This window comes from Megalops cyprinoides, chromosome 1, assembly GCF_013368585.1.
Source record: "Megalops cyprinoides isolate fMegCyp1 chromosome 1, fMegCyp1.pri, whole genome shotgun sequence".
Taxonomy (NCBI): Eukaryota; Metazoa; Chordata; class Actinopteri; order Elopiformes; family Megalopidae; genus Megalops; species Megalops cyprinoides.
The window spans coordinates 15,202,164-15,272,695 of NC_050583.1; the positions used below are offsets into that span (position 1 = coordinate 15,202,164).

General features: G+C 43.0%; 6 protein-coding genes and 1 non-coding gene across 7 annotated transcripts in view; 3 read left to right on the plus strand and 4 right to left on the minus strand.

The window, feature by feature from the left end:
- Positions 1–134, plus strand: part of s1pr5b (sphingosine-1-phosphate receptor 5b) — a 1,328-nt gene extending 1,194 nt beyond the window's left edge. Inside the window, exon 1 of the mRNA XM_036540154.1 lies at positions 1–134. This exon is cut by the window's left edge and continues 1,194 nt beyond it. Within this exon, the coding sequence (XP_036396047.1) occupies positions 1–134 (134 nt within the window).
- Positions 135–10,772: 10,638 nt separating this feature from the next.
- Positions 10,773–17,146, plus strand: keap1b (kelch-like ECH-associated protein 1b). Its single transcript, XM_036548633.1, has 6 exons — positions 10,773–11,123; positions 11,580–11,825; positions 13,409–14,094; positions 14,955–15,160; positions 15,474–15,650; positions 15,988–17,146. Exons 1-6 carry the CDS (start codon positions 10,815–10,817, stop codon positions 16,149–16,151), a joined length of 1,788 nt encoding a protein of 595 aa, XP_036404526.1. The 5' UTR covers positions 10,773–10,814; the 3' UTR covers positions 16,152–17,146.
- A 7,908-nt stretch (positions 17,147–25,054) lies between these two features.
- si:zfos-323e3.4 (volume-regulated anion channel subunit LRRC8E) lies at positions 25,055–27,336 on the plus strand. The gene has a single exon (XM_036543475.1). The coding sequence runs from the start codon at positions 25,195–25,197 to the stop codon at positions 27,334–27,336; it is 2,142 nt and encodes a 713-aa protein (XP_036399368.1). The 5' UTR covers positions 25,055–25,194.
- Positions 27,337–30,470: 3,134 nt separating this feature from the next.
- On the minus strand, positions 30,471–39,729 carry kri1 (KRI1 homolog). The gene is made up of 19 exons (XM_036539555.1): positions 39,569–39,729; positions 39,205–39,284; positions 38,872–38,977; positions 38,508–38,610; positions 38,310–38,367; positions 38,066–38,115; positions 37,794–37,890; positions 36,939–37,016; positions 36,740–36,846; positions 36,383–36,515; positions 36,194–36,289; positions 35,733–35,903; positions 34,591–34,666; positions 34,317–34,429; positions 33,769–33,946; positions 33,061–33,191; positions 32,094–32,158; positions 31,910–32,005; positions 30,471–31,001 (listed from the first exon to the last, which is right to left on the minus strand). Exons 1-19 carry the CDS (start codon positions 39,651–39,653, stop codon positions 30,524–30,526), a joined length of 2,301 nt encoding a protein of 766 aa, XP_036395448.1. The 5' UTR covers positions 39,654–39,729; the 3' UTR covers positions 30,471–30,523.
- LOC118794258 lies at positions 32,777–32,874 on the minus strand. The gene has a single exon (XR_005005760.1). It is a non-coding gene; the product is annotated as a Z30 small nucleolar RNA (small nucleolar RNA).
- Positions 39,730–42,296: 2,567 nt separating the features above from the next.
- Positions 42,297–49,669, minus strand: ap1m2 (adaptor related protein complex 1 subunit mu 2). The gene is made up of 12 exons (XM_036537903.1): positions 49,497–49,669; positions 48,303–48,459; positions 47,320–47,387; positions 46,662–46,792; positions 46,277–46,424; positions 45,734–45,860; positions 45,038–45,180; positions 44,867–44,938; positions 44,477–44,635; positions 43,119–43,244; positions 42,741–42,816; positions 42,297–42,513 (listed from the first exon to the last, which is right to left on the minus strand). Exons 1-12 carry the CDS (start codon positions 49,539–49,541, stop codon positions 42,488–42,490), a joined length of 1,278 nt encoding a protein of 425 aa, XP_036393796.1. The 5' UTR covers positions 49,542–49,669; the 3' UTR covers positions 42,297–42,487.
- A 10,906-nt stretch (positions 49,670–60,575) lies between these two features.
- Positions 60,576–70,532, minus strand: part of ldlrb (low density lipoprotein receptor b) — a 14,055-nt gene continuing 4,098 nt past the window's right edge. The window contains exons 2-17 of the mRNA XM_036530827.1: positions 68,666–68,788; positions 68,309–68,431; positions 67,615–67,992; positions 67,344–67,466; positions 67,113–67,235; positions 66,862–66,981; positions 66,382–66,510; positions 64,946–65,117; positions 64,349–64,576; positions 63,958–64,076; positions 63,317–63,456; positions 62,745–62,886; positions 62,334–62,486; positions 61,515–61,592; positions 61,200–61,363; positions 60,576–61,038 (exon numbers count right to left, since the gene is read on the minus strand). Of these exons, the coding sequence (XP_036386720.1) occupies positions 61,003–61,038; positions 61,200–61,363; positions 61,515–61,592; positions 62,334–62,486; positions 62,745–62,886; positions 63,317–63,456; positions 63,958–64,076; positions 64,349–64,576; positions 64,946–65,117; positions 66,382–66,510; positions 66,862–66,981; positions 67,113–67,235; positions 67,344–67,466; positions 67,615–67,992; positions 68,309–68,431; positions 68,666–68,788 (2,351 nt within the window). The 3' untranslated portion in view covers positions 60,576–61,002. The remainder of the gene's footprint in view (positions 61,039–61,199; positions 61,364–61,514; positions 61,593–62,333; positions 62,487–62,744; positions 62,887–63,316; positions 63,457–63,957; positions 64,077–64,348; positions 64,577–64,945; positions 65,118–66,381; positions 66,511–66,861; positions 66,982–67,112; positions 67,236–67,343; positions 67,467–67,614; positions 67,993–68,308; positions 68,432–68,665; positions 68,789–70,532) is intronic.

Sequence of the window (70,532 nt, forward strand, 5' to 3'; positions counted from 1 at the left end):
CCTTCCTGGAGTGCAGCACCAGCAAGACGGAGGTGGCGTCCCACAAGCTGGAAGGCCTGGAGACCACAGTCTCTTCAGGCAACATCACTCCCTCTCCTGTCAAAGCCCTGTATCCCAAGGTGTTAAACTCCTGAGCCAGGGACTCGTCACGGGAGACTCAGCCTGGCTGGGGAAAGTCTTGGGGCAGTGAGGGAGAGGAGCTCTACTTCAATAGACAGAGAGGAGTAGAAACAGTTGCTCCGCAAACCTCTCTCCAGCGGCACTTTTCTCAGCATCATAATAAAAAAAAACGAAAGCACTGTGAAGAAGTATAAGACAGCTGAAGCAGTAGCGGCAGAGAACACAAGAGAGACCTGCTGTGGCCTTATGATGCTCGTTCTATCTTTGGAATCTGTCAGGCCCTGAACTGAAGAGTTCTAAAACTCCACTTGTTCTGACAAGTTTACCATATAGTGAAATTCCAGCAATCTCTACACATTCAACACTTTACAGAAGTGCCTGTTAAATATAGGAGACCGCTACATAAGTAAGGAAGCCCTTTTTTGTTGAGGATATGTGTCTTCCAAGTTTTACCTTTCTAATTTGCACTGTATGTATGTTCAGGAATGATGTTTCCACTAGACTGAACTGTACACAGTTTATGAGTAACACGCCTTTACCAGACGTCCCCTGAGGCTTTGTACACAGAAGGACATTACTGGAAAAAATGACAAAACAATTGTTCGGACTGGTAGCGCTGAAGCTCTCAAGCTTAAGTCAAGTGAGTCATACTGGTTGTGCGTCAGTTCTCATGGTCTATTTTCAGACTGTTCTTGTGACTAGCGCCAGGAGAGTGCAATGAGCTCTTATATACCTGGATATTGCTGGTTTGAAGGTCTAGGTTGTAGCACTACCTTACAATGGTTTGGTAACCTAGACAAAATGCTGGATGACAGAGACAGGGTTGGGAAGGAGAAGCTGCACAGGATCATGCAAGAGAGCTCAGAGCTGCGAGAGGACAGGGCCTGATGAGAACATTGGGAAAATATAGTTTCATAGATCAGATGCAGATGAGTATTGTGGTACAATGTATGCAATACATGTCTTCCTTTTTTGGGTGGGGGTGTGTGTGTGGGGAGGGAGGCGGGGAAGTACAACTTTAAGGCACTTGCTATAGCTTGCATCATGCCCCAAACAGAAGGTGCCTTTTGATGGCTTGTTGTTTCAGTACAGACCCTCACTCCCACTGTCATTAAGTGACCTGTCACTGTTTACCCTCTCACTTCTTGGAGATTAAATAAAAAAAGCAACCTGCCATTATTAAGGCAACACCACCTGACTCTAGCCTTGTATTCTCTGACATATGACACAAATTCCCAGATCAGTCAAGGCCCTATACAGAGGGTTTTCAGCAGGAGGCTCAAACTGCGATTTTACCATAGTATTTTTTTTTACTCTCTGTTCATATGGACAGGCAACCAGCTGCTGGACCAGGACAGTGTAGACCTGCCCTCACAGTGGGCTTCTGTTCTGTACATGGGTGCCCTCATCTGACTCGACTGCATTTTTTATGCAGTGCCTGGAGCCCAGGGCTATAGAATTGACGTGGGAGCATATGTCCACTGTAAGCCTTCCATCTGAGCAGAAGATAGCAGCAGATGGCACATTTCTCAAGCTACAAGTAGAGCAAAGAGATGAGCCAAAAATAATTGCACGTCTTTTATTAGTCTGTAGATGAGAGTATGCGCGTCAAGAGTTAAAACCTGTGGAGACTGTGGAGCTATTTATCGAATGGACGTCCAGTTTCTGCTCCCGACAAGCTATTACTTATCATCCAAATGCTGTGCAACACAACAGAAAACACAACAATGCATGCTTAAGCCCTGTACGCTTCTGGTTTTGGTTTTGTTGTGTGTGTGGAACAAAGTAGCAGTTGTGAGAAAAATCATCATGCATTTCAAAGTATCTCAGACCTCAAACATTTTCATTCGCAGTAATGTATATAGATGTATTAAATTAACTGTACATTTTTCTATCATGTCTATATGCAATAGTCAAAATGTGTCTAAAAGCCTCTTATGCTTTTTAGAGAAATATATATTTTTTAAGTTATGGGCTCTTCTCGTCAATGTTTTGTATGCTCATTGAAATAAATAAAATGTATCACGTTTACAGATTGTGGTCTTGTCTTTGGATTGTTTAAATTATATCGCAATTAACACATTTTTAGAGCTGAGAAGAGAAATGTTACATTGGCTGAAAATGTATACTGTTAAAAAAAAAGCCATTTAAAATACTTGGAATTAAAAATTGTGATGCGTGTCCTTTTAAATCTTACAGTTCTCAACTGTAAACACTATGTGCAATATTACTCTGCCATTACTTTTCTTTAGTGGAACTGAGCTCTACTAAATGCAGTTCTGCATTTATAATTGTGTGTATCTCACCATGGGTCTGGTGAACAGGCTAACAGTTTTAGAACTGTAACAGGAAGCATACTTTCCATATGCATCTGTTAAGATCATTGCCCTACATAGCTACACAAGCTTGAAATGTCTGTGTTATGTGACAGAACAAAGGACCCGCTTTTCAAAGCCAATCTCAAACGCATCCCCCCCCCCCTCACCCTCACCCCCAAGAATCTAATGGGTTAATGAGTACTGCAGAAAAAGTGAGGCAAACTTCAAATGAGTCACAGAATGAAGGCAACTTAGGGTAACTTAAAGATTATTTTCTCGTGTGACCAGCAAATATGCTCCTGGGAGTCTACAAACAACCACGGTCTAAACATGTTATTTCACTGGGTTTGAGCTTTGTTCCCAGACAGCTGACACATAATGAATCACTACCAAAGCCACACCAAATCCTAACACATCTACAAGAGATAATTAAGGCTACTCACAATATGTTCTTCCCTATTTTTTTTTTTTTAAAAATGACTACATAATGATTGGAATAAATAGATGACAGCCCTCAATGACAATCTCAGGCTCCAACACACATTATACATTATACATTTTGCCTCATACACCCGACTCTTTTCACAAAAAATAAATAAATAAATAAATATCCCCTTGCGCACCTAATGCTGCATTGTTGCAGTGGAGGTAAACAGTTAGAGGGTGGCATATTATTTCATTGCAGCGTTAACTCCTGATCTGAATTTTCCTTTCCTGGTAAACACACTGACTCAGTGCACCCACCTCTGTACGGTATAGCCTTCACGCCACCCAGCCTAAGAGCAGACGCACACCTGTGGAGACACGCAGGGAGCTACTTCGGCTCTCAGCGAAGAAGAAACCCATCGCTTTGCATTGCGAGCAGAATAAATTCTGGGTGCTCTTTTGAAGTAAATCTCACCCACTTTCTTGCAGTGCCTACTCCTAACCGCAACCCACAGTGTCTGTCAGAAACAAGTCAACTTTTCACATAAAAAGATGAACAGCAGTACGGGAAAATGATTCATTTGCAAAATAGAAAATTCACATGCGGCGGGTGATCACAGTTACCATTCTAGTTTTTCTACAGAAAACACAGAAGAGAACATGTTTTTGTTCAGCTGTACTTTGCAGTCTTCTCCACTGCTAGAGTGCAGGCTTTGTTAAAATGCATCAATTAAGCATCAAAAATGAACTTATAACAAAGAGGTAAGCAATGACAAAAGGGTCAAATACAAATCTGATGTTACACGTGTATGTTTATGCTCATATTAATATATACAATTAAACCATTTTGTGGTGCTTCTGAAAGCCTCTTATAAATACATATATTATCAGATTAATTATTCATATGAATATCAGATTCATATTTAATAGATCTTTAGAAATAATATGGAAAGATATGACAAACTTTTGTCTTGACTGTGATACTGAGGCCTTATGGCTACAACATACTTGTATGCATTCCACAGGAAATACCAGCCACTGTCTCACGAGTTTGTGCTCTGCATTAGTCTATCGCAGTCTCAGCAGCAGAGGCTGACAGTCTTTACTGGCAGTTTTTACCCCGCAGAAGCTGTGCTGTTCCAATCCTCTTCAATGAGTCACGGACTGAGGGACGAATCTTTTGCGGGCGAGAGGATGAGTCAGCGCAGAATTCGAACAGATGATCCCTCAGGCCAACCCACCTCACGCAGGTGCAGTCATGGAGATGGAGTAAAAGTAAGATGGGACAGACAACTTTCTCTGCAACATTAAGCAACCACTACAGCGTGTACTTTCTACAACAGATTGGAAGACCAAGGTGAATTTACAAAGTACTTTGATGACTGGGGGGGGGATAACCAGTTTAATTTATTCTGAAAACACAATTATGCTTAGACATATAATACCACATTATCCAATAAATATACTATACATAACTAAAGAAATATAATTACAGCATATTTGTGTATAACACTTCTCCAGGAGTGACCATGAGATATGTAGGGATTTGGGGTCACATTTTTGCATTTCTGACTGTATCCCTAATTTTACACTAAACTTACAGAAGCATTGAGATGGTTGTATTAATACTTTATATTATTATTATTATTATTATTATTATTTACTTTGCATAAACCTTTATCCTACACATTTCTAGTTAGAAACCCAGTTCCCCAAAAGCAATGCCGCACAGCCCTCTGTTTTATACCTGCTAGATTTCTCTGTGTCTGCAGGCCTACATTTGTTAATCCAGAAAGTGCATGAGTATTTTGATTTGAGAGTTATAAGTCAAATGTAACACATTCCCTGCTGGCCTTCTAATTTAATATTGAGTTCATTCAAGGACAACTGTCCCATGACTCTAAAGATATACCCACCTGTGACTTGCTTCATCAAAAATCAAAAAATGGAACAATTTATTACATAATGTCACTGAGGGGGAGGATGCTGACAAATTAGGTCAGGATTGATTCCAAACTCACCTGCACGCTGAGCGTTGTGTAATATCAGTAGTACGCTTATAATACTGCCAAGAACACTGTAACAGTTATATGAGCACTCTTGACTTGGGGTGACACCTTGTGGCAGGTTTTCTGACGCAGGTTCGTATCCACTTGACTCTTTAAGCATTCATCACAGTAATACATGCCGTAAATTCAGAAGATAAGACAGTGTCCCAAATACCAAGACAGAGGATACCTACCAATTGAAGTGTGTCCTAAAGAAGCTCGAAGGCCGTAACAAACCTCCTTGGTTGAACGTAAGAATTGGGAGTGAGATTCATTGAACAATGGGTAGGATACGTGGGGGTTGTCGCACCTTTGTTTCATCGGGAGATCTGTGTGTGATTGAGTAAAATCATTTCATACTGACTACTGAGTCAAAGTATTATGTCAAATTGGGTTCGATAATACAAATGAACATGCCATTTATGGCTCATTCTTAGGATGATCGATCCATACCGTCTGACAACAGTAAAATTTGGCTAATCTAATAACCTACGTAAACTCCACTATTAAAATTCAGAAAGTCTGCTTGTCGGCGAGCATACGGATGGGAGGCGGATTTCCATGGAACAGGATCATTACGCGAAGATTCAAAAGCGCAGCGCTTCCTCTTTTCTCATATTTTTGCTGTACACTTCCGTAAAAGCCTCCATTTCTCCCTGCAACCGAGAGTAAACCTCGTCGTCTTGGGGCCGGCTTTTATTTTGGCAATGAGATGAGGTTAGTACAATGCTTAGTCATGGTGAGTTACTGCTTTGCCTTCTATTCCGTAGTGCACAGACAGCAATGGAAGAATTGACCAGTGTTTGTGTGTATCTGTCTGTAAGTAACGTCAAACACTATACCGCTGACATATTCGTACACTTTAATTGAACTTTGTATCTGCGTTTGTTAGCCTAGGCTAATGAGAATAGTCGGTGCCTAGCAATATTTTGAAATTGCTAGCGATGTAGCTACCGTGTTCGATTCTCATTAGCTCGCTAGGTAGCTGGCTAGCTGCTTGCTTGGGGAAACCCTAGCGGGCTAAGCTGTGTTTTATCCAGGTAACTAGCTATAGCTAGCTACATTCCTCCGATGTACTGGCACTGCAACTGTGGTATTACAGTGTCCTTAGCTTATGCTATTGACTAAAGATTTCCACTGCATTTGACGGGTACGCAACAGTGGTCTCTGACTGTCTTCGCTCGCTCAGCCGCTAAGTGTGACAAAACGACTGCCTGCTTAGTTTGTCTTTACACATGCGTTTTAAAACGCTAATTTATTTTTGGATTGTATTGCAGGTCCTTGTGGAGATATAGCTAGTCTTGCAAGTCTAGAAATTGACATATGGCAGGAATCGTAGCTAGCTTGTCTGATGTAGTTTAGCTAAATAGCTGCGTTATCCAGAGTCTTAACTACCTGGGTACTGGCTAGTGTACTGGTTCATGCTATGGAACATACAATTCCCTCCATCTCCCGCATCATCTTTATGGTGAATCACTTGCTAAGGCGTTTTTCCAAATCAAATATCTAGCTAGCTACCAAAGATTCTTTTATACCATATTCTTATGGTTCATTGTGTCATTAAAGAAGACAGTGCTTGTAGTTTTGTGGACCTCCAACTGTAAACAAGTTTGCTTGCCAAGTTGTACGGCAACTTAGCGAACAGTAAGATTAGTTGGATATTTATCGCTAGACTTAGCCAGTCTGTCGGTCGAAGAAAATCCAAAAAGGAATCGCGTTCACCCGTGTTGTGTGTGCAGAGGTTGTGGACTCCGAAATGGACCGGGGTCAAGCATAATCGTTACAGTAGGATAGAGATAGACTAACATTAGCTATGTAAAAACGAAGGGGTGATACTCATATATAGCAACGTGTGATTGCCAGATCTTTTGAATGTTCCACAAAACACTTTGCTGGCTGAAACAGAACGATCTAGATTCCATATTCCACGTTCCACATTGCACATTCCATATTCGAGCAATTGGCATAACGTTATGATGGTCGCTTAGGGTAAAAAAAAAAGAACTGCATTAAACCAGTGACATTCGTTTTTACACACCAATGAGAAAAGAATGGTTTGCTATCCGAGATTGTTAACTAAACATTAACAGCAGTTAGCTGGCCAACGTCAGTTACCTTTAATAGATTTAAAGCATATACCAAGTTAAGTATCAATACCAATGGTTTTCTAACTAACAGACAACTTGTGGCTCCTCATTAAACTAGCTAACATAACTAGCTGGCTAGCCACTAGCTACAAAGGTGTAGGATCGAGTAGTACTTGAAGCAACACGTTGTTAAAAAGTAAACATGCGGTTTGCTAGCTACTTGCTAATTAAAGGGTGACGAGTGTGACACTCTGCAACAGTGTTTCTCCCATTGCTCCCGTCCTTCATCTAGGTACTTGTAGCTAGTCAGCTAGGTAGCATAGCTACACTATTCTGGGCGGGGAAAACCAGCTAGCTAGCTGCAGTAGTCCGGGGTTTCTAGGCCTTTCGATTAAAAAAGTGCTCTTGACACGTATGCTCAAAGTTAGTTAACGTGTCCTAAAGTAACTTGAATGTGTGCTAAATGTGCGTATGATAAAAAATTAAGTAGACAAGTTTAGCAAATTATTATCTAGCCATCGAGGTATTCAAGTAGAAACATTAACTAGCAAGTTATTCCTAGGTTATTTGACCTCGAATGAAGCACTAGCGAGCTAGCCTAATTTGGCTACCTTGCAACAATAACAGAATCTGTGTTGCTCATAGGTCCTGCTGATACCATTCTTGGACAACAATTTCTGTGCAGCTACCTAACGTCATTTTATGTTCACCTGCGTGCAGAATTTGCTGTTCTTGTAAGATAACCCATGGCTCGCTACCTGTAGCTACGTCAATATCATGTAGCACCAATAAGATGGTCAGCAAGATAGCCGAACACAGACGACAACTGTCACCTGGCTAGTTGGCTAACCCACATTTTCTGTATTCAGACTGTAAGGGTCGATCGACCTACTTTACAAGAATTCGCGTCACATGCTAGCGTGGAAGGCAGGCGACAGATATTTTCCTGTAACGTTACTTTGAGCATTTGTCACGCATTTGTTTAGACTAAATAGTTTTCAGTGTTTGCGGTTCGGTAACTTGTTAACATGCTGGTGCATCCGAAGAGCTTCAGCTCTGTAAATATTGGTTAACACTTTTTGCCATTTTAAAAGAAAAGTCCCGATACACTGATATGCAGCTAGCTTTGTCAGTGCTCAGACTGGAAGCTATTTCGCTTATGAATTTCCAAATTGTCAAGTGAGTCGGTCTGCTGCTCTCTTTTTATTGGCTTACTTCACCAAACGCTCATTTGGATGGATTATATGAGTAAAACATTAAAAGTTCACATGAAGCTTTTCGATTGTGTGTTGACACCTGTGTTGTGTTTCGGTTTTTCGTTGTCGCAGGACTTTGCTAAAGCGAAGTCACGCTGTCCAGTTAAACTTTGACCTAATTTAAGTCACTACTCTGTGAGTGCGTCACTCGTGTCAGATCAGAGCCTTATCTCTTTTCTTACTGATTCCATTCCACTGGGTGGCATCTGCTCTGAAATTGAAGCCTTACACACGTTGTCACAAGACACATGTAGACTGAGCCATGTATACAGTAACAATATTTATTGCATTTTACCTCAATTAATCACATTTTATGTTCAGAATTGTATGTATTAGTATTACAGGAAGGAATCCCCCCTGAATGTTTTGTGTACATTGCTTCTAGGTTATTTTAATCCTCAGAATCTTAAACATTATTCCACACAGGTAGTAATGGGAGGTGAAGTTCAGAGTGGCAATGAAATTATTATGTGTGCTCTGTTTGTGGACTTCACCTTCCAGCAGCACAGTTGCAAAACATTCCATCCCTTGCCTTTTGAACTCAGTCTGATATAAGGCAGTATCATCAACCCTGAGCCCATACTTGGAGGGAGATGGAAGCTTTCAGCACATTCTTCTCTTGACAACCTGACTTAGTTTCTTTGTTGGTTGCTCACTGATATGTTAGCACACAGGTTTTTTTCATTAGGGTTTAGTGCTTATACACAAAATTCTTTTAGAAATGTGATCAGTGACACCTCTGTCAGTTACATGGATATGACATGACATGACATGGCATATGAAGTTGAAGCATCAGACTGTCTGTGGCCTTCTTTTGCTTAGAATTTCTTTGTGTGCTGGCTCACCTGTACTTTGTCAACACTGTGTGTTTGTATGTGTGTGTCTGTCTTCCTTTATATATTCTTCCATTGATGAGTAACTTATTACTTTGCAAGTATGTGTTTTGCTTGATGTTTGTATGGGTTAAGTTTAAAGTAAGTTTTAAAAATCAAGTGATCCTGGTTTGAAGTGTCTGAGCTGCCTGTGTTTTTCTGTGCTGTTTCTTCAGGTGTTTCTTCAGGCGGTAACCTCACTATAAAGCAGACAGAGGCTTTCAGAGAGCAACACTGAAGTGACAAGTGGTCCTCCTCGTCTTATCCTAGAGAGACACTCACTGCTGGCTGTATACCTCATTTTTGGGAACTTAAGTGTTTTTTTTTACAGCTGAGTTCCTCACCACCTCTTAAATAGCTTAAGCTGTCCTCCAGCCCACTCTTTTATGCTGTCCTCCAACCGGCTCTCTCTGCTTGTGACACAAACTGTAGGTTCAAAGCTTTAGTTTTTACTTCATAGTTGCCACTATAAAAGCCGATGCTGTTTCAGTAGCCTACCTCGTGACATGAGTAGACAGTTATAATGCTGGTATAAGACAAGAAGATTCACAAAATGGTATGCATTAAATGTAATATTTAATATTTTTTTAGATTCATAATTTTCTGTGCTTCTTGCTGTTGGTAAAAGGAGATTTGAACTAATTTTGGTGTCTGTTTAAGTCCCTCAGCTGTCCTCTCCAATTAACAAATTACAATTAAATGTAGGACAGAATTTAACTTCCTGCAGAACATGTACGTCCTACCTTGATGGACAGATCCTAGTCTCACTGCAGCAGAATATAAATTTGTTAAAGAAGCACCTTGTGTAGAACAAAATAGGACGCAGTCATTGCCAAGACAAACACATAAACGCCACCAGCAAATATCCCAGTCAAGTCCAGCCTGCTACATTAACTCCAGAGAGCATATCCTTTATGTTTTTCCTCCTCACAACTGGTCTCTTTAACAAGTAGCAACCAGAGGCTGGGCCCAGATCAGCACAGTAAAGCTAAAACTCCATTAGCTCTACAAGGATTATATTCTTAATGTTTTCCTATCAAAGTGCTCTTGACAAGGATGCCACTGATTCAACAGTCTATTTCAGGCCACAGAAATGCCCAGGCATTGGAGGTCAAGGGTAGCGTTTTGGTGAAAACTATTGCATGAGTTAGTTCCACCACGTAAGAGCAGTGCACTGAAGATGGATTGCAGAGAGTTAAGACTAACCTCTTGAACCTCGCTTGCTAACTCTTCTGAACTCTTCCAAACTGTTGAGAGAGCAATACTTCTCGCACGAAACGGTGATGAGAGTTTGGGCAGCGATGTAATTCCAGTATTTTCAGTATGCAGGTTTCTCAGCCAAAAAGATAATGAAGGAAACCAGGAATGTTCAGTATTGTGTAACCCGCAGACCCTTTAAGCCTGAAGTGTCCTATTAGCCGTCCCTTTGCTTCCTAAGAGAGAGCGGTGTCACCCACAGACTTTTGACAGTCCTTCCCTATCATAGCGCGCAGCTCCCACCTGTCGATACATCGTGATCCTGCGCTGCCTTTTAACTCGGTAGACTTCCCTCCCGTCACCGCCACCCTTTGGCCCCCGCCCCCACCCCCCCCCCCACCCCCCGCCCCCGGTGCAGCCGGTTTTTTTTTCCCCCTGCCCTTCGCTGGCGAGCGAGGATGCGTGCACGCGGTCACCGCCGGCGGTGAGGATGTACGCGGCAGGCATGACGGAGTGCAAGGCGGAGGTGACGCCCTCCACCCGCAACGGCCACCGGGTCTTCAGCTACACGCTGGAGAGCCACACGGCGGCCGCCTTCGCCATCATGAACGAGCTGCGGCTGGAGCGGCAGCTGTGCGACGTCACGCTCCGCGTCAAGTACAACGACCTGGACGCCGTGGACTTCGTGGCCCACAAGGTGGTGCTGGCCTCCTCGTCGCCCGTCTTCCGCGCCATGTTCACCAACGGCCTGAAGGAGTGCGGCATGGAGGTGGTCCCCATAGAAGGGATACACCCGAGGGTTAGTGGGAAACGGGCCAGTGGGAAAGCTGTGTGTGTGTGTGTGTGTGTGTGTGTGTGTGTGGTCTCACAGAGGTGTATCTGTGTGATAGCCAAGTACTTTTAAAGCTTGATTCAGTGTAATGTGGAAAACTGGTGGCAAGTGACGGTGAGGTGGATCCTAGTAAAAAATAAACCCCAATCTCCCTCCATTCGTTTTGTGTAGTGGTGCAGTTCAAGAAACCTTGTCCAGCTTCCAGTAAAAGATATGAACTTCCTTATAGTATTGTATCCCTCTTTATTTATTTATAGGACCTTAATTAGGGTACACAGTTTGTACGCGTGAAAGCGAAAGTATATGAACAGTGGAGAATTGGGAAAGGAACACCCTCTGATTAGGGCTGTGTGCCACATGCCACAGCTCTGCTGGGGGCCGTTTGTTGAGACTGAGCCAGTTCTTGTGCCCCCGTTACCCCAGGTGATGGAACGCCTGATTGAGTTCGCCTACACGGCCAGCATCACGGTCGGGGAGAAGTGCGTGATCCACGTGATGAACGGGGCGGTGATGTACCAGATCGACAGCGTGGTAAAGGCCTGCTGCGACTTCCTGGTCCAGCAGCTGGACCCCAGCAACGCCATCGGCATCGCCAGCTTCGCCGAGCAGATCGGCTGCACCGAGCTGCACCAGAAGGCCCGCGAGTACATCTACATGAACTTCAGCCAGGTCAGCAAGCAGGAGCTGTGTACCCACGATCATGTACTCGTGTAGTCTGTAGAGTGTCCTCCCAGCCACAGCCCTGGGAATAAACAGAATAGGATTTGCGCCTTGGCAGGGAAGACCCTGAGCTTGTAGTTTACAGGGCTTAATTTTAACAAGTTACCCTCTTTCCTGGAATGGGTAGTGTTTCCCACCAGTAAATGTAACTCACAGTTCCTTGCTGACTCATCATTTATGATGAAGTAGTGAAGCACCAGCAGGGTGGATTGTGCATTGTGAGGTAACTCTACCGTTGCAGTTTGTCCTGGTGTATTTTTCACCTATAATCATTCCTTTCCTCTTGGGTCCGTGTGAACAGCTGTTTTGAATATCTGGTTCTTTGTTGTAATTGCGCTCCTGCGTTGTGGCTGAGTCAGGCTTTGAAGAATGCGTGGGCAGTAAATAAAGGCGTTCTTATAACCTAGCTTTGCTGCAGGGTGAAAAAAGCTGGATCCGTTTACTGAATGGAAGATACAGTGTGAATCACACAGTGTTCCTGCACAAGCACCAGACACACCTAATCTCCTTTTGGCACCTTCCCGTCAAGCGTTATGTAAGACTTGTACACTTACTTGTTGCCAAGCACTCCCAAAATGCTGAAGTTACATTGTATTCGTGTGTTGAGTGTGACTTACCTAGCCTCACTATTGCACAGAATGGGATTTCTCAAGAATTCTCTTTTAATTATCAAATTTCTGTCAGCATGACTTGAGTAATGCTCTGTAATGAATGGAGGATTTTGTTCACAGAGCGGAAATTATCAAAACAGCGTGACCAAACGGAGAAGCCTCAGTAAGGTCTTTGGGTTTTGGCTGTCGGATTGCATTGAATCATTCAGCCAAAGTCCACATGGTTGCAAATTCTTGTCCTTTCAGGTTGTTTCTTAGGAAAGGCAGTGGCAGCGTGTCTCTTCAGTTGATCTGGGAAAGTGTCAAGGAAGAGAAACTTATCAGTGCATGCTGGTGACACTCACTCAATAGCAAACCAAGTGTGACGGAGGTGTGGGTGGAAACATGACAAGGTTTCATTAAATCCAAAGAACTTCACTTTCCCTTGGAAGAAACTTAAAACTATGTGAAAGCTCTTCAGGTTCTGAAATGCGGAATACTCTTAAATCAAAGTTTCTCAGCATTGCAGCGTACCGGGCAAATCAATGATTTCACTTTTCGCTTGAACAATAAGCATTTGTTAGATAAGTGGTGCTTGGCTTGCCTCTTATTTCCTGAACAAAAGGCAGATGGCACACTGGTGTTACATACCAGACTGGTGAGCACTGTCAGGCAGTCCGAGGGGAACCCCAGCAGGCAGAGGAGAGAGGCTGTGATACATTGTACAGACAGATGTCTTTAAGGCTGGAGAATTTCTCTCTATTGACTCATCATATTGAAGCCTGGTTGTCTTTACTAGGCAAATGTGCCCAAGCCTGTTTCCGCACCAGTGTGCAAGATCAACAGAGTGGGAGCTTTTCTGAGCTTAAAGTGGAGGCGGCTCGTTGTCGCAGCCTGCAGAAATGAGCCTGTCCTTCCCATGTCCCCCCCCCCCCCCCTCAGGTGGCCACCCAGGAAGAGTTCTTCAACCTGTCGCACTGCCAGCTGGTGACGCTGATCAGCCGGGACGAGCTGAATGTGCGCTGCGAGTCGGAGGTGTTCCACGCCTGCGTGGCGTGGGTGCAGTACGACCGCGAGAACCGCCGGCCCTACGTGCAGGCCCTGCTGCAGGCGGTGCGCTGCCACTCTCTCACGCCGCACTTCCTGCAGTTGCAGCTGCAGAGGTGCGAGGTGCTCAAGTGGGACGCCCAGTGCAAGGACTACCTCTCCCAGATCTTCCAGGACCTCACCCTGCACAAGCCCACCAAGGTCATGTCCTGCCGGACCCCCAAGGTGCCTCAGCTCATCTACACGGCTGGCGGCTACTACCGCCAGTCGCTCAGCTACCTGGAGGCCTACAATCCCTGCACGGGCGCCTGGCTGAGGCTGGCCGACCTGCAGGTCCCACGCAGCGGCCTGGCGGCTTGCGTCATCAGCGGGCTCTTCTACGCGGTGGGGGGCCGCAACAACGCCCCCGACGGCAACATGGACTCCAACACCCTGGACTGCTACAACCCCATGAACAACCGCTGGTCGCCCTGCGCCCCCATGAGCGTGCCCAGGAACCGCATCGGCGTGGGTGTCATCGACGGCATGATCTACGCCGTGGGAGGGTCGCACGGCTGCATCCACCACAACAGCGTGGAGAGGCAAGTCTGACCGCCGTGGAGACGCAGGGGAAGGAGGCACTGCCGGGGGGGGGGGGGGTCACGGTTCCTTTTTTTCTGGGCTCTGTGGTTTGACTTGTGGGCGGCCAGTGGGGAAGGTCCAGGGCTTGTTTTCTGTTTTTAGAATAGTTACTGTTGAACAACCAATTCCGCTGAAATTGGATCTCTTTGTTTCCTCAGCTGCGTCTTTTGGTGAAGTTTCTTCCCAAAATCTGGAACTCATTCATGAATGCGTTTGACTGGGCCATTGTTCTGTGATGCTGTTATTCCACTCTGCTAAACATAACTTCCTCCCAGCCCTGAAAAAATTCTTCCTCTTAGAATTATCCGTGCAGTAGCGTGACACGTCATGTTAACTCATGATGTAACTTTCACTTCTTGTGATAATACAATTGCATTTGTAATATTTGCATTTCCTTTGTTTTTATTTGGTTTAGGGGATGGGGTTTAAACAAAAGCTTTGCGATTGAGTTTCTGTGTCCGTTACATCCGTAAATTCTTACTATTACATATATCATTAAATACTTAGATTACATTCTAGCAGAGCAGTTTCCCCTAAATGACGTTGTCAAACGTGTCATATGCTCACACTCACTGGTCTGTTACACTCACACTCATTGGTCTGGTAGTGTTGTTAGCCTGGTCTGACACTGTTGCTCATTTAACTTGAATGGATACGCTTATGCTCTATTGTGCTGGAAGTCGCTCTGGATAAGAGTGCCTGCTAAATGCAATGTAATGTGACTTCAGGAGTGCTTTTGCTGGCCTGTATTGGCTCTCTCAGTGAGACGGGCGTACCGTACACTGTTATAGTGAGAGTAACCACGCTCTGTGCTCCGCAGGTATGACCCAGAGAGGGACTCGTGGCAGCTGGTGGCGCCCATGCTGACGCGGCGCATCGGGGTGGGCGTGGCCGTCATCAACCGGCTGCTGTACGCGGTGGGGGGGTTTGACGGCACGCACCGGCTCAGCTCCTCCGAGTGTTACAACCCGGAGAGGGACGAGTGGCGGGGCACGGCCCCCATGAACACGGTGCGCAGCGGGGCAGGTGAGGACAGGGCCAGCGAGCGCGCATTCGCGCAAAGCAGCCGAGTTTCCTGCTCAGCCGAGCTGCTGATTGATTGGACTTGATGAGCTGTTAGCTTGAATACTGGTCTGAACGTTGCAGTAGAAAGGGGGTGCCTTTTGTTAGTAAATCCAGGTCAGTATTCAGTCAACAGCACTTAAAACCTGACCGTTCAAGACCTAATCCCGTTGGGACAAAAACCGATAGCGGCTAAGTGGCAGTAATGTAGCGTGAGGCACATTTAACTCCGTTAGTTTCCTTTCCGAAGCTGACCGCGGCCCTCTGGTTTTGCTAGGTGTGTGCGCCCTGGGAAACGGGATCTATGTCATGGGGGGCTACGACGGCACCAACCAGCTGAACACGGTGGAGCGGTACGACATCGAGACGGACAGCTGGAGCTTTGTGGCGTCCATGAAGCACCGGCGCAGCGCGCTGGGTGTCACCACGCACCACGGCCGCATCTACGTGCTGGGTGAGTGACTCAGCACCCCCCCCCCCAAGGAGACGGCTTCCTGCAGATCGATGTCCGCTGTCACCGGCGCAAATCATTCCCGGTGTTCCTGCTGCAGGACTGCATTTCTGAGAACTGCTGATGCCTGTTTAACATTGAAGCCAGCTCTCTCAAACCTTTAAGAATAAACACCGCAAAAGTATTGTAATAGTACACAGGAGAAGTCTATACAGTAAACACCTTGATTACACAGAATTACCAGACGAAAGTGCTTTTGCCTCTGTCTAGTTAATGAAAGAATGTAAGCAATAAAAGAAAGCCTCAACTCAAGGAATATGTACTGTGCTTCTCTCCCCAGGTGGGTATGACGGGAACACCTTTCTGGACAGCGTGGAGTGCTACGACCCGGAAACGGACACCTGGACGGAGGTCACCAAGATGACGTCAGGGAGGAGTGGTGTGGGCGTGGCCGTCACTATGGAGCCCTGCCGAAAGGAGCTGTCTCAGTGTCAAAAGTGCTAGGGTCCTGTCGAGAAACCTCACTCTCCTCTACACACAAACACGTGTATACGCACCTGCACAGCCTACAGGCAGGATCTGGTGTTCAGCACTGCAGCTCCTGGCTCTGGGTGGTGGGGGGGACATGTCCTCATGAGCTCCAGGTGCCTCTCATTCAGCCATTATCGTTCACTGAAATGAGCCGAAATGAGAAAAGAACTCTTTTTTTTTTTTTTTTTTTTTTGGCAGGGGGGGACTGCAGAGTTTCTGGGTTTTATTTTTTTGTCTCAGGTCTTGCTTACACAAGGTAACTATTTGAAAAATCGTCCCAGTTGTTAATTTAACATCACTGACATCACTGGTCAGCTGTCAGTAGCTCATAGTGATGTAACAGACCTACATGACCTGATGGCCTTCACGGACCGATATTTTTTCTAGCCTGATTGAAAAAAGTGTAGAAGAGGTGAAGGCTTATGAATGACCAGGCCCTCATAGAGAGTTCACGGAGGACATTGTTATATTTTAAGGTTCGGCCAGCACAGAGACAGACCATGGAGAATAAAAGGGGATATGCGTATTCAAAAAGGGGAAACGTGGCGTGTCTTGGGCAGTGTGAAGAACTGGAAGAGACAGAGACTTCTTTGAACGCAAAGTGCCATTGTCTTGCCTGACCACTCAGTCAGTATATCCACACAAACGCACACACACACATGCACACTCTGTAGGTGTGGAGATGGGGGAGAGGTGCCGCTCTATGCAAGTGAGACACAGAGCTTGCCAATGGTGGTAAGGGTCGCCTGAGGACATTGCGTCTCACCGCCAGTGCAGGAGGGGGAGGGCTTCGCTACAAGCCTGCTAAATCTGCTTCATTTCTGAGAGCTCTCGCGAAGGGAACAGTGCTGACGAGCTTCGCAACTAAAGAGGATGGTGATGAATGTAAAAACACTAAAATGTCCCTGCAATTGAAGTTTGATTCCCCCACCCCCAATCCCCCCCCCCACCAGATTCATACCACTTCTCTACCGGCACCTTACTTTTGCCCAAATAAAAACAATCTTAATACCTTACTTCATATGGGAACCCACTGTCTCAAGTGAATGGAAATTTCATTACAGTTGTAGGAAATGTATTTGTAATAGCAGTTAAAGCTACAGGTTTTTTTAAGGAGTAGCATTTTGTATGTTAATATTCCATACAGTCTTGTACAGAATTCTAAAGCTTGTTTTTCAGATTTTTTTTTTTTTTTTTGCTCCTATGGACTTCCACTTTGTAAAGAATTGAACTCTTGTATTGGTTCTTGCTGATGGAGCATGTGTTGTATTTAGATGCCTGTGAGTGCTGAATTTTATTTTGCTTTTCCAATTGAAAGGGACAAGGTTTTTTCTTTCAATAGAATTAACATCAGCTGATTATTTAAAAATGCTTTGTAAATTTTGAAGCAAAAAAAAGAACTGTACAACAAATGCATTGTATATTAAAGTATTTGTTTATTGTAAAGTACTCAGTTTTTCCATTGTCATCTCTGTTTCATTTGTTCAGGGCAGACCTCAGTACATGCCATTACATGCTGAATACCAGCATGACTGGAACCAATATGCAAAAGTCATGAATGAGACAGGCATCTTTTATATTCACAATCAGAAAAGAAACGCCCACACACTGCTTTTAGGCTCACAAGGGACTTGTTTAACTTTCAGTGTTCATGAGGTAAAAGTGATCACTTAACCAGCATATCGACAGTCAGTGACACATCAGCACTGATTTAATTGATTTTAGATTTGGCAATATTTCACATTGCACATGGTCGTCACTTGCAAGTCGCTTTGGATAAAAGCGTCTGCCAAATGAATAAACGTAGATGTCATGTCAACAATCTACGTAATATATTATTACAGTGGATATAAAAAGTCTACACACCCTTATGACAGAAATAATGTAAATGTCAGACTTTTTCCATCTGTAATGTGATCTTCCAACAAACAAAAATCCAGAGAAAAAACAAACAGTTAATTATTAGGAACGTTTTAATAATAAAAAAAAACTACAACACAATGATTGCATAAGTCTGCACACCCCGCCCACCTAATACTGTGTGGAAGCACCTTTTGCTTTTATTACAGCAGCAAGTCTTTGTGAATAAGTCTCTATTAACTTTGCACATCTAGACTTTGTAATTTTATCCCAGTCTTCTTTGCAAAAAAGTTCAAGTTCCTTCAAATTGTGAGGGGATCGACTGTGTACAGCTCTCTTTAGGCCATTCCACAGGTTTTCGATGGGATTGGGGTGTGGGCTCTGACTGGGCCATTCCAAGACTTTCCTTTTCTGAAGCCATGCCTTGATTGACTTGGATGTGTGCTTCGGGTCATTGTCATATTGGAATGTGAAATTCCTCTTTTTCTTCAGTTTTCTGACAGAGGCCAGCAGGTTTTGTGCCAAAATATCTTGACATTTGGAGCTATTCATGACATCTATCTTGACAAGAGCCCCTGACCCAGCTGAAGAGAAGAAGCCCCAAAGCATGATGCTACCACCACCATGCTTCAAAGTCTGTTTGGTGTTTCTTGGATGATGAGCTTTATTGCCTTTGTGCCAAATATCTTTTACAATTTAGGCAGAAAAGTTCAACCTTTGTCTCAGACCATAGCACATTTTCCCACATTGTTTTGGGGTGACTGAATGAATCTTTTGGCATAGTTTAGACAGGGCTGGATGTTCCTTTTTGTAAGAAAGGGTTTCCGTCTTGCCACCCTACCCCATAGCCCAGACATGCAGAATATGAGAGATGGTGGTCACATGCAAGGAGAGGCCTGCCAGAAATTCCTGTAGCTCCTTCAGTGTTGCGGTTGGCCTCTTGGTAGCCTCCCTGATAAGTTTTCTCCTCATACTCTCATCAACTTTGAAGGGTCGTCCTGATCTTTGCAATGTCTCTGTGGTGCCACATTTTCTCCACTTACTGATGATGACAGTGCTCCATGGTACATCCAGTGCCTTCAATATTCTTTTATATCCCTCTCCTGATTGGTACTTTTCAACAATTAGTCACTGCAGTTTCTTTGGCAACTCTTTGCGGACCATGGCTCTCCAAGTAGGATGCAACCCCAAACATTCAAGCAAATCCTATATCAACAGCTGACTTTAATCCGGGTTTACTCAGAATCACTTTCATTGATGGCAGATGTTTGCTATTTACCTACAGGCATGATTTTGAATGTGATTGGTTAACTTTGAACACAGCTAGAGCCAACATTATGAAAGGGTGTGCAGACTTATGCAATCAGGGTGTTGTAGTTTTTTATTTAAAATGTCCCTAATAATTAATTTGTTTTTTTTTTTCTCTGCATTTTTGTTTGTTGGAAGATCAGATTTCAGATAAAAAGTCTGACATTTACATTGTTGTTATTTCTGTCTTTACATTTCAAAAACCTGCAATTTCATAAGGGTGTGTAGACTTTTTATGTCCACTGTATATACCTGGAATATAAACAAACATTCAAAATGTTACTACATTTGAGTGACATTACATTTAAATATGAAGGTTTATTTCATATTTGAAATATGAAAGTACATTTGTTTTAAGTGTTATATTCATCAGTTTTATAAATAAGGTCAGGGAAAATAATACTAGTACTATCATATTTAATGTAGTATCCTCCTATATGTCAACATGTGTATGTATTCTATGGCTATATACATAGGTATACTCGTGCAATCACTTTTATATGGCAAAGACCAAAGAATTGAAATACAACTGCACACAGAGACTTTCTCCTTACAATCAATCTATGGTTTCACTTTTTAGATAATGATACATATCCAGTAGCTGTGAAAAGTTTGGACACATCTTTTTGTCTTTATTTTGACTATTTTACTACTTTATTTTTCCATATTTTAGAGTAATAGTGAAGACATCAAAACTATGAAATAACACAAATGAAAACTATCATATTTTAGATTCTTCAAAGTAGCTATTTTTTAATTAAATGTTTTTTAAAAAGCAATTCATACATAGGCATCAATGTCACTGTTTATATTTGTCTAAGAAACGAATTTCAAGCAATTAAGCATGGACCAAAATGTCTTTGAATGCATGTTTCCCATTAATCAGGTATGTCCAAACTTTCGACTGTGTATATAAAGAATTGACTTATCATATTTAACTTCTTTCAGTGCAGTCAATTTTTTAACCTCGGATCATGAGTATTCATTCAGTTAATTCATTCATTTAATTTGTTCAGTTTCCATGTTCAAGAAATTTCGCTTTATGTACAAGTTACATGCTTTATTCAGGCTTTATCATTAAACGACAAAAAGAAATAAATAAATAAATAAATAGTAAAAAAAAAAAAACTCCTGTGAGGATCTGTGGATTAATGTGGTCATATGACCACCGAGTGGCGCCAAAGTATAAATACTATATAAGAGTTTCGAGACCGTAGGTGAACGTATTCTTTATGCTCAGAAATGTGTGTGCATTTCTATTTATAAGTAGAATAGATTATTTTGGCAATACAAATTACAGTAGTTTTACTTAAGCGACAGAAAGAAATCATGGAAATAATATTGCTGCCTTAGTAACAACTCACTAATGTCTGGCTTATGAGTAGCATTGTAATTAAATTAAATTAGTTCATCAGTTGTAACAGTAGTACCATAATACCATTATTATTATATGTAATACTATTATTAGTATTGTAATTATTAGTAGAAATATTAGTAATATTAATCATTATTGATATTAACAGTATTAACAAAAGCATTACTTGCATCTGATCATCATTGAAGATCCATGACGGCTGTGGACACTTCGCGTTTGCTTGATGAATCTTGCAGCGGAATGTCAAACAAAGATCCTGATATTACTTAGGCATAATCTCAGAAGAAGCTCAGATAGCTCTGACTTCAGAACGCCAGACTCACTGGCGAAAAAAATAGCATGTTTGATTTTTTTCCTGTAGGAAAAAAGAAAAAAAGTGTTTTGTGTGTGCTCCTGAAATATATGTAGCAGTATATATATTTATATACCTATTATATTGATATAAATGGTATTTTTGCGTTAGAATAGTTGAGCAAAACCCTATAGACGATGAACTTTTCTGGAGTTTTATTGGTTCGCGTTTTTTCTATTCGCAAAACAATCCAAATAACAGTCAAATAAACAAGTTCTCATAACAATGGTTTATTATTTATCTTGCTTTCATTTGTTTTGCTTCACTCGTGTTAGTCCTTTAATGACAATAATAGCCATGTAAATTTTCAAAACCTATTGGTCAATGCCCACTTTGTTCACTATCTTTTTCTATCTTGTGCGCAGCTGCATGGGCGAGCAGCAAAGGTGTGCTGTCGTATGGTGTGTGTCGGCTGGGTCGACGTCCCGTGTAGTTCACGATTCATTTACGGTCACTCAGAAGTTTGGCACTTCAGAATAAATATACACACACCAGCTCACGTGCGGAATTATTCTGACATACAAGTTACACCTCGTTGTAATGGATAAGATCTTGTAAACTTCAGAAGTAAGCTGACCTGGTTGACTTTTCCGACGGTGGATTGCACACGCGAGCGCAGGTAAATTTCAGGCACAATATACTTTGTACTAGCGATTGAAATTCTGTTTAGATTCGTAAAGCGTATCTCACAGTAGCGAGCAATTTTAAGGTAAGCGCATTCAAAGTAATATAACATTTTGGAAATGGAATAATGTCTCGAGTTCATGTGAAGCTATCTACAGGTAGCCCAGACTGGACGTAAGACTCCGCCTTAACTTTGAAGAAAGTTTTGAGCCTGTTCCTATTCCCCTGTGGGTTAATTTACAAACGAAAATGTGTTAAAAACCGAGGCAGATGGTGGATACTGCATGATTAGAAGGACGTGCAAAATACAAAAAATGAAAGTCGCAGCTAAGTCCTATTTCAATGATAACTGATAATCGTCTGAAATATATAATGTTGTTTTTTATTTACATAAAATTGATCAAGAAGTACATCCTTTCCATACAAGTCTTATATCCAATCTTGTAACATTAATGACGTGAATAAAACCCATTGTGTGTTCCTATTGGTGGGCTGATGCATTGTAATAACATTTGGAATAAGGTCTCACCTGAATTCACAAATCAGAATCGTCTTCACTCTGATGTAAAATATCCACACAAAGGAACAGTACTCTCATTATTCGTATTAATCCTCTTTGCCAAAATGGGCTTTACAGTTTCGTTTATTATTATTATTATTATTATTATTATTATTATTATTATTATTATTATTATTATTATTATTATTATACCCTTAGTCTACATAATCAGTCTAATTAAAACAGCGATACTCCATTTAACAATGCCGTTCAATTCCAACACTAACCAAAGACTAGAACGAGTAACTGTTGTAAACGCAATTTTAACGTTGTTTTAACACTTATTTATTTTTGTTCCGTGCGCATTGCACTCTTTGGAGAAGCATCCCATTTCTGTCAAACAGTAGGCATTGCAACATTGCAACAATAAAATAATATAATCGACGACCAAAAGACTCATAATATGAGTTGATACATGCTGGTTTGCTTTGTCTGTTGTACATATCGATTTACGCAGTTACCCAGCCTTTTTAGTGAGGGCTGTGTGTAATGCTGTATTTTCATTTACAATTATTCAGTTTTATCTAAAGCGACTTGCAAAGTTGTTGTTGCAAGTAACATAAAGGGACGGTCCGGTTAAAAATGCATTGCCTTTTGGCGGATATTTCAGAACAGTATAAATTTAAGATGGTATCCCTTGTATCAGACGTACAGTCGTTACAAGAACGACTTCTCTGACGGGTAAAGCACTTTTGCCTTTTTGTTCTCCTGAGTGTTGTCAGACTAGTTTATCCATAATGCGTAATGCTGAGTCCATTATATTCTAAGCTATGTTCTCCCTCATCTGGTCTTTTTTGTTTCATGAATGGTTCTGGCTGTTTTCCAGCGGAGGCAGTTCACGTTTCTTGCCTGATTTCTGATAGGCCATGGTGGAAAGGCTCACATTGCATTACATGACACATTGATTTCTGTTGTCAGTAAAAAAAAAGGCATATATGGCATTACATTACATTAGATTCATTTAGTAGACACTGCTCCAGAGCGACTCCCAGCATAACAGAACATAAGTGTTTCCATTCAGTTTAAATGAGGAACAGTGTCAGACCAGGCTAACAACACTCCCAGATTAGTGAGTGAGAGCATAACACCATTCAAGCTCTACCCTAAATTAACTTGTGCAACCTGACTAGACAAGGGAAACCAATTGTACTACCGTATATCAGTCACTAAATCACAGAATCCAAAACACATCACAATGCTACAAGCAAAATAAACAGCAAATATATACTGTATATACATATGTGCTGTGTAGTGTTGTTTTTTATTGTTACAGATGATTACTGTTGTGCTAGAATTTCAACTGAAGCAAAACCGAGGAATTTAAGACTACAGATACGACTTAAGTTACAATGAAAGACTCATTCTATAGATGTATGTCAAAGCTGAAGTGAATTGATCATTGTAAAACACAAATGTGTGATATTACACGTTACTAGTACCATGTACCCTGCCTGAGCCCTTTTGTAAATTGAATTCAGTCAAATTAGCCTTCAACCCACACCCACACACACACACACACACACACACACACACACACAATTTCCTAAAGCCAAAGCTGCTATGTAGGTGTGGATGTAGCAGTAGTGTGGCATAGGGGTAAGGAGCAGGGCTCATAACCGAGAGGTTGCTGGTTCAATTCCCTGCTGCTGCTGTACCCTTGAGCAAGGTACTAGCTGTATAAATGGATAACATGTAAAGAAAAAAAAATTGTAACCTATGTGAGTCACTCTGGATGAGAGCAGTAACGGATGCCTAATGTTAAAATGCATTGACCTAATCCTGTGTTCTTTCCTGCCTGTCTTCAGAATTTAGAATGATCCCAGTGAATGAGTTCCGGCAGTTTGCCGCAGACCACCACCCCCAGTTCCGGGTGCTGAAGCCCTGGTGGGACGTCTTCACAGAGTATCTCTGCATAGTCATGCTCATGATCGGTGTCTTTGGCTGCACTCTGCAGGTAAGGACCTGAACCAGCCTCAATGGATATGAGGTGAAAAAAAAACCCACCACACAGCTCAGAGCACAATGGGCATAATGCACTTATCTTAGATTGCTACTGGGAGTGGACGGCTTTATTTGTGCATACTTTCTGCTGTATGATTGACAATGAAGCATATATCCAAAGTCACAGCAAAAAACAGCGAAACCAAGAAAACGTTCTCAATCAAGTGACTTTGCAATTTTTTTCAAATTAGCTATATGTGTATGAGGGAAAGCTGATCCAAGTACATAGTTTTTTTTCAGTCACAGGTATCGCTGTTATTGTCTGAATACTACGTATGTTATATGCATTCGGTTGCTTGTCATGAACTCCTGACATTTATCCAAGATAACAGAACTTAATGCACACTTCCATTTGGGCAGGCAACTTGTCCAAACTGCATACTGCCCCTCCATTGTTCACAATCAAATAAGGGAACGATAAGTCCAGCTTATGTCTACAGTAGGTTTAACAAGGTGTAGGTGTATATGAAAGTCTTTACCCTTGGTCGCAGTGCTTTACTGTTTGTTGTTTTAAAAAACTGATTTTGTTTTAAAAAACTTGAATTTAAAAAACACTCTTTCACTACTCATTAGTAGTAATGTTATCTGGCTGCAATACAATTAATCTAATGAAGCTTCAGCAGGTTTTATTTACTATCAAACTGGCAATACTTGAATTCAGAACTGAAAGTACCAGCAGAACATGCAGAGAATATAGTCCTTATGCACAAACAGTAACAAAGGCATCAGTGTCAATAGCTAGCAATGTACATTCATGATACATGCACCTCTGCTTTCCTCAAAACAGCTGACCCAGGACAAGATTTCTTGCCTACCGAGCCACCTCTCTTTTCCCTCTCTGGATGACATAGATTGCAGTCATGTCAGGGATCACGGTGAACATGATAACCCATGGGAGCACACCACACCCAACCCACCAAACGTGACATCTCGTGAGATGTTTGGACGGAAAAACAACCTGGACATACACCAGTACATCTTTGTCAACCACTACTGTTACGAAAGAGCTGTGCATTGGTATGGTAAATACTTCCCATACCTGGTGGTCATTCACACAATCATCTTCATGGTGGCCAGTAGTTTTTGGTTCAAGTTCCCTGGCACTTCTTCCAAAATAGAGCTTTTTGTCGCCATCCTAGGCAAGTGCTTTGACTCCCCCTGGACCACAAGGGCCATCAGTGAGGTATCCGAGGAACGTGGGGAGGAGAAGATGGTTATCTGGAGGAGGAACACCATGTCAAAATTTGCCCCAGAGAGTCCAGTTGCCGAGGAGGAAACCATTGGCTTGATCCGCTCCTCCTCAGTTAAGTCAAATCCGGAGAAGAAGGCTCCGGAACCCCAGTCAACAGATTCTGTTCTGGATAAGAAGGAAGGGGAGCAGGCCAAAGCTCTTTTTGAGAAGGTGAAAAAGTTTCGCACCCATGTGGAGGAGGCCGACCTGCTCTACCTTATGTATGTGCTGCAGACCTCTCTCAAGGTGTTCAAATTCCTCCTCATTACCAGCTACAGTGTCGCTCTCGTGCCCAATATCGAGATTGTAGTTCGGTGCTCTGTGCCAGAGGAGCTGACGGGCTATGACATCTTCTGCTGTAATCACGTCAAAGCCCACCTCTTCTCCAAGCTGGCCTACTGCTACATCTGCTTCGTCGGAGTGTACGGGCTTTTATGCATCTACACCCTGTATTGGCTGTTCCATCGGCCCCTGAAGGAGTATTCGTTCGAGAGCGTGCGTCTGGAGACGGGCATCAACGACATTCCGGACGTTAAGAACGACTTTGCCTTTCTCCTCCACCTCAGCGACCAGTACGACGCCCTCTACTCCAAGCGTTTCGCCGTCTTCCTGTCCGAGGTCAGCGAGAGCCGCCTGAGGCAGATCAACCTCAACCACGAGTGGACGGCCAAGAAGCTCCGCCAGCGGCTCTCCCGCAATGCCAGCGACAGGCTGGAGCTGCACCTCTTCATGCTGCCGGGGCTGCCGGACACCCTCTTCGAAATATCGGAGGTGGAGTCCCTCCGGCTGGAGCTCCTCAACGACGTCACCATCCCGGCCGCCATCTCCCAGCTCACCTCCCTCCAGGAGCTGTGCCTCATCCACTGCCCCGCCAAGCTCCAGCTGGCCGCCCTGAGCAACCTGCGCGAGCGCCTCAAGGTGCTGCGGCTGATCTTCGAGGGGCCGGAGCAGGTGCCCCTGTGGATGTACACCCTGGAGGGGCTGGAGGAGCTGCACCTGACCGGCTCCCTGACGCACGAGCTCTCCCGCAGCGCCTCCCTCGACACCCTGCGCGATCTCAAGAGCCTGCAGGTGCTGACGCTGCGCAGCCGGCTCTCCAAGATCCCCCCCGCCGTGGCGGACGTGGGCGGCCAGCTGCAGCGGCTCTGCATCTACAACGAGGGTGCCAAGCTGCAGGCCTTCAGCAGCCTGAAGAAGCTGGCCAACCTGACGGCCCTGGAGCTGGTGGGCTGCGAGCTGGAGCGCATCCCCAGCGCCGTCTTCAGCCTGTCCAACCTGCAGGAGCTGGACATGAAGGAGAACAAGCTGACGTCCGTGGAGGAGATCCTCAGCCTGCAGCACTGCCGGCGGCTGGTCACGCTCCGGCTCTGGCACAACGCCCTCCTGTACGTCCCCGAGCACATCAGCAAGCTGCGCTCCCTGGAGACCCTGGACCTGAGCTGGAACAAGATCCGCAGCCTCCCCGCCAGGCTCTTCTTCTGCACCAAGCTGCGGCACCTGGACGTCTCGCACAACGCGCTCGTCTCCCTGCCGCCTGAGGTGGGCATCCTGCAGAGCCTGCAGTACTTCTCGGCCGCCTTCAACTCGCTGGACTCGCTGCCCGAGGAGCTCTTCTCCTGCAAGCGCCTCAGGACGCTGCTGCTGGGGAGCAACTGCCTGGCCGCCCTGTCGCCGCGCGTCGCCAACCTGGCGCAGCTGGTGCGGCTGGAGCTGAAGGGCAACCGCCTGGAGTCGCTGCCCGCCGAAATCGGGGAGTGCCGCTTGCTGAGGCTCAGCGGGATGGTGGTGGAGGAGCACCTCCTGGACAGCCTGCCCTCCGACATCAGGAAGTGCATGAGCGACACCTGAGAGGCAGTGTGTATGGGTTTGGAATAAGCAGGGGAGCAAGAGGTGGCCCTGTGCAATGTTCACAGGAACAAAAGACGTTAGTGGGAAATAAAAGTCAGCTGTACGGTATAACCAGTATGATGGAGATGTCAAAAACCTATGGACAGCTGAGAAGCTTAAAAACTGAACAAATAATGTTTTGGTTGTTTTAGAATAAATTCAGCTCTACAGTGGCTTTTCAAAAACAAAAGGCACTAAGATATAGTGGTGCCTGCTGGCCAAACAAAACATGCAAGTATAATTATTTTTGATAAAATCAGTCTCATAGGTAGTTCTTCTCACATACCACTGATCCACAATGATCTTGAAATGTGTGTGCATACATGTAAATATATATGTACCAATCTTGAATGCTCATGTGTGGAGGATATGAAGTTCTTGTAACCTAGCGGGTATAGTGGTAAGGAGCAGGGCATATCCCTGAAAGGTTACTGCTTTAGTTCCCCGCTGGGGCACTGCTGCTGTACCCTTGGGCAAGACACTTCACCCAGCAGCAAATATCCAGTTATACCAAAGGATTACATGTAAAAACTGCAACCTGTGTAAATCACTCTGGATAAGAACATCTACTAAATGACGATAATGTAATGTGATGCAATGAACCTTTCAGAGGCTCCTGTAATATGTTTACAAGCCACCTCTTCCTAAGAGACTCACCTAGCTTCCTCTGTGGGAATAAAGGCATTTATATGCATTAAGTTATTTGGCAAGTGAGCAAACAGAGCCAGGCTGGCATAACAACCACAGCAGTAGTAGGAAACAAACACTGCTTCTGATAATGTGGGTGACATTCACTGACTGGCAAAAGAATGCAGATCCTTATCTGTGACCTCACCTTTCTGTTACCAAAAGGCTGCAGTAACGAGATGTTTTATCAACAGCACAGTGAAGCCTCTGTATTATTTTTTTATGTAAATCATTGTACATTTGATTCATTGTGTCAGGGTTAGTGATGAGCTCGCTTTCATTGTTGGCATGTTTGAAGCCTGATCATTCTCACAGCTTTATAGCTACAGAAGTAATCTCTACCTCCTTGAGGGCATAGTGCCTGGTTACACTAGGTCTCATCTCTAGAATTACAACCACAACCCCAAAGTGACAGGATACCTTTCACCAGCCCTTCAAACACCCAGCTTTCATAAGAACCTCATGGGAATTAGTTCCAGCTATGTTCTCCTGTACAGTGTCAAACCAATTTAAAGAAGACCATTCTCTAAGCATGCAGTGTTTGTGAAAGGGATGGGCAAACTATTCTGTATCCTGTCTAACTGGTTGAAGCTGGTTCTCTCTTTTGTCACGTTCACAGCAAACCCCTCTCTCTCCTTGTCTGAAAGCTATGAAGGACACAGCCCCCAAGCTATATCTCTTTAGGCCTTGTTTGCGTGGAGTTTCTCTAAAAACTACCTAATGCCAAAGGATGGTAGTTGTGCTATTGGGCAACACTGTAAGAATACTGCATCTGGCTTCTCAAAGTAAACCCCAATTTCCACCTTGTAACTCTGACCATCTTCTCTCGTCTTTTCTCATTCATCATAAAGTGCTCAGTTCCATTGAAGTATTCCATTCCATTGATAAATGTTATAAGCACTGGTATATTTATTCTTAGAAGTGTTTGTGTGAAATGTGTTGTCGGAGCAGCCCTTCAAAAGTAAATACATTTGAAAGGTTTCTGACAGCTCTAATTGTTTACAGAAAAGTAGCCATGCATATAGTGTAATAGTTACAGTTATGGTTCAAATCCCATGAGGGAAGCTGCTGTACTGCTATTGAGCAAGGTGCTCTAGATCTCAATTGCTCTAGCATAAAAATGGAGACAATAGAAGAATAGAAGACACAATGTAAACCACCATGGATGAGTGCATCTGTCCAGACTCCAGAAAATAAATAAACGATACAATATGACCTTAATCAGTGTAATAATTTTGCAAGATAAGGAAATGTAGAATGGAGACTAAACAAGACAGCCTAAACAATGGCAACAGATAAGTACATTTGCCTATACAGAGTGGATACCAGGCTTGAGCTTTTGTAACGTCTAAAGAACAGTTTCTGAAGGAGCCCTCGGCTTAAGTCATGTCCGTGCATGCATCTCCTTCACAGGGATATAAGCAGACAGGGACAGGCCTCTGTGATCTCCTAACACACACCCCCGCCTGCCCACGGTAGGAGTCTGAATGACCCTGGGAAAACTACATTCCCTTCCCTGTTTGGGAGAGAGGGCGAGGCCCTCGTCCAGTGGAAATTTCCACCAGTGAGCGATGCAGTGTTCTCCTCTTTCTGGAGTACATGCGCGCTGATCTGTGGGTTTTCCTAATCACTGCCTTTGGCATCCGACCCGCCCCCCACTCATTCTTGCATGTCAATTTGCATGTGGGTGGCTAATAAAAGGTGGTGAATTATTCACACATTCCTCAGCATTTTGCTCAGGGGGGGAAACAAATCAGTGTCACACCCGCACCACACCTGAGCCCTACTAGAGTGGAAGTTCATCACTGTGGAAGTTCCCTCTGCATGGGAAATGGGGAAAATTTTTTTTTTTTTTTTTAAATGCTAATGAATACTCAGGGAAACTAAGTATACGTTTAAACAATGTCATATTAATGGTGTCCCTGTACAATATTCCCTTTAAATGTGATCTTGTGTTTAGTATAAAAATCAAGATGAAGCAAACCCCTGCATTTAAAAATCCCTCAGCAGTAGAAGGTACTAGTTATGTCATTTCCACGGCAGGTGGATAAAATCGTGTTTTTTTTTTTTTGCAACTAAATACACTAGAACAGAAATGCAAGTAAGCACACGCCACTGTATTCCAGCATTAGTGGAACCCTGTCAAACGCTTGTAAGAAACAAACACAACATCATTGAAACAATTGAAGACTATATTATCATTTCTGAGAGAACAGTTTGAAATGGTGAGCAGCAATGCTTTCAAAAGCAACATTGAAGGTCCCAACTCCCGCCAAATCAAAGAGGAATTTTTTCAGATAAATATTTTGTATTTCAAATTCGCATACGATACACAATTTAGCAGAAACAGCAAATCATTTTTAAAATGGGATACTGGAAACTGGTTTACTGGTCTAAAGTGAAACAAAACTCCAGTGACGCTTCTCAAGAGTCAGATGCGGAGTATCCTGACTGCCCCCCCTCAGTCTTTGCTCCTTCCTTTCTCCTTTTTCTCTTGGTCTTTCCGTTTCTGCCGGTTGAGCTGCCTGTAGCGAAGCCGTTTGGGATTGAGTCCGTACGCTTTCAGTCTCTGTCCACTGAACTCCCGACCGCCCATCTTCACGCTGAAGGACCCCGACAAGAGCCGTCCTCCCAGGTGCCTGCCTTTCTTCTTGGGCCACTTTGCTCTCTCTTTCGGACGTTTGCTCTTTGCCTCTTCATCATCCTCTGGGCTCTCTTTCAGCTTCTTCTTCGGGACCAAGAACTCGTCCCCGTCGTCACCCTCATCCCCTGCCTCTCTCAGGGCTTTGACGAGGTTTCCCTCCATGCTGTGCTCTGTTGCCTCCTTGCCCTCTATCACCTCCTTCTCCTCCCTCTCTCCCTCCTGTTTCTTTAGCCGGTCCCTCCTCTTCTTCCCCACTTTGGTCTTGCTCTCTGGTTTCTCTCCCAGTGCTTCCTCTCTGTAAAACAAGAGCGCAGGCAACCATTACATAACGCATTAACAAGTTCATGTCATGGTTGTACTTCTCATAGCAGAGGGTTCACTGTAACTCTAGTTTACAGTAGTACGGTTACAACTTGATCGTCATGTTTCTGACGTAACCTGACATTAGACACAGATCTGGAACTGTGCCATGACTACCTCATTTACATACCGGAGGAGCGTTTGAGCGTTACTGTATGTATGCAGGTAGAGTGTGCTTAGTCATTTACACATAGCAAGCAGCCAGCGAACCCACTGGAAGGTAACTTCCAACATGCCTTGTGAGGTAGTTGGCTAGCCATGTGCACGACAGAGCACATCCATAATACAATAGTAATAATAAAGTAAATACCAAAATAGTGCGCTCAGCCCAACTGATACGAATGGGACAAAACTGCAGAATTATAACCAAACTAGATGTCCCAGTTTTCTGGCTTAAACAGGTTCCCATTGAGTTAATAATCTTACACCACACAACCAGCCCATTCTCGCCTAAAACAGAGAACAGTTGCAAAGTTGACGTGTCCCTGCCAGCAGACAGTTACCTTGTATTCTCTACAGCCTAACATCTGACTTGAAATGTTCACAATGCAGTTGTGGGTCGTTGAAATAATATACTGTATATTAGCCCTAAGATGCACTACTCTTAAATGGATACTGCATGAAGATTTATTGAATAAAACCTCATATTACTGGATATTAATGTTAGCTAGTAGTAATTATGACCAGGGTGTGTTTTGAACTCCAAGGCAAAGTGCTTATTTGGCTAGCTGAAATAGTCACACCTGATGTTGCGGGAGAGCCAACGATAAATACCAACAGCACAATAAAAGAGGCCCTTCCACCACCGACATTAAACCACCCAATTAGCAGTCTGGTACTCACTCCATATAGAAGGAACCAAGGACCTCCCTCTTCTTCTTCTCATTCTGGGCCTTGATCTTGTAATTCTTAACATCACTGCTTTCCTCCTTCTCAGACCTAGGAGGTGACGGAGAAAAAGACAACAGTCAAATCAAGGTTGCCTCGGTGACCTCGCACGCTTTACCGGCACCTCCGTCACGGTCACCTGAACATGCAGGTCTTCTTCAGCGAGCACCAGCGGTTCAGCTCTTTCTCATCTGCTCCCAGGATCTGGAGAGAAGAGTGGGGTGGGAGGTCGGGGGGGGGGGGTCAGGTGAAACAGAAGGAGGGTCAATTATACAAAATATCACTGCCCTCATCCCTTTGGCTCAGCTGTTTCAAACAGCATTCCTTGACGCTACAGGGCTGCACTCCTCAAACAGCACAGAGAAAACATGCAGAGGTCTTTGCATGTACAGCATCAGTCAAAAGTTTGGACACACCTGATTAGGATCATGGGAAATATGCAAACATGCATTCAAAGACGTTTTGATCGAAAGATTTATGCTTACATGCTTGACATTTGTTTCTTAAATTGTAAAGTTGATGTCTATACATGAATTTCTATTCCCAAAAAATTTGAATTTTAAAAAACATTTTTTGGCTAGTTTGAAGAATCTAAAATATAAAATAGTTTTGATTTGTTTATAACACTTTTATGGTCACTGCATAATTCCATTTGTGTTGTTTAATAGTTTTGATGTCTTTACAACTATTCTAATATATGGAAAATAGTAAAAATAAAGGAAGAAAACTTTGGACTGGTATCATATAACTAATCAATAAGTTCCAGGTCAGTTTGCTTAAATGATCATGTGACCAAAGTGGCCCTTCCTGTGCCTGCCTCGCCCGCTCAGAGAGAAGATTACAGTGATCATGCCCTGGTCAGAGTCGTCCCAGGGGGAGAACAATACCAGGTCAGACTATACTTCCATTCATCAGTGCTGGACTGCAGAGCTCACAGGTGAAACACTTCCACATCTCCTGGGTGAAATTCACACTTCTCCGCGCCAGTGAAGGTAATACAGCTAACTGCTGGTCATGCAGCAGGCAAATTGCATCTGTCCAGCCCCTGATAGTGACTACAAGTAATAACGGTGAGCTAAATTAAGGAGAGTACCACCGCATCTCACCTCCTCAGTGGTCAGGCCGAAGTCGTTGGGCATGACCTGCCTGTAGCGGAACCTGCAGGGAAGGTCGTCTATGATGTCCTCATAGTCGAGGCGGTAGTACTCATCCAGGTACTGCTCAAAGCTCTTCTCCTCTGAAACACACAGAACCTTAAGACACTGAGCCCTAGACACACAAGACAGGCACGTGCAAAATTCAGAAGCTCACGCCAGTCTGCATTTCATTCCTTCCCACTTCAACTGCTCTTGTATAAACTGTATACCCTGGGTAGCCTTGGTCTAGGACTAAATAACCCATTTAGCTGATAAACTAACATTATTAAAGAAAATGTGCCTTTGCCAGGCCTTGAAAAGAGACACTCTCGGCCAAACCCCAGATGCTGATACAAGACTGCAGGAAATGAACGGGCGTGATGTTTCATTCCACTGCATCAGCAGGCCAGAAATAAAGCATCTGCTCAGGTGGAAATTATGAGCCGTTTCTGTGTTACTCGCATTGTGAAACTGTTTATCTTTTGAGCCGCTCTGATCTCCAAATGACAGCTTAGGTCACCACCTTGTTTATGGAGGAGCCCTCCTGTGTTTGTTCCTGGTGAAACTGGTGCCACGCCCACATGTTCACACAGTTTGGTGAGCACCATCTAGTGGTCTCTCACACACCGGGGTAAATGAAATGGGAAGCTCTTCAGAAGGGGATACTACGGGACTCACGGGGGTCGAAGACAGGCTTGTTCTGGGTGATGATCTCAGCAAAGTGAGATTTCTTTTTCTTCTTCTTGCCCATGAGAGGGGCATCTTCCTTTTTCATCTTCTTCCTCATCTCCTTCTCTTTTTTCTTCTTCTTCTTAGAGGAGGTTGGCTGTTGACTGGGATCATAGTCTGCATCCATCTACACAGGTCACAGGGAAGTGAATCATTATCAAGAGTTCATGGTGAATCATCACCCACGGTGAATATCAACACTGTTCCAAACATAAAATGCTAATAAGCTAGTAATATATATTTTAATAACATTCTTTTCTCTGGCTAAAACTGGGATAAAAACATATGCTGTAGCATGGGTGTAATATCACCTCAGCCTAACCTCTTACTGTGGCATAAAATGTAGCCCAGGTCAGAACATAATGTACTCTCTGGCTCCAAATGTGCTCAAAATCCAGATTAATCCCTACGATAACCAAGCCAGCTCTTACCCACAACTGCTTTTGAAATTTGATAAAAGGACATATTTGTGTGCGCAGAAATAAAAGTCTCCTTACAACGAAGTCAGGATCATCACAGTTGGGCTCATAGCTCTCATAGTCCTGCTCGTCCTCTTCCTCCTCTCCTCCTTCCTCTTCCTCTCCTGTCCACGTGTCCCAGTTCCACTGTCCTGAGGCAAACACAAAGGGATATTACACCAAGCTCATGCAAATACTAAAAAAAGGAACTGAAAAAATATTTTCAGTCATCAAGTGTTCCTTTATACCTGTGTGGAAATGTTTCAGGGATGTAGCATGTTTCTTAATGTGTCTGTGTCCACGGAGAACTTACCATCCAAATCCTCTTCATCATTAAACTGGGGCTTCTCCTCTTCCCCCTCTCCGTAGTACTCATCGCCAAAGAACCTCTGCAGGCGGAGAGGAATGGGAGGGAAACAAAAGAGGGAGAGGAGGGGTTGAAACACAAGGAACAGAGGACAGGTAATATCCTAGGTTTTGCTGCCAATTCAGATCACTCTTGCAGCATTTGAAAGTGAGACTTGAGCTAGAAGCCTCAGCAAACAAATAATGCATTGTGCTTGCAGTCAGTAGCAAGAACAGTGTAGCCCTGCAATGCCACTGCACTTAGCCACACAACTTTACTATTCACTCCTCTGTGTACTTCACTGCAACTGTGCGACTTTAAAATGTATTCCTGTACTTTCCAAAGTTGCCCTACTAGTAACTCCCTTGCTAAGCCACTTTGCATAACATTTTACTGTGTTAGTTTATTCAGAAGGACTACTGCCAAAATCATTAACAATATTCTATAAGCCTCACCCGCATAAACAGAGAAAAGATATCAAAAAAGAGAAGTCACATTAATAGCCTCCTGGATCAAACATTCTTTTTATGACAGCTGATACACACTGAAGGTACCACCACATGAATGTTTTGAATATCAACCGATGAATTAAACAATCATGGGTTGCCTGTACCACTCATTCATAGGTTACAGTACCAGTCAAATTTTTGAACACACCTACTCATAGAAGGGCTTTTCTTTATTTTTACTACTTTCCACATTTTGGAATGATAAAGATATCAAAACCATGAAATAACACAAATGAAATTATGCAGTGACCAAAAGTATTTAAAATAATGATAAGATGTGAAAGAAAAGTGTTTTGATTTGTTAGATTCTTCAAAGTAGCCAAAAAACTTGGTTGTTGGTGAACTCCTTTTTTTTTTTGAAAGAAATTCATACAAAGGCATCAACTAAGAAACAAAATTCAAGCGTTTAAGATAAAGACAAAGCCTTTAAGATAAAGGCTTAAGATAAGGCCTTTAGATAAAAAATGTCTTTGAATGCATGTTTCCCATTATCTCAATCAGGTGTGTCCAAACTTTTAACCGGTACTATATATGCTGTCAGTATAAATAACCCATCCAATTACTGCACACTGAATGCCAATATATCCCTTGGACACCCACCTGCATGAGCTGGTCGTGCTGCTGCGGGTCGAAGTCCCCCTCAAGGTCATCCTGGCTGAAGGCCAGTTCCTGGTTTCCGGTCAGATCCTGCAGTTTTCGCAGTTTCTCCACGATCTCGTTGCGCTTCAGGTTCTTCAGCTGCTTGAGCTGGGCTTGCTTCTGCTCCTTCTCCTGCAGGGCCACACAGACCAACACAGAGTGAGACGCAGGCAGGGGGGATGGAGTGAGAGGGGGATATCCAGAGGACGAGAGAGGAGTGAAAAAGACTTGGGACAGGACTGAGGAAGTGAAAGGGACCTTCAAAGGATAAGAATGATGGAGAGCTGGACATGAATGAGGGGGTGAGAGTGCTCCACATGGGCATGAGACAGGGCTGCAATGAAGGCAGTCAGGTAGAGGACACTCCACGGGCAGGGCTAAGGACGTGACGGTGAGAGAGCAACAGGGGCAGGCATTTTTACCTTCCTCTTCCTCTCCTTCACCTCCTCCCTCTTGCGTTTTCTCCGCTCGTCCTTGGCACGCACAGATGTCGCGATGTTGCGGGGGTATGTCTTGATCTGGGGGTGCAAGAACACCGGTGAGGCGGACGATGCCGGGGGGGGACAGACAGCCGCACAGCCAGAGGAGAGACAACGGCCACAGGACCGTACCTGCTCGGCATCCGCTTCTTCAAAGCGGAAGTTGTAGTGCCTCTCAAAGTCCTCCTGCCGCTCCAGGAAGGACTCGCCCTCCTCTTCAGAGTCCTCCACCTCGTCCTGCACCACCTCATCATAGGTGGGGATTCTGGAATCAGACACACACACACACACACACACACACACACACACACACACACAGTCATTATTTTCAAAACTTTACAAATACTTCTGGCTATTTCTGCACACACCTCTATTGAAATGAATATCTGTCTGTGCCAACATTAATTTTGGCAATCAGTCCTGTGTACACAATAGTGCGTGTGCATTCGTTTGCCCTTGTGTCATCATCTCCGTTCGCATCCTGCTCACCTGTCGTCCTCCTCCTCGTCCAGGTAGCCCTTGTTGAGGACGTAATCCCGCAGGAACCTCTCCCTCTCGTCGAGCTGGGGGTCATTCCAATAGTCCCTCAGGTACTTCTGTCTCAACACACAGTTGTCAGTCAGTCAGCCAGTCCACAGTCACAAAGCAATGACACAGCTCAGCTGTCAATCAAACGCTGCGCGCTCACCATGTCTTGCACCTCCTCCACTCCCTCCAGCTCCGCCTGGCCTTTGAGCCACTCCGAGTAATCCGCCTCCTCTTTATCCTGACAGACACACAGACAGACAGTATCTCAACAAATGGTTCACAGGTGTGGAGGACTGAAAATCCCCAAAGTTTCTGACACAATCAATCATCAACAGCCTATTAAAAAGTAAACCAAAACTAGTTTTACAGGGACTGATAAGAACACAAGACCATATGACTCCCATTATTTATGGTTGGAATTCCCCCAGAGTACATTAATTTGAATATTCATGAAGCAGTGTAGGCGTTTTAATTAATTTGAATATTCATGAAGCAGTGTAAGTGTTTTAAACAAGGAGTTGAACAAACAATCAGAATAAATAAAATTTTCAGTTGAACACTTATGGCCATTTATGGTGTCATAATTAATTTGCATTTTTTTCATGAGAACAACAATTAAAGATATATTTTTCAATTGAAAATCTGTTTCTGTACACATGAACTACAGCACCACTTTAAGACAACATTGCATTCAACCATATGCTTGGTCTTGAGGGGTCCTTCCTCTGAATGTCCTTCTTTGATGTTCCACTGTGACAAAGACTAAAATTCCCCAAATAAGACAAAACCATAACATGATGGGGGCTTTATGGTTCACAGCTCTTTGGCTAGAGTGACCTCTTGTGGTCATGTGGAGACGGTCATGTGAATCCATCAGTCAAATGTTCTGCATTAAATTCCACTGCTCTGTTTGATCTAATCAGCTGTAATATCCTTGTGCTTGTGTTCGTATTTGTTATTCATGCAGGTGTTTATTTCCCACTGCCTACGAAGTGCCGTGGCCCTGCTCTCTCACCTTCTCCTCCTGTGTCTTGATCCTTCTCGTCAGAAGCTCTGAGTCCTCATCTCCCTCTCCATCCTCCTCATCACTGTCCTGCACAAACCTCCGGAAGCTGGGAGAAAAGAGGAAGACAAAGGGGAAAACGGGTGAGAGACAACGAAAGAAAACTGAGAATCAGCTAACTGATTGGGTTCTGAGCAGTGCCGTTAATATACATCCAGTTCCTTTAAGACGCTGTTGAAATCGTGAGCTCCAAATCAGTGAGGCCATTCACCCCAAAGTCCTACCTCTCTTTCAGCTCTTTCTGCTCCTGGATATAGCTGGGAGAGGCAGCCCTCTATCAAGGAGTCACAAAAACCAAAGTATTACAATATGAAGGAACCCAGAATTAACTCTTCCACAATGACCAACTGGTTTTACTGTTATTGTATCTGACTGCCAAGCTGAAAGCAGAATCCTGTCTTACAAGAGGTGTATACGATATCCGAAATCAAGCCCACCAAATCGGAGCTGGCCTTGTTTGTGCCATACCTCCCTCCTCTTTGCAGCCTCTTCGTCATCACTCTCATCCTCCTCATCTTCATATTTACTGCAGATAAAAACACAAACACATTAGCCAGGTTAGTTTGATTAAGACCCTTTAAAAGCCTTAAAATTAAAGAAAAACAAACAAGAATTAAAGAAACACACTGAGATGCAATGACAAGCAAACACTAGTCAATCGCTTACCCTCCCTTCTCCAGAATGACCTGACGCTCGTAGTCTTTCAAGAACATGGGTTTCTCTTTCTTTTTTGAAGTCGAGGGCTGGTCATCATTGGCCGCCAGTGACTCTTTAGATTTCAGAGGACATAAGAAAGGCAGGAAGAAAAAAGTGAGCCTATCTTTCAACCATCCCACATCAATGAATACAGATACACAGGGGCTTATCACTGCCTCGCCACTGTTAAACTAAGGTAAGTAACAAAAATGTCAGCAGTGCCTACAGAAAACAACAGTTAACACTGTAGAGTAAAAAAACAGGGTTTGAATGATAGTCTGCAATCGTCAAAATAAACTACAACAGCCTGATCAAAAACTATAATAATGTTAACCTTCTTCAGTGTAGAATTTGGCATCCTCCTGGTAGATCTTAGGATCTTTCTTCTTGAGCATAGAAAGTGTTCTGTAAAAGTCTCTCTCAAGTCTGGGATCCAGTTCCTGGCAATCAAAAACAAGAGCAATACTGAACTGTCAGGATGTACATAAACGTTTTCATGTGTTTTTAAAATCACTCTTAAAATGTTTTCAGCATTTATTTGCCTAACACATTTGTGTAAAAACACAAATAAAAAAAATTACAGATAACTTTGCTAAACCAATGCTTTTATCATAGGTTCTCAAACACAAAAAAAGCAGACAAAACATAAAGAAAATAAAGAACTTACCACTTCGCTATCATCGTCTGACTCCGAGTCCGAGGAATCCGATTCGCTAACATCACCCCGGTCTCCATAGCGATCTTTTACTGGAATATAGAAACAGACAAACGGTTGTGGATAAAATCGACCAAAGGAGTATCACTGCTGAATTTCAGAGTAACACGGCTAGCTTTCTTGCTAAAAAGACGTAGCCTGTCGCGTTCTTAGCAGAAATACAGTATGTATTATGTGAATTGCAATACTTGAGCGTTAGCCTAGCTAAACAAGTGTGAAACCGTGTGTGTATGCAAATAGCAAGCTAGCTAAATTGAAAAACTCTACCGCTAAGATGCCTAATGTTACCATGCCGGAAAGCTCCCAACATACTTACATCTCTGTAATTCTTCTTTCTGTCGATATTTCTCGTATTTATCTGCAAACTTCTGATTTATCTTTAGCTCGTTTTTTCCCGACATTGCCTTCTGAGCTCACAGTATTGGTGGATCTACATTAAAAAGGACTGATAATAAAATGTAAACTTATTTCGCCTGCTGGACTGGCCTCATTTCACATTGCAGCACGGATGAACACGTGGTATACTGACCGAGGGTTAGAGTTCAAGGTTCAAATTTCTCTTAACCAATCATGACTTGCTACGACATTTCTTGGCAAACATTGTATATTGTTAAATTTCACGACTCTACCTTTTTTATTATCCGATTATTCATGAGCTTCTTAGCTTTAAGGACTCTTGAGATAATTGTGAAAATATGCCAGTCATTCAAAGAGTGTTTATTAATTCACTTCGCTAGTGTAGCATAACAAGACAAACGTTACAATAATGATTTTGATCACAAAATATGCATATAACGCCATCTAGTGTTAAAAACTTGCACGCAGCGTACACCTGACGTCAACATATAGTTCTTGTGATTATGTTTTATGCGCACACATACACACAGTAGATCTACAGTTTACACACCCTTTCAAAATTCTGTTTTTGATGTCTTAAAGGCTGAAATCAAAGCAAGTGATATCAGACTTTAAGCTTCATTTAGACATTGGTGGTTACAAGCTGTAAGTGAAAATCAAAGGTCTCCATTTTTCAAAAAAAGGTATTTAAAATGAAAAACTTTGAAATTCTTGTTTGCGCAAGTCTACATAGCCTTAAACTGATACTTGGTGGAAGTTTAAGCTCTGATAGCTGCAGTGAATGTTTGGGTAAGTCTCTACTAACTTTTCAGATCCAGATTTTCTCCCATTACTCTGTACAGTACAGTTCACGTTCATCTAAATTGCAAGGAGACCAATGAAGAACTTTCTACTGGTCAATCTAAGATTTTCAGTGGGATAAGGTGGGCAAATCCAGGACACTTATCTTCCTTTTTTAGCCATTCCACTGTGAATTTGGCTGTGTGCTTTTGGTCATTCTCATTAAAAAAGGTAAAATTCTTCCACATCTTCAACTTTTTGCAGAGGATGGCGAGCTTTTCTCTAAAATCTTTTGGTATTTTGCACTATTCATTTTCCTCTCTATCCTCATCAGAGCTCCTGTCCCTTCTGCAGAGAAACAGCCCCATACTATGATGCTGCTGCCACCATGTTCGACAGCAGCTATTTCAGTGTTGCTTTTGGGCTCTTGGTGGCCTCCCTGTTGAGTTTCTTCCTTGAACAGTCATTCATCTTGGAGGGACAGCCTGATCTAGGCAAGACCCTGGTGGTGCCATATTTAATACATTTCTTGATTATGGTTTTTATTGTGTTCCATGATACATTTAAGGTTGTAGGGTTTTATAACCCTCTCCTGATCTGTACCTTTCAACAATTCGATCTCAGAGATGTTTTGGTAGTTCCTTTTTGCTCATTGCTCCTTGTTTGCTTACACTGGTATACATATATACACATATACACTATATGTGTATATGTGTATATATATAATTTCAAATTAGCGCTAATATTTCGTGATGACATACATTTGCAACACAATGATGACAACAGCTCATCCACTGTGACTGGCTAGATGGTAATGTGGATGGGCAGAGTGCTAAAGTGTTTTGACTGTTTACCAGAGTGTTAGTAGATCAACACTTGAGGAGAAAGGTTGTGTCTACAAAGCCAGTCTAAGAGGTGTCATGTCACTCACCAAGTGGTGAAATACATTTGCTTTTGCATCCAGATGAAACAACACCCAGGCCACAATGGGCATGACCATCCTCATCATTTGGGAAACATGGAGGAACTGGAGAGGATTTGCATACGTTTCTGTTGCTGGTGACACAGTGACAACAGGTTTGAGGCAGAAATGCTGGCTTGCCTTTCAATAGAAATACATTCATTTATCAGAACTCCCATGAGGGCGTTACAACATGTTCAGTGAAAAGGGTGGAGTTATCTGTTTGTTGCTAAAATATCTCCACGGTAACATGGTAACAATTCACCCACGGGGAATCACAGTGTAACAGACATTATACATCATCCAGTGTTTAGTGAACAACTGTGTTTGGGCACAGACAGTGTTGTGTGTGTGTGTATATATATATATATATATATATAGATATCTAGTTTGGGCAACCGTACCACCATTCAGAGTTGCATAAGAATTACTCAGCAACCCAAGTGTTGCATAAGTATTACAGAAAATGCATAAACATTGCCCTGAAACCAATTACGATGCCTAAAAACAGCTGTTTAATTAATTTTCACATGCAAGCAGACTGAAAAACCTTAATAAATGTTTCAATTCTTTTGACCACAGCTGTGTCAGATTGGAAAGTGTAGTATGCAGTACAACAATGTAAGTAACATTGCTCTGTGATAAATTACCATGTGTTGTAACTGTTAATCAGAAAGCAACTACATTCCTAATTCTTAAATTGCAGAATGAGGTCAAAAATGCTTTACAGTTTATTTTCACATAGCATCTAATGAACCATATCAAAGAAACTGTTTCATTCAGGTGAAATAAACTTTAAAGAAAAATTAAAAAAAAGATTTAACAGCTGCACACACAAAACACTCCCATCATTAATACAAAAAACACATCATCCAATTAACAGATCTCACAATAAGGGATTAAAATTTAAAATACAGCTTATCTTAAATTCTTATCTACACAATCATTTCAATTCAAGCACAGTAATTACAGTTGAAAGGGAAATCTAAAAACAAAAAAAACAGCCCCACTGAATTACAGCACCTAGTCTCTGGAACACTTTTGTGCATGCCTATGTGCAGAGGCAGGAGTCACTTGATCGTTGCTCTGTGACCCCACCCGCACGTGTGTATGCAAAGGGATCGAGGAGGGACCAGACTAGGCATTAGTCCGTAGCTGGTAATCTAAACAAGACCAAAGAGAAAGAGAGATAAATGAGGTGAGTAAGAATTAACAGTCCAGTTTAATGTATAGTTTCCATCATTACAACACAGCACCACAGTAAAATGTAATACCTAAAATTTATATTTTGTTTTGGTTTGGTTTGGTATATAGATCTATGTCGCCTTGGGATTTTTATGTATTAGCATTAATGGCAGTCATTATAAACATGTGCAAAGTGCTGGCGTACCTCCACTCTGTGTGATGTACCTGACCCAGGGCAAGGCCTGGTAGCCACTCTTCTCAATGATCTTCATGTATCGTACCTGGAGTGGGAGATTGGAGAGCAAGCAAGAGTGAGGGAAAGAGAGAGAGAGAGAGAGAGAGAGAAACTGGGGGCAGTCACTCAAGCAGCAGAGTGCTGGGATCACTTTCTATTTAAGAATTTGACTCGTAAGTCTTTCCCATTACTTTACTCTTTCGCTGCCTTCTGGCCAGACTTATACAAGTCTTAGAATAGTAAATATTATTGGCAGGGCAGGGATGGTATCAGGCATGTAACCAGTTTGTATAATATACTATATGGGGAATTGCTACCAAACACAGAATGTAAAAACAAAATACACACCTGTATCCCAGAAACTGTAAAATACGGGATCTCAAAACTGACAGTGATTGGTGGCTTGCCCTCCGCCTCATCATTCTCCACACTGGGGAGCCCGAAATGGGCACGCATGAGGAATTCCTTTCCACCCTACAGAGAGATGAACAGGTTTGTATATAAGCTTAATACACTGAATAGGAAGAGACAAGAAAACCCTGGAGCAAGGGAGAGTAGGACTGAGGAAAGGAGAACTCAAACACAGTATTGTAAGAGAGTAAGCTGCAAGATTTTAATGAGTTATATAAATAAATACAGAATATACTGATTAGCTAAGGCTCAATGATTTAGGAGGGAATGCACCCTCCCTGTTTTTGGCACTCCCCTTACTAATCAAATGTTCTGTCATGTAATGTAATTAAAATACAAGTGTGAATTAAACTGGGTCTTTCTAAATATCGTGTCAGGCAGCAAGATTAATTCAGCAGGAATTAATTCAAAGCTGTGGCAATGTGTGACCTCTGCAGCCAAACAATGATGTGAGCTGTGTAATGCTCAGGATGGCCCTGGCTACATAATTAATATAATAATTAATTAGACACAAGGTAATACCAGTGAAAATGGAGAGCTTTACATTTAATGCAAAGACAGATGTTCAGAGGTCACATTCCTACTAACACCATATATCCTATGGCAAATTATGTGAAATGTGAGGGTGTATATTTTCTCCATGCAAATAAAAAATTACATTATTTCATCTTGTTGGCTACATGAGGTTAATTTATATGTGTCTATGACTATGCGTTTCCTGATGATTTTCAACATAGCTGAACCTTTCAGCTGCAATACTCTGTTTCATTTCCCTGTGAGATACAGATCTACAGTACTCGAGTTTCAGGAAGCCCCTGGCAAAAAGGGTTGCCTTGTTTTAACACAACTACTGGCATGTTTTCATTGGTCTTTTACACAATGAGGCTAGATAAAGGTAATAACCCTATCTTTACAATGTTTTTTTCAGTCAACAAGGCCTTATAAGCATTTTAGTCAACTGCATAGAACATGGGATTTATACTGTTACTATTCACTTTGTGATTATTTTTAGCTATATTAAAAGAAGCTAATGACAGTCATACCCTGTAGCTAGCTAGGTAGGTAGTTCTTTCCTTTGCAAGCTTGTTACCTTACCTTTGCCACACTGCAACTCCATTTTGTTTTACTGGAACTCATGCATGATTTGTAAGCCATTTACCATGGAACAGTACTGCATTTTCTGTTGCGTGATTACACATAATTATATAAAATAGTACTATCCTTGTAAATCTAAACCTTACATTAAAGGCACTGTTTCCAAGAGATTGTGTCCTGTGAAATGCCAATGCACTCACCGGGAAGGACTTGATTGTCCACACCACCAGGTTCTTCTCTGGAACATACTTGGCATGTCCCGTGCTGGTTTTGAATTTGGGTGAGTCAGCATCACTGGGTACTGGCACTCTGACTTCCACATTATTAGCCACAGACTGCTTTTTGAACTGCCCCTTTGCCTAAAAACAGAGTAAGTATTGGATTTTGGTGTGAACATACCTTCCCCCATTTTTCCCATGTTGGATAAAAGTGGTACTTCTAGGGAAGATAAAACTGACAATAAACAAAAAATATAATGGATAGATAATGTCCTACTGTTAGTATATTTTATGAATCAAACACAACTTATCCTTTATTTAAACACAAACTTTACTCAGCTTCCTAATCCATATAACCACAGAACTCCTTACCTTCACCATGATCTCCACTCTGCTGTGAGAGAACTTCTCAATGACCGACTCAATCCAGATCAGGGGCTTCACCTGCCAAGGAGGACCAACAACAATCAACTCTTGAATTTTCAGCACATAGAGGGTGCCCGCGTGAATCTGAATACAGAAAGAGAGGGAGTACTGCCTCACGTGGGTGTTGATGCGGTAGGACATGAGCTCCGACTCCCCATCTGGGGGGATGAAGGAGATGGTGCGGTCGCTCTCGAAACGGGAGAGGCGCACGCACTGGTGGAATTTCACGTCCTCCATGGCCACCGTCTTCCCTTTGTCCCCTGCACATATGGCCAGACAAGGGCAGATCAAGACAAAGAATGGGCACGAGACTGCATCTCGGTTTCACCTCAATCCCGTCCCACTAACACCTGCTGCTTGTGTCATTTGCCATTTATTTTATGTGTAGTATCATGGTGCGTTTTGGATTTTATGATCTAGTGACTGGGATACATGGTGGCATAAGTAGCTTCCTTTCTTTAGTCAGGTTGCAGAAGTTAATTTGTGGTAGTCCTTGATTAGTTTGAATAGCTCACGCTCGCTGGTTTGGGAGTGTTGTTAGCCTGGTCTGACACTTATTAAACTTGAATGGATACACTTCTGCTCTTTTGTGCTGGAAGTTGCTCTGGATAAGAGCGTCTGCTAAATTAATGTAATGCAATGCAACGTAATGACTAACACAGCAGATCATTCCCCCTTACTGGAATTCAGCATTTGACAATAAAAGATACACGCTTGCAATGTTTGGCGAAAGAATAGATTTCCCCACGGTGACATAGAGACAATAACAGTGCGGCACACTGGATAAGGGGCGGGGCATGCGGTGATGCGTACGTCCTGTGAGGGCAAAGAGCACGCGGTCATTGAGGCCCAGTCGTAGCTCAGGCATTCCTGACAGCATGGTCTTCAGCTTAATGCTCCCAACGATGTCACTGCTCATCACACTGCCATTCGCATTCACCTGCGCACAAAGAATCCTGTCATCTGCCTGTTCGTAAACAAGCCTCTCAATCACCTGTTCACAGGTGTACGTCCACACTATGTATTGACCTACATGGGAATGATATGCATCTGTGCATGAATAATCCTGTTATTCACCTATGCACAGGTGTAGGTCCACAACATGCGTTAATGTACAGGTACATGGGAATGACATTCACCAAAGCACAGACAAAGTTCCCCTGTGCATAAGGATCCTTTATTTTCTAAAAATTGCACATCAGTAACATTTACCCCACTTGCAAAATAAACTCCTATGTAGTTTCACCACAGACAGGGACAGGCATGTGTTTACTTGTGAGCACCTGTTGATCTATTTGTGTGCATATCCGACAACCTTGAGCTACTGGTCTCAACACATATGTTTCAGTCACTCACCAACACATTGATTGACTCAATGACATCGATGAAGACCTCGTTCTTCTTGTATTTGATCCCCTCAGACCTCCAGGACACAGCATTTGTGACTGTAGTGGGCACTTTGGTCTTGGCAACTTCCAGTTTGTTGCCTTCCTGAGTAATGTACCTGAGAAAAGTGGGATCAACCATTCAAGATCAAATGGTGGATCAAAGGATCAAATGTTGGATCAAAAAAACAACATAAAACGTGTTCACTGCATTGTGCTTGTGTGGGAGATGAATTTGTATTTGTTAAGAGACGTGTGAGAGCAAAAGATAGACTATGTACATGTGACCATGAACATAATATATACACACACATGTGTGGGTGTTTTGTGTTATAGAGCAGACAGCTGGGCCTTACTCCTGCAGTATCTTGCTGTCAGTGGTCTGGGGGAAGCCGAAGTCCATGAGTTCATCCAGCAGCTCATACACCACCACAAAATTATCCTGAATGCTCTCCTCCTCCAGCTCCTTAAAATACTCTGTGAATACCTGAGCATCACACACACACACACGCACGCACGGACATGCATGCGCACACACACACACACACACACACACAGAGAGAATTCAAACCATGTAGCATTTCACACCATGTGTCACTCACTTTTGCCTTTGGGCTAGTAACCCTTTGTCATCCATTCAGTTAAAGTTTGTTCCCACACCAAACTCTTTCCTGCCCTTCATTACTTAAACATTCACCGTTAACCAAGCCCAACCAGCACCTGTAATTTACCAACTACAAAATCAACATGGCGAAAGAAGGTTCTAAACATAAAGCTGGCTTATTGCACTTTTCATTTCAGTGGTTTCATTTGTGAGGGTGAAGAGTTCTGTAACAGATAAACAAATCATCATTTTAAAAATGACTGGACATTTCCTGTTAATAAAGTAATGAACACTGACACAAACATGTTCTCTATATGCATGACCAGATGTGTATTGTTTGTTCAAATAATATTCCTTCCATTAATATACAAATGATAACATGAAACAACAGAGCAAAGAGCATATCTTACCTCCACTAGTTTATACAGAAAGGCATACACGAGTGAGGCATTTGAGTTCTTATTGGTCGTGGCCACCACTATATTGGAGTCATGTTAAGGTACACTTTCCCACGACCAATCTTCTTCTTTTTTACTTTTTAAATGAGTTTTGTTTATTATATTTACAATTGCAATAATTAAAACTTATCTAAATTCATAGAAACTGTTCCTCAATATTGACATACAAATCAAACAGGCATAAAATTATTGTATTTTACTGTTTTACTAATATTTCTATTTAACACCCATTGAGAAAACAAATAAAGAAAAACAAACAAAACGTTAAACCCAACAGAGGATGAAGTATAAAATCATCAGACAGAAAAAATGTGAATTATTGATATGAATAAAAAAATCCATACAAACACAGCTTACTCAGTGGCAGCATGGGAACTAGGAAAGAGTGCTTAGATGATATTAACATAGGTTAAATCTTTCCCTTTTCTGACCTCCATCCAACCTTCCCCTCACTCAAAGTTAACGTGCCAAAGTTCACTTCAGGCTATGCCTTATACATGGCTTCCATGTTGACTCATATATTACTTATAACTCCACTGTGCCGCCATTGTCAAAAGTTGATTGAATATATAACATGGTATAACTCCGAGTAACTATCTAGGTTTTTCTTGCTACTGACCCTTTTTGAAATATGTGGTGTTGGGAATGTTACTGCCCCATTATACAGACAAATGTACAGGTATTTTAAACACTGTTTTGCACATTTGCGATTCTTATACCAATCTGTGACACAGATTAGAATTCTTGATCATCTTAATTGAACAACATGTTAATTGAACAACAAGTTTGTTTCTCAACTGATTGCCATATTGCAAATAAATATCAGAATTCATTTAGCATCTCAGTTAGTCCTGATTACAGCTCTGTGAGAGCACTTAGCAGACCTGTGGTCCGCAGTTACAAAACATTGCTTGAAGTCATTATGGAAAGGATACAGTAGAGGTTGCTGTGCTTGATCCAAAGGAAGTGGACATTTCCATGCGTGAGAACTGGACAGACAAGCCCCTCCTCCTCCTGCTGCATGAGCAGAGGTAGGAAGTGGTCGATCTCAGCCATATCCACATCACCCTTGTAGTTGCGGCATATCAGCACCTGGGGGTGGAGAAAGGTGAGAGCTTAAAGAGGCTATCAGATCTTATTTATCCTCAAAAGTGAACAAAGGAATCTATTGCACAAATGTGCATAACCAAAGGTAAACCATTGCACAGTTTCTTTAATTGTGTTGTATTCTATTGTATGTATTGTATTGTTTTCTACTGTATAATTCTGTCTGCATTTGTGTTTTCAGTGTTGACACCTGCACCAAGAGAAATTCCTTGTACATCTGTACTTGGCAAATAAAAATTCTGATTCTGATTCTGATTCTATTTCACATCTTATAAAGGGACCAGTATCAAGACAGACAAAAACATTAAGCATAAATTAAGCAATTTCCTTTTTTTTTTTGGATTAATAAAGTACTATCCGGTGCCTGGACAGTAGCTACAGGAGTAACACCGGGAATTCATTTAGTCGGTAACAGAATCCTCTGTAAATTCAAAGATCCTCAAAAGTGGGGGCATTGCACTGGGTGCCCACTCCCCGTTTGCTTCCTGTATCTGCCTTTGCATAGGGGCAATGCATCTGTAGCTCAAATTTGATTGTTGTTCAAATTTGTATGTGCAATTACTATAATGGGTTTCCCATTTTCCATGTCAAAGCAGTACTGTTATGTTTAATTTGTTTATTGCAATACAAATGTCGACAGGTGTAATATACGGTATACTGCTTAAACCAGTGAGTCTTCAAAACATAAATTGCAACGTCAGCTGAAACATTCCAAAGAAGATTAACTATCCATTAGTCAGGCTTCAAACTTGCTTCTACATTTACATAGTGGTCTGCGGAAGTAACTTGAGGGCAATGGCTGACAGGTCAATGAAATAGACGTTAAATGATGAGTTTAACGACGGCAGGCACTCTGACACACATCTAGCGTCTAGAGTAAAAAAAAAAAAAAGCCACAGTTACATTTCTAGGTCAGAAGTAGTCATAACAGCTTAACGTAAATATGAAACAGTTTTTGGGGACATATATTCCTAACCGCGGTGCCAATCTAACGTTACACACTGCACAAGAACTTTCCTTACCTTTCCTTTCAGATCCAGCACGAAAACAGCAGAGGCAGACATCATTGATATTGATGAAATCCAGCTTTGTAGGTGAACGATACCGATTTAACGCATACTAGTTTTACATGAAAGAAACAGTCAAATCCATTGCGAAGCCATTAACTGTCTGAATGAAGTGCTCGGTAATCATGGATCCCAAGTTTCCTTTTTCCGGAGATGTTGCGTGTCGACGTCACTGGACTCCAGGTGAAATATTTACAGCCGGCACTCACCTGAATGAGGGAAAGGAACGGTATTGGTTAAAGGTGATACGTTCAAAAGACAGAGTAACCAGGTAATGAATACTGTTCCCGCTGGTGGTCAACGAGAAAAATGCAGTGCTAGAACGTAGAATAGACTGCGTGTGCTAGTTTTCTAGTTTGTATTCCGAAGCCCCAAGCATTCTAGTACCTTTTACTTTCATTTACCTTCCTTGTAAGAAGTTTTTTTTTTTTTTTTGGTTATATTTTTTCTTATATCCTATCGTTATTGGTGAGTACGGCTCCTAGATTGTTGTTCAGATCGTTGCCTTTGCCATTCACCATCACGACGGACTACAGCATGCACAATTACGCATTGGGGTGGTGATAATGTTGGGTTTGATACTTTTCAATGCTGGTATGTAGATACTTGTGAACGCTAGTACGTGAGTTCGCTGACTGAATATGCACATTGCTATGTAAGAATATTTAGGATGCTATTTAAGAATATTTAAACTAATGCTGGACGCTATATCTTAGAAAAATTAACATATAAATAAACACGGCGTAGCTTGCTATGTAGTGTAAGATGCACAGGGGGGCGCACCCTCACACATTGTCAGTGTAAAACTATTTCACCTTTACTATCACTATGAACCACTATCCGCCACAGAAAATAAATTCTCTTACTTGTACGGTATCCATTAATTACATTCTCACTTACCATAAGTCGTATTGTCCTCAAGTGTTAAGATTTGTTGGTCGAAAATCCTCAGAGGTCCTGAGTATCAGTTCTCGTGCATCAGCGTTCGTTTGTCATGCCTCCCGTCGTCATTGATTTACACGATAGATCTGGAATGGCCGAGGATCACGTGTTGCGTGAACTTTCCATATGGTAGACATACACAGATACTTGGATAGCTATGTGGATGTAGGCCACACATACATTAATAGAAACAGAGGCAGACAGACAGACTGGAGATCATGTAATCTGGAGTAACAGGCATGTAATGAGGGGGCCACTGTCCTCAAATCGTGGAAATTATTTATGTATTTATTTGGCTGATACTCTTATTCAGAACGACAGAGAATGCCAGTATGGCATGATGCACTCAGTGCATATCAAAAGAACAACAACAGCGGTACAGAACAGCCAGGACACACTTAATGTTCATAGTTTGTGGCTCGAAAGACTTGTCAGTGGATAGTGATGCTGATGTTAGAGGTATCTGATGTATGGTATGTGTCACGTATGAAGCATCTACACACTCACAAACTCGGAGTAGGATTTTTGTATCACTGGTCCCTTCCCCTTAGCACCACACTTACCCTTGGTGCTGCTGCCTGATCTCCCTGGTGGTTTTATTGTTAACTGCTGGTAAACTTCAGTGATTTGTCCATACTGTTTTGTGCTGTGTCCATTGGCAAGTCTTTTTAGCCACAGACTATGAACACGAACATTGTGTTGCTTCATTGGGAAGTCCAAGGCTAACTCTTGCAGTTGGGCAAGGAATTATATCTGGTCATACTGATACGTTCTGTTACATTACAGAGCAGGTGGTTTCATTCCCAACCATAGACCTTACCCAGGATCTATAATTAGAGGACACCCATGGCAAGCAATCCAACTTTACACAAAGGCGGTGCCAAACAATAAATAGCCAGCTAGTCTGTATGTTTGTAAATAGCTAGCCATAACACTGGCTAATTAGTTAGATATTTCTTACAAATGTTCAGGCACAGAGTGTTGAGCATTCTAGGTCCCTCTCTTTAAAGTAAATGTACCATATAGTTTGACACATGGCATATGATGGCATGTACACCTTGAATGAAGAGGGAGTTATACTATCACTGAGGATGACCTCTTTTCCTTTGAGGGAAGTAATGGCCTTCGTCTGAGGGACCCGAGCGACCTCACTATTTTCAACGCTGTCTGCCTTTTTGAGCCACGCAGGACTGTTTATAGTCAGACCACCTTGTGCACCATGCAGGTGATCATCTCCAATTCATCAAGCTTCCCCCTTCCTCCTCCATTTTTTTCTTTTCCTCCTTCAACTCATTCAGCTTCAGCTCTGAAATTGCTTTCTGCAGCCTCGGATATAGGGAGCATGATCATACAAGACAAGGTTGTTAAATTACCCGAGTGCATACAGTGAGAAGCACAGTGACAGAAAACAATAACAGAGGGTCAACAGTGGAAAAAGAAACTCATTTAACAAATTCTAACTGGCCCCCGTGTCAACTATCCTGAGAGTAGTCGTTATAACCTTGTTCAAGCAGACAGCGAACAGAGCATTTTCAAGACCAGAGGTGCAGTAAAGTCCAAATCCTAAGCACACTGAATTCATGAGCAATGATCATCTTGCTATCAAGGACCAGTTGATGTCAATCTCAGGCAGATTCTGGTCGTTATAAAACAGGGTTGTTTGACTCAGTGTCATAGAGTGCAAGTGAAGACAGATGGCGCTGTTTAACCAGGTACTGTAGAGCTGTGAACAGCTTTTGAAGTCTACATTTTGGCATCATAATCGCTGTATTCACAACAGCGGGAGCAAATAATGAATCTAGACAACAGTGGAAGATTAGGCAGAGACCTGAATGCCCATTGGGGAGATGAACTAGCGCTGCTTCCTTAGGAATTACATGGCAAGAGTTATTTCGGGTTCGTACTCCTGGTCTCATTTTTTAGTGCCCTGTCCTCAGCAATACTTTACTATCCAAAAAATAAGCTTATGTGTACAACTTCCAGCTTTCTGTCTGGGGTGGGCCTGGTGGGCCTGAATGCCATAGAGGAGGAGTAGAGAAAGACATAAGGCATAAGAGAGCTTTATTGTCATTGTTCAGGACAACGAAATTACAGTTGCTCAGAATTAAAAACAACAAGAATAAATACAAAAAATACAAGATGTGTGATGTATAGAATATGAAGAGTAGTATTGAACATAAATAAATAGTAACAGTAGTAAAGTGTCTGTGCAGTGACAGGAAAAGTACTCCTAGCTGTTACATATGAAACAGTGCGGTGTATATGGTCCATATTATTGCACAAGAGGAAGCTTTGCTCAGTCAGGTCAGGTAAACTGGCATTGTTATGTCAAAGGTGAGCGCAGTGCTTCCCCAAACCTTCCTCAGAGACATTGCATATCAAATCCAGTAAAAAAAAATCAGATTTAACTTCCAAGCTTAGTGCTGAGGGCAGATAATGCCTGCATGTGTGTGGATAGGTATGTGTGCTGTGGATTTTGACAAATCTGATGATAATGAAAACCCATTGATAATTACAAGCCAAAACCCATTTTGGTGGTTTGTAATGTTCTTTATATGTTCACTCTAATGGATTGTAACATGTCTGTTTCTTAATTAACAGTCCCTGTTTCCCCCTTCCTGGCCTCCACAGAAAGCTTGGCCTTTAGATTACCACCTCCTGTCCTATCTCTGTTTTACCTCTTTCTTATCAGGGATGCATAGGAAGTCTCTGTCAAACAATAACAGCCTGCAACGCAAGCAAACAGCAGACAGACACATGGAGAGTAAGACCGCAGCGCAGGAGCACTGACCTCTTCTCAAGTTCACCTCCCCTTCCCCCTGTCCTGTTCTTGGAAAAACTGTATTTGCTTAATGTATATACATACACAGCAGCTTTTCCGTTTTTCAACTCTTATCACACACCAGCATCCTAAAGAAAAACACAGCACCTGAACCCTGCCTGTTATATGTAACATGGCAAAGTGAAGTAACAGTGAGAGATTTTTTTGGGAGGGACTGAGAGCCGTTATTTACCACACGTGTTTACTTGCTTGCATATACTCAGGTGATCTTGTAATACATTTTGCTTTAAAAAGTAGCGTGTGTGTAAACTCTGAAGGTACAGAGAGTTGTACACATGAGCAGAAGACATGGCTTTCCCTCACCCAGAGCCCTGTGTTCCCTTATGTGGACCTGACTCAGATTTAAGTGAAGCTTAATTCTGAGAATTCAGCCTTCACGGATGGTTTTGGCTGGCAGTCAAAGTACACAGACCGGGGGTACACATCTGGAAAACCATCTCCAGCGCAGAGCCCCTTAAAACAGAAACAAACTGTCCTCATTGGTGTCATGCTGTTTTAAACTTCTGATGTTTACCACTCTGATGTTTAACTCTGCGATGTTGATCTGCCAGCCTAATTCCTTTATAGCTCACAGAAACAGTGGGTGACCCTTGGTCTGTTTCTGCAACAAGTAGCTCTCCGTCGTCACTTTATCTCTCGCGTCTGGTTGTAGTTTTTCCCCTTTTGTTGTTATGGGGACCCAGTTTTACATCACCTAGCACCTGGACACTGTTTATCTATTCACTTGCCGGCATTTGCCCTCCAGATTTGGGGGAAGTAGCGTGCATGTGCATAAGATGTTCCGCACCAGGGGCCCTTCTATCTCTGATCTCCTGACTGATCACAGCTCACCTTAGGAAGGCGGGAAGGGAAAGGAAGGAATCTGGCCACAAGGCAGGTAGCGTGCTTGCAATTCAAATGCCTTTCCCCTTATGTAGCAGAGGGGCGTTATTCAACCAAGAGGCTGAAATTGCACCTCAGCCAATCAGAGTAATGGCATTAACTTTTCCCGTGATAAATCCCCAATGACTCTTAAAGGAACTCGGCTAGCTTTCTTTTCATATGTTTAATGAAACTAGTGTTATATAGTCATCAGTGTTATATAGTCATATAGTTATTATATAGTCTTAAAGTCTAGCCTTTCCTGAAGAACAGGACCAGTGTGAATTGGACCACATAACTGTTACAGCATGATATTAATAACAGATAGCGCAGCCTATCTTTAAAGGTAACTTCTGGGGCTCCCTCATGGCTCAGTCAGTAAAGCTACAGAAAATGGAGAACCACGGGCCATGTGTCTAAGGCTAAGCCCTACAGCCCAAGACACTGAAAGATTAAGCCTGGGCTGTGTTATTATCCCACAATGACCAGAGGTCTAAACATAACTGTCTGCTGAGGTCAGGTGGCTTACACCGCTTATAAACATCCTGTCGTGATTGGTTACTGGCCAAATGACGTCGGTGATACATACCCCCCAATCCTCCAATCAGCATTGCCAGTGGTGCAATATGGGACCAGTAGTGTGAGAGACTGGCCACAGGCAAAGTGCTTCAGGGCTCCTTTGTTGATGTAGAGGCCGTGATGGTACAGTCCAGCCATTTCATGAAGAATGCCGTTCCCCTGTGCTCTGACTGATGTCAGGCGGCAATGCTTGTTTCTGGGCTTTCCGGAAGTGTGATGACATAACAGTGGAGCTCTTTGATTCATGTCATGTTTTTCTGGATCTGTGCAATTCATGGAGCGATGTGTGTGGGTCGCTCTCACATGTTCTTACACTCTACAAATGTGTGTAAGAACATGCGAGAGCGATCTGATGAAATAAGGTGGCACATGTGGGCAAATAACTGAAAACGGGAAGAATAATAACACCTAACACGGAACCTGATACACAAAAATAACAACAGAAAATGCATATATTGGAAAGCAGGAAATGTGTCGTTTAAATCGGAGCACGTCTTTAGAAGTTTGAGCAATCAAATTATATGAAATTTTTATACACTGCATCCTGGCCAAATGAGCTTCTCTAGATGACAGTAGCCTGGGATACACTGTAATATGGGCTGTTGCAGATACTGTCATGTTGAGCATTGCAACATTTTATTACATTACTCCAATAAGATACACCCATATTCAGATCAACATGAATACAGTATGAGGCTGAAAGTTACGACACATTACTCAACTACACAGTAGCATTTTTCTTGATGCATGTCCGGCAAACTACCTTGCTTAAGGGTACAACCACACTGGACTATGCCTCACCTGAAAGAGCATTATATCAAGAATGGGACATCAAAGGAAAAGCCAAAAACAAAAATGAGCAATGAGCAGGTCAAATGAAACCCGCTGTGTTTCTTGAACGTGCTATACACTGGTGTGTAAACAACACACAGACAGCCACCCCCTGCTTTTACTCTGTGCTGACAACATACAGGGGAGCTCTGGAAAATATTACCCCTGACTTTTTATTATCATGGGGGTCCCCCCTCTCTCCCACCCCCTGAGTCTCATCATTCATCTTTTCGGGTAATTGAAGCAGACCATGTTTTTGTTTTCTTACAGTCACAAGTAAAGACACACGTGTTAAATAGTGGGCATCCCTATAGGTGCGCCCTTCCGCATGGCTTCTCTCACGCCATCAGTCATCCTGAATTCTGGAATGCCTCTGTATTCCAGGTCTGTGAAGTCAGCTGTCACCGCATTTGTTTTGCCCATATATTCCAAAGCGGAAAGCTGTAGAAATACCGAAGAGCCGAAGCGGCGGGAGGTGGCGTTAAAGGCCTCACGTGTCTCTGCGATTGGTTTGCGGCCGACCCTCCCTCCCTTTGCCGGAGTCAAAACAGCCTTGAACTTTGCCCGGAGGCCTGGGCCTGTGGGAGACAGAAGTGCAGAGGGAGAGGCTGCAGGACACATGCGTTCCTCCTCGCATAACCATCGCAGGAATCTCATTTCCCTCCCTCTCTGCCTCATTGTTGGCCACACTGCTTCACTCTCTCTTCGTTGCCCACTCTCTTTCCTTCCTTCCCCCCCAGCTGCCACAATAGCTGGCCAAAAACGTGGCTGCAATGCAAAACAAATGTCAAGTGAAGCAACCTTGATTAAAGAGGCTGTTTGATCCGGTCTCTTAGCGCATTACTGGGACACCAGCCTCTCTTCTCATTGGAGATGACCCATGCCACAGCCCACTAAGATCTGTGGTATATTGTATCCAGACTGGTGTTTTATGACATTATTTTGTACTATAAATGTTCCGGATAAGGAGGGCAGATCGTACCAGTAGGACTGAAACGCTCGGCAGCTTATTTGATAAAGGAACAGGATGTGAGAGCAGTAGGTTTGAAAGCTGGGTGGGACATTGCCATTATGAGTGGATGTAAAATATAAGCAGTCAGATGGCTGTCTGCTAAGCACATTGAATGAAAATAGCAATGACTGTGCCTGCCCCTGGTCAGCTAGCCAGCTAGCTAGCCTGTTCCCTTGACTGCCCTGGCATTTCAAATACTCATGCTTAAAATGATATGATTGTGCCAATCTTTACAAAAAAAAAATATATATATATACTGGTGCGACAGTATATCCCTATATACTGTCGCACCAGCCAGGGCTAACGTGAAAGGCTTTGCTTCTTTTCTTACTTGCGTGTTATGTTTTATTGCCCCAGACACACAGTGTCACGGGGTCTCCATGCTAAGTTGAAGTTAGTGCATCTCCCAGCCTCTGCTTTTGACTATGACTGCTTCTCGCACAGTCTTGCATTGTGCCAACAAGAGTACTGTTTTTAGAGGTAGTGTCAGTTTTTGTCTTGACGTTACAAATAGCAGGTCGGTCGTTAACATGAATTATGGATGAGAGGAGAGCAGCAAACAGCCTTCATGTGTCTGTGGGTTTCGGGTGTGCCTCGCTATTGGGCCATCTGGACAGCTTGCAATTGTAATTCAAGTGGATAATTTGGCATTTTCCTTTGTAGCAGCTGTGAAGGATGTTCTTAAATGTCAGGAACTGGTTTTGCTCTGTCATTAAGGCAGAGCTTCCTTTTCATCACCACATCCACATCAAACTCTTTGCTTATCACCTTAATATAGATTCACTGTTGAAAGCAGATAATCTTTGACATGAGCTTGTCAGCTTTTCTGGGAAGTTGGGTTATACATTTGGAACATTCACTGTAGTCCTATATTTGGAGATCTGAGCATTGGCCAAGTTTCTAATTCAATCCAGAAACTATTGTTGAGATATAGGTTATTGAAGTAATCTTTTTGCCATTTGTGCCTATCCAGGCTCCCTAAGAAATATTTTTTTATCTTTTCCAGAAGCAATCACTGTCGTGCAGCTTTATTAAACCCCTGCACCCTGACACATTATGAATTTGTTTTGTGAAATGTATATGTATATAAAATGTATATATACACTACATTTTACATATATTATATACAAATATTAATTTTTCAAAAGCCTCAATAGGATTATGAACATTTCAGAAGTGTTTAAATGTACTGAAATGCTGACATGCTATTCTGCAGACTCTTCTGCTGAGTCTGCAGCAAATTTCAAAGTGGGACTTGCTTACTTCATTATTACTGGTATAGTCTCTCTACTTATGGCAACTTACTACTTATATCACTTGTTAATACTGGTATGGACTGTGTTACTGTTGATAATAACTTTTTTTAAGATGATTTTGGCTTGCTATACATGATTATATTATGTGTGTTTAAACAGCTCTTGAACTGTGAGGATTTCTGCTTGTTAAAAAAGTATCCCTGTGGAAAAAGGGTGAATGAATCCTTTTGTGATACTCTAGCATTTAGGAATTTCATCAAAGAACACAGAAGTCTGAGAGGTTCTGATTGATTTACTTGAAAAAGAGGATGGTCTAAACCAGCAGATGAATTGTTCAGATAAAAATGAGAGGCATGCAACTAACAAGTGTAAGAGACTAAATAAATAAGGTGATCTAGCTCAGAGATTTTCTTACTTATAAAATGATCAGACTCTTATCTTTTACCCTATCATTCAGATATGTTCTACGAAGTGTTTCCATTTGGTTTCATACATGCAAATCCAGAAAGTCAACATATGTTGCAGCTAAAATAAACATCATCTGTATGGTTTTGTCTCCAATATTTTTTTTTTCAACCAAGGGGGTGGGGAAGAGATTAGTGAGAAAAAACATATCCTGTATATCCTGGTTAAATGGAATTTGGCAAAAATAAACAAGAACATGTTCTAACATTGGTCTGTAGAAATGTATGCCACATTCCATGTCATACAACCACCACACTTGATCCCCTGGTGCTGTTTGAATGATTGAGTTAAGGACATACAACACAGTGCTCTATAACTATTTTATAACAAGAAACTAGTCATGATTATTTCTTGCCATATAAAAAAGAAAGACCGTAGCTTTTTTAAAACTGACTTTGATGTCCACGCCTTTAATCTGTCAGAGGGAAGTGAAAGTACACCATGAGGTAACACTGACATATTCTGTAAAGTGGTGCTTCCAATGCAACAGTTTTTCTGTCATTGCAATGTCAAGCCTGATAGAATCAAACTCTGGACATCATGTTTCACAATTTTTTTTATTATTTGACACACAGGTTATACACATCAAAACTGTACAATGCATCCAATGTATTAAGAAAGCCCTTAATAGTAAGATTGGTCTGTTGACTGAGGTACAGTACGTATGTTTAAATCAGGTTTTCTGAGGCCCTGACCCCTTGAAATGGCACAAGAACCACCTCTCACAGCATAAAGATGCACATGAGTGGATCAGAATGCCATTCACATAAATGAGGATATTAAATAGATATTTTGATTATATGACAGTATGTAACTATATTGTTAGGATGAGGCATTACATTCTCTAAGATGAACAGGTTTTCATACAACAAACATATCAGGCACATTCCTGATGAGGGCTCCCTTGGTCAGCCTGAACCAGTTTAAATACAATAACAAAAACAATCAGAATAATAAAAATGTACAACACAGATTTTAGAGTAACTGTTCAAACCAGGTAGACATCAATAAACGGAAAAGAATCTGAAAAACAAACTGGTAAGGCATGTATGTATATTTTGAAATAAATAAATGTGTTTGTGAGTTATGTACAACATCTCCCGTTTTAACTGTACAAACCTGACAAGGCCACAGAACTGATATGCAAAAGGAAAGAGGTATTTACAGTGAGCCTATATACAAAATATTTACACCTTTGCAAACAATTATGTTATTATTCAATCTACCACTACCATTACCTTTTTCAGCCTGCCTTTAAAAAATATTTCACAAAAAATGAATTGGTAAACTCTGTTGTGAATATGACTCCAGATTGCCAACTACCAAGTTTACAGTTATACAAAAATCTTTCACTATGTCCAAACAAAATTTTCATTGAAAAAATCTGGAGACTTAGGTCCCCACTATAGCAGAAATATAATCTGTTTCATATCTAGCGGTTATGGAAGGAACAGAAAGGAATATAACCAGTAAGGGTAACTCAGGTGCAGCTCAAATTCTGATTAAGGCAGTACACAGCTTTCAGTTTGAAAAGTCATCTTATTTTGGCCATCAAAGCATCTTAATTTGAGACAGCATGTCCATTTTGATGAAAGCTTCTATTGTGTAGCGCCAGTTCCACCTTCAACAGTTATCTTCATTTGACACAGTCAAATTGAAAAGTGCTCACTTTCCATGACAATGAAAACAATTAAGGCAAATATAACAGAATTGAGGCACCTTGAGTTTTAGACCCTGAGAAGAAGTGATTTCCATGCAACATTCACAGGCAGCAGGCCTTTATGTCTTAAGGCATATGTGTATTATTGGTCAGATTGGCAATCAGTTATATATTTTGATATATAACCATAAGATACATGTTATGCATCTTGCCAAAGGGAAAAGGAATATGTTTGAGTTGTCACTGGTTGGCTCTATTTAACACGATACTGAACTACTTGTAATTCCATTCATTGTAAACAATTTTCAGCTGGTGCCAATATGTCTGGCTATGGCACTAAAATGGTCCTTAGATCCATTTTGATTTTTGTTTAAATATAAAAAAGAAAAAATAGTGCAAGAAATTATCTGTACAAAACTTAAACATACAAATTACTGAGGAAAAAAAAAAACATTATTTACAACACCCCTAAATGAACAAATAACATAAGAAAAAAACATTTCAACATTTGTAGTCTGATGTCAAGATCACATTTAAAAAGTAACCTGATTTTTAACAGAAAAAGGTAAAAGAAAAAGTATAACGTTGCAAATTTTACCTGTGGTGGAAACGCTGATTGGTGTTAATATGTCAAGTGCATTTGGACAGATCTGCTCAGTCATAGTCTTCCATTGGTCAGAGACTGTTCTGAGTATACAGATTTTTTTGTTCTTTGGTTGTGTTCCCCAAACCAAAACAAGTATAGTATGGACATTGAAGTTGGGGAAAATGTAAATGGCCTTTCCTGTTCAGAATACTCTTCTTGGTGCTGTTTTCCATTTTACAGGTAAAACTTTCTACAAATTCCCCAGTTCCCCAAGTTCCCAAGGTTCCCCAAATTCATGGGTGAATGGCCATGCGTTTCCAGTCCAGGTTGTGAGAGAATGAGGCAGATCTCCAAGCAGCTTGCGTTTAATGCCCTTACTCCTCTCATCACTTCTGTTTCTCAGTCTTGTTTTCCTTCAAGGTAGAAATCATGGCAGTTCATCATCCAGGCTCACAATCTGCCGCTGAAGGGAAGCAAAAGAGAGAGAAACAGAAGCCAAGGTCAAAAGACTAGGCAGAAGAAACACAGCACACATCAGGCTTGCACAGCCACACAAGTCTTGAACTGAGGACACCCAATGCCTGCCGCCATGGGAACATGTGTGCATGTGGAAGCCAAGCTCACCGGTGGATATGAAAAGCCTTCCTGGCTGTAGTTCCTGCAGATGTGCACCTCGTCCTCCGTGGTCTTCTGGTAAACGGGGTTGGTGAAGTTAATGGTGACGGTGTTCCTAAGCTTCCAGTTCCTCCACAGCAGCACAGCGCCAAAAGCCACCAGACACATGATCGCTGCATAGATCGAGGACCAGGTCAATGGAAGACTACAAATAGATCAACACTGTATACACACACAAAGATGGATGCCTAATTTGCGATTGTCCTCAAAGGAGGACAGTGTATATTCATTAAGTAAGAGGCTGGTTATTTTATGGGTACTGACCTATGGGCATCACAACGTACAGAGCAGTGGAGGAAGACTCGGCCGGACTGGGCGTGGCAGCAATTCTATTTGGGTTGCCTTGAAAAAAAGAGACATACAAAAGAACAAAGTCAGATGCTTTAGTCAAAGACATGCTTTCAATAACCATCAACACAAGGGATATCTTCTTCCAGCTTGGTTCCTATATCTACGTACTACAGGCAGTGTATGAGTGCAGTGATTCATATTGAATTGGTATGCTTTCTGTCCAGATGCCTCATACAGTAAGTCAGTTATAGGAACAAGTCAATGTGGAGAGAGTAGAGCCACCATTACCTTCCTGTGGAGTGAGCAGGGGCACTGTGGTGGTCACAGGAATCCTAGGGGCATCCGGGTTGATAGGGCGAGTGTGAGGAATAGGGGCAGCAGCAGCAGCAGTAGTGGTGGTGATGCGTGGAGTAGTGGGTGGGCGGGCCGGCGGCCGAGTCGTGGTCGTGGGTGGCTCTTTGGTTGTGGTCTTAGCTGGTGCTTTGGGTGTGGTCTTAGCTGGTGTTTTGGGTGTGGTCTTAGCTGGTGCTTTGGGTGTGGTCTTGGCTGGTGCTTTGGGTGTGGTCTTGGCTGGTGCTTTGGGTGTGGTCTTGGCTGGTGCTTTGGTGGTGGTGGCTGGGGTATCAGGCTGAACGGGAGGTGCTGGGGTTTCTACAGCTATTCAGAAAGGAGTGAGGCCAAAGGTCAGGCTTTGTGCTGGCAGTCATATTGCAAGTGTAGCAGTGTATATGCGTGGATGAATCAGAGAAAGCCCTGAGGAGTCTCCCATTGGGAAGTACATTAGAGACCTACCTGGCACACACGTCCTCATGTCTGGGCCCAGCATCAGGTGATCCGGGCAGGCACAGGTGTACTTGGGGGAGTGCTTGTTGATCTGGGGGGCAGGAAGGCATAGGAACTCGCAGCCTCCATTATGAATGTGGCTCTCCTTGCACCAGTTCTTGCCTGAAAGAGAATGGGAGGGATTACCAATTGTCCTGTACTGACTGTCTGTACTCAAAGATTTCTGCTCCAATCTGACTGAATGCAACTCCATTACATGTTCTGTCCCAATACATTTTAGTCTCTTCCAGCTACATGGCTGGTTATTTGCGATTTATGACTGATGAACAGGTGGTGACTGAACACTGTGCTGTAGCCCATACCATTGGGCTGATTTATGACTGCAGGTTTTAACAGTGAACTCTGTGCGTTAGTCCATACCAATGGGCTGCTTGAGGCTGTGGTACAGCACTATGTCCTCAGGGGACGCCAGGTTCTCCACCAGTGCTGAGATGTCCTTTCCTGTCAGGCGATTAGCGCTCAGGATGGCGTTGTTCCCAATGTCAGTCCAGAACACTTTCTCCTACAGATAAAAAAAAGTCACATCACAAATGGTAGCAAACTGTACATAGAGAAAACTTTTGCTAATCTTCCTACACACTCATCTGGGGTACCTCTGTGGTTATAATCTTCTCTAAACCACAGATTCAACCATTTCAGCTTTTTTAGATTCTTGTAAGGACAGGCCTAGGCCTAAGTCACTGTTTTGAATAATGATCAAAGCTCCAGGACTTAATAATAGGCAGGCATAAACTAACTGGCTGAGCAGAGCAGAGGAGTCTAAACTCTTAAAAGCCCAAGCTTCTACAGTCGAGGTGGGTGGGCGGATCCAGTGCCCGTAAACCTCGGGGAGGTACGGGCTCACTTTCCAACCCCCCATCCATGTCTTCATCACTTTATTGAAGTCGCTGGAAGAGAGGAACTTCCCACCCTGAATGACTGGCTGTGCCTACCTCAAAGACCGTGAGAGAGAGAGGGTGCTGCAGCTTGTGCTCGTCGAAGATGAGCGTATGGCGGCCCCCGCCCTGGACGTCGATGCTGGAGAGTGTGTGCATCTTGGAATCCACCCAGTAGAGCCGCTGGTTCATCATGTCTGAATGGGAAGGACAGCAGATTAATAATTCACCAGGCCACACCCCTCCATTCATAAATCTAGGGCAGTGTAACAAATACAGTCATTTACAAAATGGAGGCGGAGTCCGAAAGGCTTTGTCCTGTTTCTCTCCGGTGTTGGAATATTATAGCCTGAACCACAATAAAACAATTTAAATAGGTTTTACTGATTCAATAGTAATATGCAAGATACAGCAATGAACCTGGCTTTGAAATACCATAAGGTGTTCTTCTTGGGTGACTACAAGAGGGGGGACGCAAATATTATTTAAGTATGACACTTACAACATCTCTCATTAGTATTTTAAAATAACACAGTTCTATTCATCTTGAACTCTCCTGTGTAAACAGAAAAATTAAGATTTTAGAAATTTAGAAAGATTTAACTGACAGTGTAGTCCCTTCACAGTCCTAATCCTCTGGAATGCCATTAACCTGCCATTAGCGAAGGGTTTTTGCATAGGTGGAGGTGACTCCTTACCGAGGGTGATGCCGTTAGGCCACTCAATGTTGTCTGTCACTAGAGTGATGCGGTCTGCTCCATTCAGCCCCCCCTTCTCAATCTTGGCAGGGGTGCCCCAGTCAGTCCAGTACATGAAGCTGCAAAAACAGTGAGACATATAGTTAAGACTTGTCAGATAAACTCTTGACAAACGAGTCTCCTATGTTCAAAATGTAATGGGTCATATAATTTAATTAATGCACGGTGCATTACTTCATCTTACTTCTCATCATCAGTATTTCCATTGTCCAACTGTTTTATTCAGTCAGTTGTGTGGACGAGTATTAGTTTGGCTTGTTTAACACCTTTTCTTCCCAGAAATTGCAGCCAAAGGGAAAATTAATATGGAAGGTGAGAGGGTGGGACTTACTTGTGTTCTGGGTCGACTACAATGCCTCGGGGTTTGGCCAGGCCTTGCTTGATGAGGGTCTTGCGGCGGGATCCATCTGAACTCGCCACGGAGATGGTACCGTATATGCTGTCGGTCCAGTAGATGTTCCCGTGGATCCAGTCTATGGCGATGCCTTCCGGAGCACCAACGTCACCGTCAATTACCGTGTCGTGGTGGGAGGGGTTGGCAGCTGTGTCCATGTGGGTGCTGAGGTGAGGGATTACATTACATTACATTACAGGCATTTAGCAGACATTCTTGTCCAGAGCGACTTACATAGGTTACAATTTTTACATGTTATCCATTTGCACAGCTGAATATTTACTGAGGCAATTCAGGGTTAAGTACCTTGCCTAAGGGAACAGCAGCAGTGTCCCAGTGGGGAATCAAACCAGCAACCTTTCAGTTACAAGCTCTGCTCCACTATGCAACACTGCTGCCCCAGACATGGAGCAGTTAGACACATGGTCAACTTGGAGTATATACAAACACACACACACAGCTCTGCTCAACTATTAGCTGGGTACTGGAATGGAAGGGCTTTTGACAGCAGTGGAAATTCGGCATCCCCCTCACCTGTAGATCTTCTTCTGTGAGAGGTCAGACCAGAAGACCCTGTTATTGGGGATGTCCACGTCGAGGGCCACCACGTTCTTCAGGCGAGGGATGAAGTGCGTGTACTCCCTGCGGTCCAAGGTCATCCTCCTCACCTCATGACGGTTGGTGAAGAACAGGTAAGGCACAATGGCTGTGAAATAGAGAGAGAGACACTGCATTAACACAAATGCACTAAGATACAGACAAATACCTGTGTTACATAGGAAAAGTTGATTTGTGCTAATATAACTTCATACAAAACATTTAAAATCTCAGAGAGAGAGAGAGAGTGTGTAAAGTAGTGTGCCCGAGCGGAGATGTGGTCAAGACTGAATGAGGGACAACTGCAGACAAACGTTTCCAATTTGAAAACTTTCATTTTGCTTTAGGCTACCAGCAGGGTTATAAGCACGCAGACACTAAAGACAAAACAAACAAAACACTGTGGCAAAAGGGGAAAAGAACACTGAGACAATGCCCATATACTAACTAGGCCCTATTACAAAGGTCCAATGGCATGACCTCTCACTTCAGAGGCATCTCCCCATCTGAGCTACACAGAAACCATATGAAACCACGGTCTCAACCATTGCACAGACATAAATCAATTAACCACTACACACAATATTTCATTGATCAAAGCACATAAGCGCAGAAAAAGCTTCCCCGTCCTGCACCCCAGTTTGCCGCTTTAAATAAATTACGATTCTAATTACAATGTACCGTGTTTCGCGTCTTTCATTGATTCTGTGTTACATACATTACAACTTTTCAGTGTTATCACTGACTCTAGATAGAAAAATAAAACTAAATAAGAAAAACCTGATCTGTACTAATTTTAAAACTTCATACAAAACATTTCAGAAAAGTCAGTGAGAGAGTGTGTCGAATAATTCCCAATCAGGCTTTATTACATGATATCATGGAGAGAAGTACAGAGTGCTGCAGTTCTCTAAATCAAGCATAGACAAGGTCGAATATATATTTTGTCCTACAGTTAAAAAAAATAAAAAGACTAAGTAAAGTAATCACATATGTTGGGAACATTCTCAGAAAAGAAGATAAACTAGATGCACAATATCACAAGATAACAGTGCCCCCTACATAAGCTAGAAATATATCGCACACGGTGTCATCCTTGATGGCAAAGTTGATTAATATTTAACTGTAAGGGGAGTGAGCAGAAGCCACATTAGACACGTATGCCTAAAACAACAGAAGGCTAGCCTATATCAAATTAAAAATAATTAATGGGTCTATAAGAATTTCTTCCACAAAGAGAGAGAGAGAGAGAAAAAATTGCATGTCTCATTTTTATATTTTCCATATGTTTAACTCTCCCACCAACCCCTTGCCTGCATCTGTCCACTGAGAGGCAAGGTATGTTTCTGTCCCATCTTACACTCCAAACGTACCTGAAACGACCTTGCAGTCTTTGGTCCTGGGGTCCAGCTGGTAGCCTGCCCCGCATTCACACTTGTAGCTGCCCACCAGATTGACACAAATCTGGCTGCAGGTGTCAGGGTTGGCGCATTCATCAATGTCTGTTGGGGAGTGACACAGGAATAGGTCATAATCAGGACTGCCTGACTGAAGCCACAGCACAGATGCATGTCAAGGACATGTTACAGGGACAATGCTGGCATCTAGTACATATTTACTGAAACTTGCCGGTGAGTGTAACGCAAGTTACCCTGCCACACATTTCAGCTGGGTCACCGCATAGTTGACGAAGCTAGGGCCAACACAACACATCCCATCTGAGATCTGGGAATCGTCATCCCATAACCTGGCCAGACCAGTACTAGCTGCTGATTGTTTGGCCATTTTAGGGAGCAAGCCTCCTCTGATTGGCCCTGCTGACAAGGTACACGGACGAGGTGTGGAGGCCTCACCTTCACAGCGTCTCTTGTCCACAAGGGTGAAGCCAGCAGGGCAAAGACACTCGAAACCGATCTTCAAGTCATTACAGATGTGAGAGCAGCCACCATTATTAACCAGGCACTCATTGGTACCTGCAAATGAATCAGAAAGTGTCAGGAAAGTGTGACTCTGATGCTTCAAGCCAGCTCTCAGACATGGCAGCTGGATATGGGAACTGTCTATCATTTTTCAGTGGTTCTGATAGCGCTGGAGCTGCACTCACCACACTCCTTCACAGGCTCGTCGGACCAGTCCCTGCAATCACGCTGCCTGTTGCACACCTTGTCCATGGTGATGCACTCTCCGTTGTTGCACCTGAACCTGCCGGGCCCCTCACACGGGGTCACTGCGGAAACAGAGAGGAGGAGGGAGAGTGAGGGAGGGTCCTGACAAGCGGCAGGGAATGGTGCGTCCTGAGAGTGACGGATGAGTGAAGTCTAGCACCAGGTCTCACCTCTGCTACAGCCCAGCTCGTCACTCAGGTCCCTGCAGTCGTGCACGTGGTCGCACTGCCGGCTGCCGTGGATACAGGTGCCATCGTTACACTGGAACTCGTCTGGGCGACACGTGGGCTGGCCTGAGATCAGCATGTGAGGGGGGGGGGGGGGGGGGGGGGGCAGCAGAGATAAGAGCAGATGTGAGATGAGGTGCACTGTGAACCCAGTTGGACACTGGCACATGAAGGGGGGAAAAGGCAACAGCAGGAAGTAAACGTGGATACTGACTGCAGTTGGCCTCGTCGGAGCGGTCGCTGCAGTCCGCCCCTCCGTCGCACCACCAGCTGCTGTGGATGCACTCGCCGCTGCCGCACTGGAATTCCCGCGGGGAGCAAGGCCTGGCGGGGGTGGGCCGGGCTCGGCCGCCACAGCTCTCGGGCCACTCGTCCGAGCCGTCGCTGCAGTCTGCGTCCCCGTCGCAGACCCAGAGGCGGGGCACGCAGTGCGAGTTGTTGCAGCGGAAGGACACCGAGCTGCAGGTGCTGGGTAGGCAGGAAGCCTCGTCGCTGCCATCCAGGCAGTCGGCGTCACCGTCGCACACGAACAACGCGGACACGCACTGCCCGTTCCCGCACCGGAACTCGTTGTCTGTGCAGTCCTTGGGCGCTGGAGGACAGCAGGGAGGCAGAGAGAAAATGAGACCCTGCCACAGCACGAACGCAGACAGTCACGCTGGATTGCTGGCGTCGGAGGGTGGGGTGCAAATAACAGCGCAAATGGTAGTATACTTGGCTTCCCTTGCACAGGTTAACTTGTGGTAGGACTTGAACAGTGTTATGCTCACACTCACTAGTCTGGGAATGCTGTTAGCCTGGTCTGACACTGTTGCTCATTCAACGTGAATGGATACACTTACGTTCTGTTGTGGTGGAAGTCACATTACGTTACTGAATGTGATGCAATGTAATGTAACGTAACTCACCACAGCCCTCCTCGTCCGCCCCGTTCTCACAGTCAGGCTTGCCATCGCAGCGCCACCCACTGGGCACGCACCGGTTCAGCCGACCCCCACAGCTGAATTCACTGGGTTTGCAGGTCTTGTCCCCTAAAGAAGAAAAACAGAGAGGCGGAGAAAGCTCATTAGCCTCAACTGTCCCAGGACTACAGACCAAAAACTGACCTGACCGGACCCACAGCCCCCTAAACAGACGCCGAAACCGTGGATTTCAGGAGCAGCCTGATGAGCTGGCGCTCTCTCCCCCCTCTCTTCTTTGGCACGAGCGGGTTTTTGGAATTTTATGGTTTTAGAATGAGCAGGATGTCGGGTCTGGTCACTTACGGCATGTGCCGGGCAGCTCGTCCGTGCCGTCGCCGCAGTCGTCCGCGTCGTCACACACCCATCTCTCCGTGATGCACTTCCCGTTGCCACACTGGAACTGTCTTGCCATGCACATCGTTGCATCTGCGCAAGAAACAACCCGCGCGCGATTATTGATCGTAGGTCACTCACACTCAGATGAATTACAAAACACCCCAGTGAATCTTAGATCTGAACACTTTTCAGTTTTTATTCAGTATGTTCCGTTCAGTTTTGCTTTTTCAGCTTTCAGGCAAAACAGTCCATCAGACTGACATTCTGACATCAGAATTGTTGTTTTTTTTCTTGAACTTGTGATATTTACACAGGAGTTAAAGCTGTTGTAGTGGCGCGGCTGAGTTAATGTTTAACACAGTCGTCTCCAACAGCCCTGCAGTTAGCGATTGTCTCCTGGAGCAAGACTGTGAGACTGGAAGCCGTTGCAGTTATGCCTCAGGCAAGGGAAGACAGTGTGAGATCAGTTAGCTGATAAGCAGCATTCCTCCACCTCAACTGACACTATGTCTCTGTGACAACTATAAAAGACTTTCCCAGGAGAAAGACATATGTCACACACAGTGACGTCTGCTTAAACAATCCATAACCAGTGAACACAGGTAGTCATTCATAGCAACTTTATATTTCTCACTTTACACACTGTGTCACTTATAAAAGAACACCATTACACTACCACAAGCAAAGGTAGACTTGTGATGTCCTGGATAAAAAATCGGTGTTCTCTGCTTTAATAAAAAAGAGGGATAGTGGGCAGCGGTGGGAAAAATCTTTGTGGTTTCATTCAGAAAACACCCTTCCAATTTCCCTGACCGTGCAATCAATACTGCAACCACACTGAATCACAAACACAACTGACACATTAGTAGGAGGGCACATTAGTAGCCAAGAAGTCTTCGTGTACAGCACAACCAAACCATCTTCTGCGGTCTTCTGTAACATTTTTGACATGGTCCAAAAATGGACCCTTGAGGTATTCCACGCTACAGAGAGAGAGAGAGAGAGAGAGAGAGAGAGAGAGAGAGAGAGAGAGGACCCCTCTGAGTCATAAAAAACATCCCATTCCTTCTGTTGAGGAATTCTGTTGTGCCTTCAGGTCACGGAAGGTCAGAAATGGACCAGCTGTTCCTTTAAGACACTGAGAGGAGGAGGAGGAGCTCTCCAATCAGACCACCGGTCTCTGATTGGGCCCAGAGGAATTCAACAGAACAAGGGACTAACGGGAAAACAAAGGAATGGAGATGGTAGCTTTACTGGCAAAATACTACAGGAAATATCAAAATTTCATTGTGTAGCAATAGTAACCAGTGGTTTCCAGTATGGCACAAACATACCCTTGAACTCTTATTCCCATCAGAAAGAATAAGAATTTAGTCAATTCAGCTAAACTGGTATTGCTAAACATAATTCACAGAATGGATATCCTTTAACTATACTCTCTGTTAAATTTGACAAGCCTGTACTGAAAATAGAAAGTACTCCTTTTGCTTATGTTTTCATACTAGGTAACATCATTACAGTAAGACTTGAGAATTTCCCTCTCTGTAGCAGTGGTAATTAACTTCCAAATGCGGGGGTGTTCTCTGACTGGAAAAAATCCTTCTGATTAAGAGGATGATTTAATAAGAATGATCTCTAATTTAAGGGTAGCTTAAGTGTTTTCTAAACCCCTTCAGTGAAACTGGAGTGAAATTAATCTTTTCAAATACACAAATGAGAACAGACAGGACCCAGCTGGGTCATTCTGATGAGGTAATGGCCCTGACAATGCTGCCATTTTGTTCCCATGGTACAGATCCCATGTGACTATGGTCTGCAGATACAGAATCACTCT

Coding starts and splice junctions, on each gene's coding strand:
- keap1b (XM_036548633.1), top strand. CDS start 10,815: ATGTACGCGGCAGGCATGACGGAGTGCAAGGCGGAGGTGACGCCCTCC. Junction 11,124..11,579: donor TAGAAGGGATACACCCGAGG/GTTAGTGGGAAA, acceptor CCGTTACCCCAG/GTGATGGAACGCCTGATTGA. Junction 15,651..15,987: donor CGGCCGCATCTACGTGCTGG/GTGAGTGACTCA, acceptor TTCTCTCCCCAG/GTGGGTATGACGGGAACACC.
- si:zfos-323e3.4 (XM_036543475.1), top strand. CDS start 25,195: ATGTTTGGACGGAAAAACAACCTGGACATACACCAGTACATCTTTGTC.
- kri1 (XM_036539555.1), bottom strand. CDS start 39,653: ATGTCGGGAAAAAACGAGCTAAAGATAAATCAGAAGTTTGCAGATAAA. Junction 38,978..39,204: donor CAGACGATGATAGCGAAGTG/GTAAGTTCTTTA, acceptor TTTGATTGCCAG/GAACTGGATCCCAGACTTGA. Junction 38,611..38,871: donor CAAATTCTACACTGAAGAAG/GTTAACATTATT, acceptor TGAAATCTAAAG/AGTCACTGGCGGCCAATGAT.
- ap1m2 (XM_036537903.1), bottom strand. CDS start 49,541: ATGATGTCTGCCTCTGCTGTTTTCGTGCTGGATCTGAAAGGAAAG. Junction 46,793..47,319: donor TTCTGTATAAACTAGTGGAG/GTAAGATATGCT, acceptor TGTGATGCTCAG/GTATTCACAGAGTATTTTAA. Junction 45,861..46,276: donor TTGAGTCAATCAATGTGTTG/GTGAGTGACTGA, acceptor CTTTGTGCGCAG/GTGAATGCGAATGGCAGTGT.